Source organism: Ixodes scapularis, unplaced genomic scaffold (genome assembly GCF_016920785.2).
Source record: "Ixodes scapularis isolate PalLabHiFi unplaced genomic scaffold, ASM1692078v2 PGA_scaffold40__2_contigs__length_1045541, whole genome shotgun sequence".
In the NCBI taxonomy this organism is placed as follows: Eukaryota; Metazoa; Arthropoda; class Arachnida; order Ixodida; family Ixodidae; genus Ixodes; species Ixodes scapularis.
In genome coordinates, this window is record NW_024609869.1 from 412,731 (window position 1) to 484,819 (window position 72,089).

General features: G+C 46.5%; 2 protein-coding genes across 2 annotated transcripts; one reads left to right on the forward strand and one right to left on the reverse strand.

The window, feature by feature from the left end:
- Positions 1–8,508: 8,508 nt before the first annotated feature.
- Positions 8,509–20,676, reverse strand: LOC115309474. The gene is made up of 5 exons (XM_029967728.2): positions 20,575–20,676; positions 17,193–17,359; positions 16,749–16,840; positions 15,752–15,829; positions 8,509–8,654 (listed from the first exon to the last, which is right to left on the reverse strand). The coding sequence occupies exons 1-5, from the start codon at positions 20,674–20,676 to the stop codon at positions 8,509–8,511; spliced, it is 585 nt and encodes a 194-aa protein (XP_029823588.2).
- Positions 14,786–15,439, forward strand: LOC121047952 (serine/arginine-rich splicing factor SR45-like). The gene has a single exon (XM_040503701.1). The coding sequence runs from the start codon at positions 14,786–14,788 to the stop codon at positions 15,437–15,439; it is 654 nt and encodes a 217-aa protein (XP_040359635.1).
- Positions 20,677–72,089: the final 51,413 nt, after the last annotated feature.

The following is a 72,089-nucleotide window of genomic DNA, read 5'->3' on the forward strand; positions in this document are numbered from 1 at the left end:
CCCGGGCCCCCCCGAAATCTTCCATTTTGCTGGGGCCCTCCTCTCCCCCTCCCCCTCATACAGAAGTTTGTCATGTGCGGCCCCCCGCCCCCCCCCCCCCCCCCCCCCCTCCCCCCCGGAACAAAATCCTGGCTACATGCCTGCATCAGCCGACCAGAAAACACGTCAGGCGAACCTAGCTCACGCATTGGGCGCGAGAACTGCGTCACTCGGACTTATGCGCTCGTCAACAATCAATCCGTCGACGAATATGTGGATTCGCGTTCGGGCCAATGAGTGCCCTGACGGAACTTGCCGTCACTTGCGAATCCCAAGTCTCATTATGTGGGGGGATCGGTGGCCGAGTGGGATAGCGAGCGCACACCAGCTCGGAGCACGGGGAGCGAAAGCTCGCGCTGCAGATCCCAGGGATCCTATGTTTAATCCCCACCCCTGCCCGTTACGATCTGGATGAGCATCGTACCGGCGTCTGGCGGCGTGCGGACGCGTATCACTACTGCGTGGTGCACGGTAAAGACCCCACACTCTAAAACCGGTCCCTCATAAAAAAACGTTGTCCCTCTGATTTTAGAGGGGACAACAATGCTTTCAGGGGGACAGCCCTTTTTAAGAGGGAAATTGAAAAATAAAATAGCAACATCTAGAGGGACACCAACATATTAAGAGAGACCAAGGAAACCGTTTCGTTAGTCCCTCTGAACAGGAAAGACAGACAAAAAGATTCACGCGTGTCCCTTCATATTAAGAGGGGACCGGTCCCTCTTAACTGGACCAATGTAGTTCGGTCAGGAGGAGGGGGGCAGGCGCACTAATCCACGGCAAAGAGTTCAGACGGTGCTAAGGCTTCGCGCCAATTCACGGAGAGCTGGAAACGGTCGTTGCCGGAGAGTCGCAAGCGTCATGCTGCTCGTTTGACTTCCTTCGGGTGAGTAATCCTGTCATATTGGCGCTTTTGTTTTGGGTGCATTGCGGGTGGGAATAACGAGCCATCAATATTTTCACGCTGGCTGTGAGATGCACGAGCTTTGCATGTAGAGTGAGAGTGTTCAGCTGTAGTCCACGGACGCTGTCGCTTCCTGGATCTGCTCGTTCAGCTAGCACAAAGCGTCGCTAATCGTTTGCCCTGCCGTGAGCCGCAGGGCTGTCTTTCGCACAAAACACTTTTAGCGGGTTAGGGTGTCCCAATGTGTACGCGTCTGTCTTAAGCTGGTGATATCAGACCATTTTCTGTCCGACGCTTGTCTACTTTTCAATTTCGAACGCGCGATCGTTCTTCTCCCAGCTCGAGCTGCTAACTTTGGCAGTGCTACGCCGGCATTTTATTACCGGCAATTTCCTGGTATTTTATCCGTGAGCGTACACTGTCGGCATCGAGTACTACAAAGGATGGCATCACCCTCCCTAAGGCAAAGCCAACATAAAGGCACGCTAGCTGGGGCAGTCAGTGTTTGTAAGCTTGGCTTGCCGATTTCTTTCTCGGTGTGCACTCTAAATGCTTGAGGTTGACCGCCCGAGAGCGTTGATTGACAGAAACAATGTTGGCGATTTTGCGTTTGTTTGCCTTCACAATTCATTACAGCAATTTACACTGCAACGTTATGTTGTAGACATCGTTAGCGTTGCAGTGATTATGAACATTTTTTTCTCAAGTGGGCGGCGAGTAAAAACCCATAATGTGTGTATGTTTGTGAAAAGGGCAGGGGGATTGGACGAGCACAAAACAAAAAGAAGAAATAAAGGTTTTTTTTTTCTTCGCGTGTTCGCGTTGCGTCGGCGTCGCGGCGTCTGGGGGAAGGGTGTTGCGGCGGCCAGGGAGTACATTTTTTTTTTTTTTGTATTTCTTTGGCGTATTGTCTTGTTCGTTATATTTTGACGGTCGTGCCGGCACAGCTACCGGCTTTTATTTATTTTTTTTTTTTTGGCGCCGACCATGTTTTTGTTTTTGGAGATTTTATTTATGATGTTTATTATGCTCTTTGTTTTCTGTAGCTGGCTGAATATATTTTTTTTCTGTGTCGTGCATCCGCGAAAAATATATAAACAGAAGTTTGCTTTTTTTTTTTTTTTTCTTTCTTATGCGCTTTAGGGCTAGTGCGTTGACTGTGGGCGTTAAATGACTGACCGTTATTAACAATCTTGTTTTCAGAGTGAGGCAATGGCAACGAACGTTGACATGAAGGGAATCAGGCGGGGGTTCCGCTCGGATTGCTCGTGTAAAGAGCTCTACCGGGACCCTCTGCACGGTGGAACGCACCACCCTGACTGGTGAGCCTACTGCGGCCACCCGCACACGGTTCACAACGAACTCGGTAATTATTTACTTTTTGTATTCCGGTATGTAGGTAGGCTCTATTTACGTTCTGTTGGCATATGCACTGCTTCTGAAAAAAAATAATGAATGGCTTGCGGCGAAATATTTACAGAAATGTATTTTTTTATTTGATTATGTTGCTTTCTAAAACATGCGCTAGATCATTTCTGCAGCTTCGAGCCGCAAATGCAATCCATGCTTTCCAAAGCACATGGGGCTTCTAAAGCTCATCTACTACTAAATGCGTTTTCGTTTTGTCTTGGTAATACAGAAACAATTGATTCTCGTAAATTAATTAAAACTGCAGTCTATTCTCGTACCAAAAATTAATAGTAGCAGAAGTTGCGTCATAAGCTAATGTCACTCGCTATTTCATCGCATACAGATTGGGTTCCGAATCTTTGAACTGTTTGCACTTTATTTTCGCATTTGTTTCCTATCGCCTGCTTGATAACAGGTGAAAGCGCTTCATTACCTTTATTCTAATTCCCACCCTCTGTATCTAAAGGAAAACAATATGGTCTTTCATTCAGCTAAAGGTGGATGCACAACTTCGGTTCCATAACACAATCGTCACCATGCTGGGAAACCTGGAGGAGGTAAAATGTCCTTCTGCGGAGACAACCCAACAACATTCTTGAACATTAAGACCATCCTCCGGTCTCGATTGGCCAGAAGTTCTTTCATCACCTATGGTATGTGAAAAAGCGAATGCAAAAATAGAAATCTAAGTTTGACGCTGACGCAATTTTTTTTTTTTTTTTTTAAGAATTGCTGCTTGCAGGACGATTTTACCCCTGACGAAAAAGTTCCAAGACCCAAGACTTTCTTTGTTTCGGAGAAAGGGATCGTTTCTGGGAACTGGTCAGTGAAACTCACCGCTAGCACGACTATGGAGGGGGCACTAGTCATGTGCTTATAGGTGTATTACATAACGGGACTTTCCTACCCCGTGGCATGTGGACAAACCCTTGGACTCCTCTAGGGTCTGCTCGTTGAAAATAAAGTGTTTCGATTCAGTTTATGTCGGAGAAGCTCATAAAATCGCTTATGGCCGTTCAAAAACAACAGAAATTCTGAGCTTCTGCTGATGGCAAGAGACGCCGAATAATTAGTTTTTAATGCTATGAAGTAGGTAACTACGCTCTAAAAAAAAGAACAGGAATCTACTTTCCAGAGCCAGCACTTGGAAAGTCAATCACCGTAACTCACGGAAGCAGCTCAGCGAATCACGATGCCGAAACATAAGATTAGACCAAAAAAGCCAGTCCGAGTTGTGACATTAACCAATGCAAAACATCACGCTTGTTGTGCTTAATGTCGCAACTCATTTTTTTGGTATAATCATATGTTTCGGCATCTACATTCGCTGAGCTGCCTCCGAGAGTTATGGTGATTGTTTTTCCAAGTGTTGTGCGGGAAAGTAGACGCGCGGGCTTTTTTTTAGAATGTACTTTTCTTTTTGTGTTATCCGCTAAAAAAAGTTTTTTTTTTTTCCAGCACGATTGTATTGTTGTTGTTTATGATAGGCAAAATGAGTCACTCTGCAGCACGAAATTTTTTGTGTGATAGCTTCCAAGAAACGCCGATTTCTGGCGTCGTTCTAAGTCTTTTTTTAATCGTAAAAGCTACCAGAACATCGTTATAGAATTATTATTTTGATGAAGACATATCAAAATATTTTCTTGTGTCATGGCAAATAAAACAGTGTTTACTCTTAAAGATTGTTACTGTTTTCTTTAACACATACTTTGGTTAAACCATATCAGCAAAAGTGCGAGAAGTGCAGTGCAGCATGTCAGCTTACACTCAAAACACGAAGGAGCAGAAATTGTACGATACAATAACAGAGGTAACTTAAAGCCGGGGTCACGCTGTTTATACATCATACAAAATACATTCTGCAGACATGTTTCAATACGAGTCACCGCGACATCCGTGCTTCGTATGCCACGTGAGAAAGTAACCTCTTGATTGGTTACCTCGTGGCGTACGAAGCGCGGATGTCGAGGCGACTCGTTTCGGAACATGTCTGCAGAATGTATTTTGTATGAAGTATAAGCAGCGTGACCCCGACTTAAGGGGGACTATGCCCCTGCATTTTAAGCGGGCCACCGTCCCTCCGAATTTAAGGAAGAAAATATCTCAAAACTGTCCCTCTTAATTAAGGGACTCTGACCTCAAATTTAAGGGAGACGCCGCCTCGCTTACTTTAAGAGGGGTGGTGTCTCACTTAATTAAGAGGGAGCATCTCCATGTAATATTAAGAGGTCTGTCGCCCCCCTTAAAGTTAAGTGGGAAAAAATCGAAGAAATGTCCCTCTTACTAAGTGGGACCGGGCTTAGAGTGCAGGCTAGCGGTTTTACTGCACTGGCATTGCTCTTTTACAGCGAGTGACTCGTCGAAACTTTGATATGGCTGAACAACTAAAGGCTGTATAAACACAACACCAATTATTATATTCCATTATGTGCTTAAAGGAGACGGTGGAACCTTGGAGTCATTGTACCGATACCCAAGTGTGTCGCAACGACGTGGTTTTTTAATTTGCTTTTTTGAGTTAAGGATTAAAGTTAAGGAGAAAGAAGTGCAAAAATCGCCTCATGGTCCCTTAAACTACCTTCAACCTTACAATCATTCTTTTTAGTTAGCTCTTACTTTGTACCGGAATCGCTCTGCTGTCAATGCAAGTAAACAAAAATATACCGGGTGTTAAATTTTAATTTAAGCATATGATAAACAAAACAAAAATAAACACGCTTTGTACATTATACAAAAAGTTTTAAGACACGAGGCACCCCAAAATCCGTCGTACGAATGCAGCGTGCCAAGTTTCTCCTTGAAGTCATTGGCATAAGCGGCATTCGAAGCACGGATCTCATGGTGACTTGCGTTCGAATCTGTTTGCAGACTGCCTTTTGTATGTTGTATAAGTAGTGTGACCCCGGCTTTATGCGGTTTGTGCAGGTGAGTTAAGGTCTGTGCACTCATACAGCGGAGCGCCCTGAGCACTGCGCCGACTTTGCGCTATGCGCGTGCTGACGGGAGAGTTCGCCAGATTTGTATCGCGCCGTCAAAACTGTTGCTCATGGCAGACGCTAAGTAGCTGACGACACGTGAACAGTGCTGTATCAGCGCTCCGCTGCATGTGGGAACCGGCCTTTATACGAACATACTTGGGAGGAGGGGGGGGGGGGGGGGGGGGTTATCCCTAACGATAAGTCGGATAGTTCATTGAAGGTTGTTAATCATCTTTATGATTGGTAAAATGAAGATATGGTTTCAATTATAAACTTACCGAGCGTCATCGAAAATCGCTAAATCAGGTAATTTAACCGCTCATTCACACTGGAAGCGGATCCGCGTTCGCAAAGAGGTTGCGAACGAGGTTGTATAAAGATCCAGTACAATAGACGATTTGCAATTTTCCCAAGCGCCCCGGCCCGCGCGCAAGGAATGGTGGGAGAGACTGTCCCTCGCCTGGCCGCTGTGCCTTGAGATCGCATTGCCTTGTCGCTTGCCGCCTCTTAATCCTCTATTTTTTTATTCCATTACCTATTTTATCTATTCCAGTGTATTTTTTATTGCTTCTAAGTGTTCCTATTCTTTCTTGCGCGCGATATTTCTTGTATACATACAGTATTTGTGTCTTTATTTCGCTTTTTTCGACGGGAGTGCCGACGGACAACACGCCGCTTCGCGCGTCCTTCCCCGGGTGAGTGCTACCTTTGCTACCGATTCCTATCGTGCTGTTAGCTGTTCATTTTGGTTTATTTGACCCGCGTGCAGTCGAGAGGAGCCGTTTATGAACACCCGCGACTCGACGCGAGAGCCGAGTGCGCTGTGATTTGGCCGCCCGCGCTCGCTCCGTTGACTCGCACTGTAGCGTTTGCCTTCGAGTGCCGCTTATCTTGACCAAGATACAGCACGCCGCTTTGCCGTCGCGAATCGTTTGTCCGAATGCCTGCGAAACCGTAACACCGTTCGGCATGTCCAACGCTGCGGCGCTTGACAACTGCACGCAGTGGCGCGAGCCCTGCAAGCGCCGGCTGTTCTACGTCGCGGCTTGTATGCGCCTTTGGCATGCATTCATGATCAGTCTTTTCGGCGGTTGTTAGTTACTGACATCTTGACTCAAGCATCAGCTGACATCTTGACTCGAAAAAAAATTATCGAAGGAACTACGAGTTTGAAGGTGGCTGCCTGGGTGACAGGACATCTCTCACTTGAAAAAGGGTGTTTGCAACTGAAAGACACTTAGCAGATAGGTTAAGAAGGCATATAATAAGCGCATACGAGCCGCGACGTTGGGCCACCGGCGCTTGCTAAGGGCTCGCGCCGCTGCGCCCAGTTTGTCAGGGGCCGCACGTTGAATATGACGCTTCACAGGCATTCGGACAAATGACTCTCGGCAACGCATCTCTGCACTTGAAAAAGGGCGTTGGCAACTGACGGCTCTTAGCAGATAGATTACGAAGGCATGCCATAGGCGCGTTCAAGCCGCGACATTGAGCCGTCTGCGTTGGTGAAGGGATCGCGCTGCAACGCGCAGTTGTCAGGCGCCGCAGCGTTACATATGCCTCAGCTTCGTAAACATTCGGACAAATGGTTCCCGGTGACAAAGCGGCGTGCTGTATGTTGGTCAAGCAAGCGGCACTCGAAGGCACACATTACAGTGCGAGTCAACGGAGCGAGCGCGGGCAGCCAAATCACAGCGCACTCGGCTCTCGTGTCGCGATTGTTGATTCAGAGCACTGCATGTACCCCTATGATATTTGCGCGAGTGTTCATAAACGGCTCCCGTCGACTGCTCGCGTGTAAAATGAACCAAAATGAACAGCTAACATCGTGATAGCAATCGATAACAACGGTAGTACTCACCGGGGAACGACACGCGAAGCGGCGTGTTGTCCGTCGGCACTCCCGTCGAAAAATGCGAAATAAAGACACAAATACTATATACATATACAAGAAATATCGCGCGCAGAAGAGAATAGAAACACTTAGAAGCAATAAAAAAAATACACTAGCATAGATAAAAATTGGTAATGGAATCGAAAACAGAGGATTAAGATAAGGCAAGCCGCAGAGCGGCCAGGCGAGGGACAGTCTCCCACAATTCCTCGCGCGCGGGCCGGGTCGCTTGGGGGATTTCGCAAAAGGTTTATTGCACGCCCACTTGATGTCATCGAGTGCGCGTGCAATTGTACTGGTTCTTTATACAACCGCGTTCGCAATCGCTTTGTGAACACGGATCCGCTTCCAGGGCGAATGAGCGGTTAGAGAGGTTTGAAGTGCGTGGTGAGCGCGAGGGCGCGCTTAAGTTTCCACTCATGAAACAGACGTAACGCTTGCCGTGAAAAAACGCGCATGAAAAGAATATCATCCGCGTTCCTTTTTTATTTCGTTAAACATTTAGAATGTAGATATTTCAAGGCAATTAAGTGCCACATTTTCAGTCTTAGATGCATTTAAGGCCTGTTCACACATGCAGCGGAGCGCTACAAGCGTAGCGCTGACCTCGCGCTAAGCGCGTGCGGATGGCAGCGTCTACCAGATTTGTATCCCACTATCAAAATTATCGCTCATGGCAGACGATAAGTAGCGGACGAGACGTGAGAAGCGCTACATTAGCGCTTCGTTGCATGTGTGAACCGGCCTTTATTGTACCATCCGGAGTTCGGTTTATAAGCTAGTCAGCGCAACGCCGCCGTCCTGATATTCAATACCGAATAAATATTTATAACAATCATATGTTATACTAGTAAATAAGAATAACACTGACCGTACGACCCCCGTACGATACTCTCTCAGTACACAAAAAAGCATTGACCGCATTACATAGACAGCTACATCTCTAAACAGACTCACTACTAAAAGCGAAAAAAAAAGAAAGAAAAACTATTTAGATGTGTGTGGGGGAGTGGATTCAAAGTGGCTTCTCCAGCGTGGGTTAAAATAAACCACATTTTTTTCTTTCAAAAAGAAAAATTGTCAACTTAGAAAAATAAAAACTAAACATAAAAATTAAATATTATACAGGTGCGTGTTTATTGTATGCCATATCAGTCAGATGAAAATTTGCAAAGACGTTTCTCGCCTGCGTGCTTTTTGTAACTTTGACAGCCTAATATTTATTCGTGCCTTTAGTGGGGCTGTTACCGTAAACTCCACGCGAGCGACATTTTTGTGTGTTATTAGTTGCATATGGTTTTATTGTATATGTAGTACATTTCTCTACGCGTTGGGCAACTGAAGATTAATGGGGCGCCTTGGTAGGCCTTTTCGCAGCCCGGATTTATATCATTCGGATCGTGACCTTCAGTCATCCACACTTGGAATTCTGAAAAAAGAAATTATATTTCTGTGTCAAGTAATCTGCGCCTCCAAAATATTTTATAAAATGCATTAAAACAACGTATCCGTTTTACTTCGTTTGGAACGTTTACAGATAGCCGTTTCGCCGAAGGCCATCGCTGGGCTTCATCGCTGATATAGCCGATGTGTGTAATATTTGATAAAAAAAACGGGAATTTGAATAGACCATTTACGGTATATTTTTGAATTTTTTCTTTGTCATGGAAGCATATTTGGAAATAAATAAACCACCTCGTAATAAATCCAAAGGATACTTCGGATTAATAGACTACTTCCATAAAGCCCTGCATGCAACACGGCGCGCGTTGCACTCTGGGAACTAGTTGGCCAGGAAGGAGGGTGGCATGGTTTCGGTTTCGATCGACACGTCGACAAGAGATGGTTTTCTGGTCCCGAGAGCGTCATGTGTGGTCTCTAAACTAACCTAAAAGGCCAGGCCTCAAAGCTTTAGCACTAACCTGAGACGTATAGCTTGTCTTAACACATGCTTGTTGTATTTTTGTACTTGAGCTTTCCTGTTAGCGTTCCAATCGAGGTATGTGGACGAGCCAATGCTGGGAATCTCGACGCTGCAAAGCTCGGGGATCTTGCTTGTGTACGAATCAACAAGCTGTAGCAACCAATAAGTACGCATACATCGAGCTCGCGCCTTTACATTAGTGTTGTTGATCAGGAAGTTTGTTTCGTGCGTCCATAGACGAAATATTACTTTTTGCAATTACTGCATTTCTTAATATGCCTGAGTATGCGAGGTAAAACTCGGAGGCGCTATTGAAAAGCTCAATTTTGACACACTTCTTATCTCTTATCTGTACTGACCCGCAGCACTGCACGAAGTGAAGTCCCCACCCGCTTGCATTCCACCATTATTCAACATCGCGTATGCACATAAAGTTATCCTGCAATCATATAGGCAAATTCGCACATACAGACCGTTTTGAGAAAGCGAAAGTCGAGCACTTGTGTGAAGAATGTCGCACCATTCCCCGGTAGTGCGCCGGACGGGCATGAACCCCCATGCGCACCGCATAGGGGTTCATGCCCGTCCGGCGCACGGTGCGACATTCTTCACACAAGACTCGAACGAATTCAAAGCGCGTTTGACGGGTGCTAATGGCCATAATATTTGTTATGTGTTTGTTTTCTTCCTGCCTGAGTATGCCGAGATAATTTCAGACACACCGTTCAGGCGCAGATCTTGGGCGTCTGTAAAAGCTCGTCCTAAAAGGCTTAGCGAGAAGTAGGGGAAGCTTGTTAGGGCCTCCGTCGTAGCTAGCCGATCTCAGCATTTGCGAGAAGTTAATCTTCTATACATGAAACTCGAGTGGGAGATATATGATGACACGAGGAAGACATCATAGTAACTTTTGTGCAGAAGTGAGGTCGAATTTAATGTGTTTCCTTAAAAGTTCATGCGTAAACGCTGGGCTCAACTTTGATACCCTGTGAGGATGCGGCTTTCTTTTCGCCCAATGAAGTAACAAGAAACGGACGTTTGGCAAACAAAATACGTATAAGGCTCCAGATGAACAAATTTCATTTCTAGTTCAGTGGTACTAGACGGGATTATTGAAATTGAGCTCAAACGTGCACACGGAGGGTGAGGTGACTAAGCCAGGTCATACGTTCACATCGCACGCACAATATCCGGTGTTTCGGGAACCAAAGAAACTGCCCCGGTCTTCGTTTTGTATCGCTCGAGAGTCAGTGTATTGTATGTTCGTGAAAAGTCGGGTAATCGAAAACGCAAGCAGCGCGTTCGGTCGCGGCGTGATAGCATGAGGTGAAGCTGCTCAGTCGAAACCGAAACTGAGTGGCCAACTAGTTCCCAGAGTGCACTGCGTGGTATTTCGCCGCGATGGGGCGCGTCGGTTTTGGAAGTAGTCCATTCAATTTAATTAAGCAATCTTTATTATGCTGTTCGTATGCTTAACCCGAGCACCATGGTACTGGTTGAAGAGGATCATAAGTACAAAGTACTATGCAAAACAACGAAAGACCATACGGAAAACAAACGTTCTGTTTAATGCACCTAATACGGTTATATTGTGTTAATTGTCTAACTATCATTAACAGGCTGTATAAGACGTGACTCATAGAGAACTGAAAACAACATCCCGAGTAGAAAGGTAGCTTCTAACGTACAATGTGATAGCTTGCTGTCCACACACCGCCATGAATAACTTGCACAAACTCGGTGTAGCAATTCATGATACTTGTTGCTACTGTACTAAAAAGCCACGAGGAATCTTGCTGATAGCAGTACTCCAAATAGCTTTAACATTTTTTCTCAGCAACCATACATAAGTCTACCTGTCACCCGGAAGATGCTGCGTAATAACCATTATGATAATTACCGAGGTATACTTCGATCATCAGTGAAAGTGATTTAGAAAATCTCTGGAGAAAAAAGAAACGCTGCGTGGCGACCTAAATAAATTTACAAATGATTTAAACTCAATAATTTTTGCACTTCCAGTCCGAGAATCCCACTCCTACTGTAGAGGGCGTGTAGGCGCAGTGAGCTACGGGGCGCCCTCTAGAGTGTACATAAAAAAGGTGTGTGTGAACAAACGGGGGCTTTTTCCGTCTGAGCACTCGGAGCATCAGCTGTATCACTCTTTCCTCCGCGGCCCTCGACTCTGGCCGTCACCTCGGCCGCCTCGGCTCGAACCCGCCCACTACATGGTGTCAGAAGTGGGATGCCCTGTTCCCGCGGTTCGACATGGCTAAGGACGCTACGGTTCCTGCTTTTGCTGCCGCCAGTCTCCGGAGTCCGGCCCTGTTCTCCTTCGATGATGCCGGCGAGTGGCTTCCGTGGTTGCAGCAATTCGAAGACTACGCCTTCCCCACCGGCATGCACGTGGCGCCGGATGAGACACGAGTCAGGACCCTCCTCTATTGCATGGGTCCACGGGCACGCATCGTCCTCAATTCGCTGATGTCCGACGAAGAGGCATACCAGTCCTACGCAGAAGTCACCCGCCGGCTCACAAGCTACTTCGTGCAACCCATAAACGAGGTGTATACGAGAGCTCCCGGTTCCACAAGCGGACGCAACAGCCAGGCGAGACCGTCGACAGCTTCTTCACGACCCTTCAGAACATGGTGCGCAAGTGTAACTATCCGTCACCAGCCATTGAAGACCGTCTTGTTCGCGACCGTATCGTCGTGGGTTTGGCGGATTCTCGTCTCTCGGACAAACTGTGCCGCACACCGAGCCTCTCCGTGGACGACGCACTGGTGCAAGCCCGTCAGCACGAAGACGCCGAGCGAGAGAGGCAAAGCCTGTCCCTCACAGCTGGTCAACCGACAGCGCATGTGGACGCGGCGACTTCGCGTAAACCCGTGCAGCGCGCACACGGACGGGACATCAGACGGGACTCTGGCAACTCTGCGTCACGTGACAGGCCCGAAAGTTCTCGAACCAGCAATGTTTGAGTAGCTTCTAGAAGCAACCAAAGTGCGCAGTGCCTTTTCTGCGGTCATGAGTATCACCGACGGTCGGACTGCCCAGCTGCGAAAGCGGTCTGTAACCACTGCAAGAAGCGGGGTCACTTTTCTTCAGTGTGCCGCTCAAAGAAGCGCCTCGGTTCCGTGGAGCTCCACTCCGTTGCGGCGGTAACTCGGAACGGGCGGTACGTTGAGGTCCAGGTCAACAGGCGCCCTCTCGTCTTCAAGGTGGACTCTGGCGCCGACGTTTCGGTGGTTCCGAGCTCTTTTCCCGGCTGCCCAGTTGTCCTCGACAAGCCACGTGGCGAGGAACTTTTCGGACCGGGGAAACAACTTTTAAAGGTTCTCGGCACCTTCTCTGCGGCACTGTCTTGTCGAGGCAAACACGTCAACGAGCGTCTCTACGTCGTTGCTGGACAGGAGCTGCCCCTTCTCGGCTATCCCGCTATCGTTGCCCTTCGCGTTGTCAAGCTTGTCGGCGCAGTCACAGCGGCCCAGACCGCTACTCTCCCGGACACACCACCTCGGAAAGTCTCTCCAGCCCTTTTCACCGGCCTGGGCACGTTCCCGGACGAGTACACGATCCGCATCAAGCCGGACGCGGTACCGTATTCCCTCAGCACAGCCCGGCGTATCCCGATACCCCTACGAGACGTAGTCAAGAAGGAGCTCGACAAGATGGAGCAGGAGGGCGTGATCCGGCGCGTCGACGAACCGACGGACTGGTGTGCCGGCCTTGTCGTCGTACCTAAGCCAACGGGGGGTTATCGGCTTTGCGTCGACTTGACCAAGCTCAACCAAGTTGTTCTGCGTGAGCGCCACGTACTCCCGACCGTCGACCAAACCCTCGGACTTCTCGGCGATGCCTGCGTTTTTTCGAAGTTGGACGCAACTGCAGGCTTCCATCAGGTACGTTTGGCCCGGGACTCGCAGAACTATACGACCTTCATCACTCCGTTTGTCAGGTACTGCTATTGCCGCCTCCCATTCGGCATTACGTCGGCCCTGGAATATTTCCAGCGTCAGATGTCTCGCCTGGTGGAAGGGTTGGCCGGCATCGTTAACCTCATGGACGACATCCTCGTGTTTTGTCGCACCACGGAAGAGCACGACCAGCGCCTCCAAGCAGTCCTCGGTCGCCTCCAACAAGTGGGGGTTACCCTCAACGCCGCCAAGTGCAGTTTCGGCGTGTCAAGCGTGAAGTTCCTCGGTGTCGTCGTCGGAGCCAACGGCATTGCTCCTGATCCAGACAAGGTGGCGGCAATTCAGTGTATGCCAGCTCCTCGGGATATTCATGGTGTCCAACGCTTCCTGGGTATGCTCAACCATGTCCGTCGCTTCCTCCCGGATCTCTCTCAAACGACTGCACCGATCCGAAGCCTCCTGAACAAGACTGCAGCCCGGACGTGGGGACCAGCGCAAGCCTCAGCGTTTGAGAAGCTTAAGACCATGCTGTCCTCGGACTTCTGCCTCGCAAGGTACAACCCTGCACTCCCGACGACCGTCTCCGCAGATGCCAGTTCCTTCGGGCTGGGTATAGTGCTTCTTCAAGACCAGCCATCAGGGGATCGCAGACCAGTTGCATACGCCTCCCGTGCACTGACAGAAACAGAACAAAGGTACAGCCAGATCGAAAAAGAGGCACTGGCTGCCACATGGGCCATTAACCGCTTCGACGAGTTTCTGCGGGGCCTTCGTTTCACCCTGGAGACTGATCATCAGCCGTTGGTCAAGCTTCTTGGAACCGCGGACCTTGACCTCATGCCACCCCGGATCCAGCGCTTTCGTATCCGCCTCCTTCAGTACCAGTTTGATGTCAAGTATGTGCCTGGGAAACAGTTGGCTACCGCGGATGCACTCTCGCGGGACCCGGTCGACCAGCTGCCAACGACTCCAGCCATCGACAAGGTTGAGCTGTACGTCCAAGAAGCGCTCCGCGCTATCTCTCCCACGTTTGCGGTCCTCCTCGACGACTTCCGTGCCCACCAGGCTGCGGATTGCGAGTGCGCTCAGCTGAGGGCGTACTGCGAGCAAGGGTGGCCTCGGAAAGAAAGCCTGCCTGTCAGCATGGCTCAGTTTTGGGGCCATCGCGCTGAACTCAGTGTCGGCGACGACCTCCTCCTTTGCGGGGGACGTCTACTGGTGCCTGCTTCTCTGCGGAAACATGTCCTGTCCCTCATCCACGACGGACACCTGGAAGTGAACCGCTGCCGCGCCATCGCCAGAGAGGCTGTCTGGTGGCCGACTATGGGGAGCCAGATAAAGGCAATGGTGGAGAACTGTCCCAACTGCGCTACCACGCGGGTCCAGCGAGCAGAGCCACTGCTCCCTACTGTGACGCCTAGCCACCCCTGGGAGAGAGTCGGTGTGGACATTTTTCATCACGAAGGTACAGACTACGTTCTCCTCGTTGATTACTACTCGAGGTACCCAGAAGTGCTGTCCCTTCGCACGACGACATCCACGGCGGTGATCTCCATCATCAAAAGTGTCTTCGCAAGACATGGTATCCCGGAGACCCTTGTCAGCGATAATGGACCTCAGTTTTCATCAGCAGAGTTCCGTGCCTTCTCCCAGAGCTACGGCTTCTCCCACGTCACCAGCGGTCCCAGGTATCCCCAGTCCAACGGTGAAGTCTAGCGGATGGTGCGGACTGTCAAGGAACTTTTCAAGAAGTCTGCAGACTGGCCCTTGGCCCTCTTGTCCTACCGTAAAGCACCGGGGGTGACTGGGTACAGCCCCGCTCAGCTGCTGATGGGGCGCAGCCTCCGGACGCGCCTCCCAGTCCCAACCGCCATGTTGGTTCCAGGATCACCTGTCGCGGCTGATTTCCACAGGCGCGACACTGCCCAACGACGTCGCCAGCGTCAGGATTTCGACCGCCGGCATGCTGCGCATGCTTTGCGTCCCCTGGGGGAGGGGGAGAGAGTGTGGATACGCAACGCAAATTGTGCTGACACAGTCCTTAGCCCAGCACAGCGTCCACGCTCCTACGTGATCCAGACGGACGCAGGTGCCCTCGTCCGCAACCGAAGACATCTGGTACCGCAGCAGTCTCCAGCAACGGGTGGCTGCGACCTCAGCAGCTCTGGTCCAGGGCCGCAGGAATTCCGAGGTCCACCACGGTCTCCACTTCGCCCAGAGCCTGCGTGCGGCAGTCCCACTCCTAGGGCAGCTAGTCCTCTACCAGTTGCATCGCCAGAGGGGTCCCCTGCTGCTCCCTCAAGACAGCCTGCGTCGGGTGTGCGCACTAGGTCTGGACGCTGCGTTAGGCCACCGGTGCGGCTGAACTTGTAGCGCACCGTGTGGCTTAGGTCATTCATTACGTTCCTTGGGAGCTAAGTGTGGCTCTCGTTTGTATTCCCTAAAGGGGGGATGTAGAGGGCGTGTAGGCGCAGTGAGCTACGGGGCGCCCTCCAGAGTGTACGTAAAAAGGGTGTGTGTGAATAGACGGGGGCTTTTTCCGTCTGAGCACTCGGAGCGTCAGCTGTGTCACTCTTTCCTCCGCGGCCATCGGCTCTGGCCGTCACCTCGGCCGCCTCGGCTCGAACCCGCCCACTACACCTACAAGAAAAAAAAAATAAGAAAACAAATTAAACTTCTACTTACGGTCGTCTTCAACACTCCTCACGGTGTGACAAGTTTGGTTGTCAGTGAAGAGGAGCTGATAATCTCTTGTCGGTGAAACTGGTTACGGGTCATGAAATGGTTAATTAAGAAATTATAATATAACAGAAATGAAATTGCTCAAGCTATTTACTCAATAATTTTGTATATCTACATTTTTTTTTTACGCCAAGAAGATTTAGTAACAGCACTGTTAAATTAGGTATATATATTATTTTATGCACTGCTTAAGGAATGAGTGTTAAACTTTCACGCGAAATCTGCTTCCCGACACACAGTGAAAGTTACATTATCATTCTTAATAAATCACGTTGTGTTCCTTGTTTCGAGTTTTTCTTCAAAATTCTCAACCGCAATTTTAAAAAGTAATACCTCAGAGTTACAACATTATCTTGCTCTATAGCAGTTGTTTGAATAAGATGACAGACTAGCAATTGACTGGACGTCATATTCAGTAACGTCTTGTACAGTTCTCAAACGAAGCTGGTTTTTTAATTGTACTGTGTTGTTTCGATTACTCAAACAGAGACGCAGCTTGAAGCGTTACTTGGCGAAGTGCAGTTGGCGCTACATAAAATTTTCGGATGACGTACAAGACGTTAAATTAATTATTTTGCACTAGTGTTCAATGATTCGCTGAAATAAGGTATTTCTTTATATGTTATTGATATGTTATAAACGTCATTGATCTAATAAAAAGTTACATGTCTGCACAGCTGAGTTTTTGTAGACATCAAAGCTGGACTTGATTGGCCTATTTATAATGCTTTTGAGGCGTCTGTATAAATATATATATACATATATAAATCTTTCCCATATCTTTGCACTTTGAACAAATCTCTTGAACCAAGTGTCCTTATATGCATTCGCATATAAGGACACTTATCACCACCGTGCGAAAACTTAGTTATGACGTTGCGTTGTCAACATCTCTCTGGCATAATAAAAAAAAATCACGACAGTTGTGCTGCGCACTTACTTGTTGTTTCCTGGCGGCCAACAGATATGACATCATAATATGGAAGAGTATCGTTAGATTTCTTGATACTGATGAGGACCGAATATGACTCCCTAAAGATTAAAACGCATAAAGGTGTAATATAATGACATAATAATTATGATGCCTTATAGTAACTTGTTTGTTTTATCAGTACAATGTCAGGTATTGCGTACACCATCAGAAATGGATAGAAAATTAAATTGTAAGTTTCTTAACTAAACTAAAAAAGTAATGGAAGGTTGCGGAAAGAAAAATATGTAAAAAAAAGTGCAAGAAAGTCAGTTGTAATGTAGATGGTAGCAGGACCAGGTATCTATGTAAGCCGCTTGCAAAAATCATAAATTGAAACAAAAAATGCTGAAACTAGATTTGAAATACCACATTTCAGAGAGAAGTTTAATTGCGTCAAGCGTTTGTACTTACATATCAAGTGTTTTATCATTTCTATAAAGTATTCTGCTCTTCAAAGTCTTTTTCGAACTGTCAATCTCGTTGGATTTTGTTTGAACGCACTTTGATGTTCCTCCCATTAGCGTATCATTTTCATTAGAACGGTACAAGAGGTAAAATTTCTTTCCCTGCGACATAACCTGCAATAACAACAACGAGACAACTAAAAAACTTACAAAGAAGAAGCATAGTCGCATAATGAGCGCATATGTATATGCGTCTGGCCTTTGTGTGTAATTAAAGCCTGAAAGAAATCATTAATTTACTTCAGTACTTTAAGACATTTTTCTTTCCTCTCAGGGGGAATGATACAGTTAGTTGAGATATTAACAAAATCGCCATATCACGATATGGGTGGCAGGCAGGTTGCTACAATTACAAGAATTGTTGAGGAGTAATTTATGAGAAATATTGCCTTATCAAAAAATACAAAAAACCCATCATTTTCATGGTTATCATTAAGGTAAAAAAAAGTCAAGTTTCTTATATGATTTGTTTAATAAAAAGACCGGAACCTATGCACGTTATGTCAATCGTATACAAGTTCATGTAGTATCATATGGAATCTTAAATATTTATTTTATATAATCATATATTCATTTCACTCGGGCAATAGTGACAGAAACAAAAAGCGAAGTCAGTTTATTGTAGGAATAGTTGCCACGTAGACGAGAATCATATCGGCAAGCGCTAGTGTGATCACGAATGAGCAATAGATTATATTAAATACCCCACATTATCAGCTCTGCTGCACTGAACAAACTGCTTCTCGTTCTGTATAAGAATTCACGACGCGTAATTTAATTTTGATCATGGTTTTGCTCTAATTACTCTAACAAATAAATGGCAGCGTTATGTAAAATAATAGAGCCTTCTTTAATAATTTGAAGAGACCGATCAGCAAAAAACAATTGTGAAAAACACAGGAACATTATGAACGTTCAGGCACTGACCAGGATACCATGCCTGTGATCAAGAATGCCCTATCACTGTGAATGACACAATTGTCGTGATTGAACAAACCTTGATGTTGTACGTAGTGTTATTTTTTGATGGGACTTCCATCGTTACACTGAATAAACCAAAAATAAACGTTAGACTAAATAAACCAAAAAGATTTCGTAAATAAAAATTAAAAAACGGAATGTGACGGGTCTTATCCGGGATGATTCTTTCTTTCTTCGCGTTTCCGATTCTTTTATGTTTATTTGTCTGTTCCGTGCAGAAATAATCTTCAGTTGCTAGTCAGCGCTGTATCTGCTTACTTCTCGTTCTTGTCCCTCGTTTACTTCGCGTTGTATTTTCCCGTAGGGACATGCACCAACTCGCCCAACTACAAGCCTTGCTGCAGGTAAGACCGCCAGTATAAATTCATGACAATAAAAATTTCGTCATTCAGTTGACTTGAAAGTGCAATTCAATGATACAAGGCAGTTTACCTCACAAGCAAACGTTTTTTTTTTGTTTTTTGTTTTTTTTTACAAGTGATTATTTGGTTTTGCATTTCAAGACGAGCTACTTTGAACCAAAAGACGTGTTTTGAGGCAATATATGAAATATAGTATAAGGAAACTCTAGACTGAAATAAATTGAAATGAATGGCGGAAGATGCAGAAATAAATATGCAACAAAATTTGCAAAGAGTCTTACAGTGAAAATCAAATCGAATGCGGGACGCACTAAATAGTACGTAACAATTGACATGAACAAATAATATCTAATATCTTTTGCTACTTCTTATTTAGACAATAAGTTTCATTTACTAATTTTCGAAACTATCGGTTTAAAATGTGATTCAATGTAAAAAAAAGCCTGCGTTGTCGTTGGAGTTTTCTACGATCCAAAAATAACCCTGCACCTACCAAATCACGGATAAGTAATTGTTATCAGTCTTCTCTAGGATGCCCACACTCTCACCTTGGTGGCTTTCCTAGCCAAACTATTTGAGAAAGATGTGACCAACGAACTCTTTTGTAAGACGAGTGTCAGACAAATTAGGTTTTCAGGTTATTGGCACTATATCTCGAATATGTTTCCTTTTTTTTTAGTTCGGGAATTGCGATGTAAGATCCCGAACCTATACTGTGATACATGAACCCCTCACAAATCATGAGCTGGTTTCAAAAACAATAGAAAAAAGAAAAAAAGACTGGGAGACCATTGAACTTTTGTAACTTCAATTGAAAGTATTCTCACCAAATATTAGCTACCGTCTTTCGCTGTTGGAAACACTGATAATAGTGGTAAATATAATATTAGATTTCCTAGATTACATAGAGGATAGAAGTACTTATACTCCGCGATAACTTTTCTTGGCAATGCAGTGGAGGGTACAGGCCCGCGTCCCCTCTCCCATTTTGAGTGTGCGCGGGCTCTCCTCCTCTCCCCGGAAATGGGGGAGGAGGAGAGCCTGCGTACACTCAAAATGGGAGAGGGGACGCGGGCCTGTACCTTCCACTGCATTGCCAAGAAAAGTTGTCGCGGAGTATAGATGAGTCATTTTCTATGCTAGTGTTCTTCACACACATAGAGAACAAAACACAGCACCCCCCCTTATCGCTGTCGCAAAATAAATATGAATGTCTATTAAACCATAAAGCAAAGGTAAAGAGTCCTACAAAACAAATAAAGGCTACTGATTTATTTTAAGCTTTGCGCTAGTCCTTTTAGAATTCATTACAAGCGCCTAGTCTTAATAGTGCGAATCATCACGTATTTTATTGATGAATGATGTTAATGAAATTAAAACTGAATAGAATACGCGTTTATGATCAGCCAATTCAACTAATGAGCTGGGGAGTGAGGTAAACAATACGTGGGAGAGAATATATTAATTTTCCTTTTGTACTTTTCTTGTACTACGCTACTCGGTAAAAACTCCCTGTAACGATTCTAACAATAAACAAAACATTATTTCTAACTGCGTGTGCGCAGACATTCTAACACCTTTAACTGCCTTGCAACAGAATATTGTCCCGGAATATATACCACCTCCCAGAAGTTCAGTTCAACGGGGCTTACAAAAGAAATTGAGCTCGTTCTCTTTCATCACAGAACACGACTTTGCCCGTGCCTCTTACGACACTGTGTCACGCCACACTGGAAGTTCAGTCAACCAGATACACGTAAAGGTCATATAAAAACACACGCACACACTTCATTCTTTTATACGCATCAATATTTTTGAAGCGCCGGCTGCAGGACAGTTAAGGTTGTTTCCTTTAAGCAAATGGCGGTGCACAGCAGCAGACCTAAAATATGCCATTTTCTTCGCGCAATATGTGCTTCGTCCCGAGTGTTGGCTGTTCTTATCTTTAGAAAAAAAAGTAGAAAAGAAAGGCTTGGGGATACTCACCGTCCACGCGTCTTTGGTCGGGTCTAATAGCGAGTCACCGTTTTGGGAAATTGAAATGCAATACTCGAAAGAACATAACGTTAGGAAAATTAGCAGACGCATGTTGCAGTATCGTAGGAGAATACACCGGATGCCTTTCAGAGAAACGCCTTTATATTCCAGTTCACGTTCCCCATGCATAATAGCCGCAGCTCTTATGCGTTTCGTAGTGAACGGAAATGTCACTGAAAGCACAACGACCTCGCTTGACTCAGAGGACGTAAAAGGTGACGAACACAAACAAGATCCGGCATGATACTGAAAAGAGCTGCAAGGAATGCGGAAGCAGAGCTTGGAAAGCAGGTTTTTTATAACCAAACTGAAAACAAAATAGCTGCTCGCGAAAGATTCCTTGGTATTGATTTTCATCTCTGCCCTACCTAGGGATTTCGAATTCCGTCCAGTTGCAACCTTATGTGCGACCCAAAGGAAATAGTTATATATATATATAAACACAAGCCACTGTAGGCTTTGACGGACCCGGTAACACCTGTTTTTTGATTGGTCAATAAATTATTGTTATTATTATTATATCATTATTATTATGGGCCTATCTCTATACTGTCTTGTATTTCACAGATTCTGGAGAAACATCTTTTTGTCGTTATGTCAAGTTTTCTTGAGAAACACGCAGTAATATTGCCAAACCAATACGGTTTTGTCGCTGGTCGTGGTACCACCAATCTTCTAGAAACCCCCCCCCCCCCCCCCCCTTTTCAGACTTCCTTCACTCTTCTTTCGAACACAACATGTATGCGTGTGCACTCCTTATCGATGTCGCTAAAGCGTTTGATACAGTAGACCATGACATCCTCCTAGACAAGCTGTATAGATTGGGCTTTCGTGGCCCATTTCACGCACTGCTAAAATGTTTTCTTACAAATCGCACACAGGTTGTAGCGGTAGGCAATGTCCATAGTGCAAAGGCCCTCCTAAGATCTGGAGCCCCTCAGGGTTCGATTTTGTCACCACTGTTATTTACATATTTGTGAACGACATTTCATCATCCATTAGCAATTCAATAATGTTTCAGTACGCTGATGACACTGTTTTGCTTTCTCGCCATCTAGTGTACCAGCGTGCAGTGGAAATGCTCCAACTGGATGCAATTAGCCTCATGGACTGGTTTTCGGTAAACAAGCTTCGAGTAAATCCCTCTAAAACAAAGCTTATATGTTTCTGCAATTTCTTAAAGAATATAAGGTTGACCTATCCGCTATTTCTCCACTACTCCGGTTGCTTGTGTACTCACTGTGATGTTAGTTCGATCAAATACCTAGGCATTTACTTTGATTGCGATCTTTCTTGGACTACTCATATGACGCATCTTTGTCAACGGCTGAGGTCAGTGTCTTGTATGCTATACAACATAAAAAGATTCCTACCTTTCTCCATCAGGAAATAGGTTGTGCACGCTCTGGCCTACGGTATACTAAGGTACGGGATCACAAATTTTTTTTAACTGTCTACTCTTCTGGCATTCCAGAATTGACCGAATTCTAAACGCAATCCTCAAGAACGTCACGTATAACACAACATTTTCGTCAAGCGCTAACTTGTTTGGTTCGCTTGAACTGCCCTCATTCCACTCCCTCTTTCTCCAAACTGTGATCTGGCGCCACTTCTGGGAAAGCGAATTTAATGTCTCATCAGATTCGTCGCGTGAACTTAAGGCTACCTCTTGTTTCGACATACCACGAGTGAGAACGCGATATGGTGAAAGTACGCGCGCTTCTTATCTGCCAAAAGTGTTCAATGATTTACCAGACTCAATGTTTTCCATTACCTCAAACAAGAAATTAAAGAAAACTCGAAAAACAACTTTTTCTGACGTATCGCGACAGTGACTGTGAGCTTTACATGATATCGGTGAAACGTTGACAATTCCGTTTGCGATATTATTTTCCTTTTCATTTCTAAATTTTGTCCTGAAGTAGATTGTTGTTTAATCTTCATCATCGTGAGGCCCTAAGACCTATGCGAGTTTGCCCAGTGATTTTCTTCTTTTTTTCGTTGGTGCTCCTTTTCTTTTTAGTGCCCTACACTATTTGTAACTACAGTCTTGGTCTGTTCGCCCCAACGTTCTGCTTCGCTTTTCTTCAATACGGACGTACAAGTGAGTGCGTGTGTGTGTGTGCGCGCCGATGAGTGTCGTTTCTGTTATTTAGTGCTCCGACTGATCTGCTGGCCCCGCGGCTAACTCCGTTGTTCGTCCTGCAGGAGCAATGACAATTTTGTGTGTAATTGTCTTCTCTTCTTTTATTTTTACATACTGTACGTCAATATGCGAGCTCGCCCTTTGATTCCTCTCTTGCTGAATGTGGTCCCACGAGCCCTTGCCCGCTTTGACCAGGTCCGAAGCTGAACTTGGTAATTCTTTTCTCATGAATAATAATAATAATAATAATAATAATTATTATTATTAATATATCAAACATCACCTTGATGTTTTCACTGGGATTCCTTTCGATAAGGGTGGACTGAGCACAAGGTGAGTATAACAACCTCTTTATTTCTGGTACGTGAGAACTTCAACCTCCTCCAAGAGCCCGCCCCCACCTCTACATTTCGCTGGAACCTCGGCAACAATTTGGCTGCGTTTTGGGCCAGGTTTTAGGACTCATTAGCCGAGTTCAGGGTTTGTATCCAATAACATGTGAGAACATATATAACCTAAATAAATTTTAGATAAAAGTTATATGTTTATTGGAGCGTCTGTTTAAGTACACTAGCAGAGAATTTTAAAGAACAAAAATAAATTCGAAATCAACAAAATGCTGTTGCTGCCAGGTCTTAACAAAACGTAAAAAATATTTCCGTTAATTTTTTTTTGTATTTCCTCCCATATTCATATTAATTAATGTAGTCTTTCGTGACAGCTTAGCTTTCATGAGCAAAATGAATGAGCGTGACGATGCAAAACTAAAAAGCTACCCAAATATTCGATAGCGCACGCAAGAAGCGCTGTTCAAAACCTGAGGGCTAGAAACACTATTTTTGGTAACAAAAGTACCGCAATACAAAAAAGAAAAAAAAAGAAAAGAAAACGCCGTTATGTGTTTACAACAAGTACACATGTGTTGCAACGCTTAATGTTTACTCTGAAAAGACGATCCGGAGTGGCCACATTTTAACTTTTAGTTTCCGGATTTATACTTGTCTTTTTATTCCTTTAAAGGCTCGTTAGTGGGGGATTTCGCAAGTTGTAAAACAAAATATCGTTTGGTATGTTACCAAAATCTTTTCATCCTAATACCAAGCGAAAACAAAAAGTTTCAAAAATAACAGCACTGAACAGGAACAAAACGCAGTGCCGCAGTGCGACTCCATATCATCCTTCCCGACAGGTCATTCCGAAAAGATAGACTACATGACGAATTCCAGCACTTGGCGTGTTAATCATGGACGTCGCATCGCATGGTTTAAGAGGCTATCGCAGCTGAATTAGACCTAAGGTAGGGATATTTTACAAATCCAGGTAGTACTCTGGGTGCTGCCTTCGTTATTTGCCTATCGAAATACATGGAACAAAGATCTTACTGAAGACATGTTAAGGAAGAAATTACCTTCCGAAACGCGTTGTCAAGAAATCTATGAGTGCCACTGTTTTCTTCACAACTGCTCATGAAAGGCAGGTTGAAAAAGGGGGAAGTTTGAAAGAATTCAAACTCTCGTAGAAAATCTCTAGCCCCAAAACCGGGAAAAGTGTGACCGCGATAGAACAGTTTCTTTTTTAATTATATTTTTTTAATAAAATATACCGAAGACTATCTGTCCGCGGTGGTTGCTGAGCAATCGGACCAAAAAGTTGTCATTGAAAAAAAACGTAGGGACTGGGGAGCTCCGATATGGGGAATGCAATCTGGAGCCGTGTCCGTGGCCAGCCGGAGAAAGTTCACGGCAAAGCCGGGGATGTTGATGTTGAAAACATCTTTTAATGACAGAGAAGTTCAGTCACATCCCTTCCCCCTCTCCGACTGATTACGGCTTGCCAGGGCCTGCTGACTTTTTCAAACTAAAAAACGGAGAGGGTGTCCAGCTTTTTTAACGGAGCGATGAAGCGTTCACGGACAACGACTCAGTGATTCATGAGCTAGCCTTTAGCCGGGCTCCCATCTTTGATTACCCTCTATTAGGTAAGCAAACCTGAAAGCCGGCTAAAGGCTAGCGCGTGAATCCAACACCTCCTAGAGAAGAACGCCGTAGCGCTCTTCTCGTGACGTCGCAAAGTAAGGCCATTGGGGGCGCGCGTCGAAGCGAAGGCAACGCGCGTGGATCGACCATCATAACGCGTTTTTAGTCGCATACGCGTGCCATATTAGCTGCAATGAAATCTGCACATAGCAACAAGTCTAGAAAACATTTTATTACATGAGCAAAATATTAAACCGCTAAATAATCAGTACGAAATGGCACAAGGCATGCTTATAAGACGTTTATAGAAAAATGTGATTGTTTTAAGTCGAAAACATTGAATCACGAAATTATTGTTGTAGGTATGCATATTTTATACAGAAATTCTGCGACAAAATGGGGAGACACGCAGTTATTGGAAACAGCAAAACAGATCAGTTAAAAATCAGGTAGATGTAGTCAACGCGGACAAGGCAAGACAAGTGTCACTTACGATCATCTAACCGACGTTATCGCGTGCAGTCACTAAATTCTTGCATCATATCCCGGCCACATGACAAAATTAATGTAATTTTGATCGAATGAGATTATGGGGTCGACAAATCCGCTTGCGGCGTTCGTATAATTGCTCAAAACTGCGAGTTGATTAAATCCTAAATCACTGAATGAAAATATATTTACTTTCCGTGTGGCAGGGCTACTAAACTTACTACTTAGTCAACTAATTTACTTCTTCCTATAGACCTTTTTCACAAGGGCGCCGCCATCTTGAAATATCGTCACTTCCAGTATGGGCGAAAACACTGCTTTGCCGTCGCTACGCCAATTGAATGCATTTAGGAGATAAGCGTAACGGTCACCAGTTGTCGTTTTGTCTTCCCTCTATTCTTTTACTATTTGTAGGTTGAAATGTTTTAATATTTCTTCGTCGCCCATACCGGATATGCCTACTTGGCGGTCGGGGACGAGAGTAAGCGGAAAAGGTCTATAGACCGTTCCATTAGGGTCATAGCAGAGAGGGTAAAAGAGAAAAAATGCACTCCCCCTCTCACCCCGCGTTCCGTCCGCTCCGCCGAGTGGGCTGTAGCTAGCGTCCGGCTGGCGTGCAAACTCTGTTTAAAATCGCGTCATTTTAGAACTTTCAAGCGCAGATGCGCAGATTTTGGTATCCCAGTTGTCGTGTAATATTATGCTAGATAAAGAGACTCACAGGGTCCGATTGCGCTGTTACCAGCGTGCAAATAAAAGAAAAAAATAGGGAAAACTGTGTCAGATTGGCCGATCTCTTTGGCGAAAAGTAAATCCGGTTGCTGTATTTTTTTTACTATACAAAGTTCGTACTGGTGTAGGCATTTAGCGACCATGAGTGGAAGTCTGAAATAATAAATAAAACGTGCTCTCCTGCTGCAATACACGCAATAGTTGAGGGTAGTACTGCCGGCTGACTCAACTGCTATTTAAGTAACGGAAAAAAGATATGCTAGTTGATCATTTCGCAAATAGAACAACAGAGAGCTATAGGCTGATTTTGGAGTAGCCACAGCTATTCTAAGAACGCGAACCACTTCACAACGGCAGCCACGAGCGAGAGTTCGATGTTCGGTAGAGCCCGCCGATACAGCCCAAAGATGGAGAACGGCAACCTCCCGGTTTGTCGTCTGCTAGCGGAGTCTGGCGCGAGCCCTCTCCCTCGTTTTACCCCGCCGAACCACCTGAACTTCCCGGATGTGTGGAGAGGGCGCTGTGGGCGAACAAAATGGTGCCGCCCAGAGAGCGCTAAATGGAATGGTCTATGTGCTCGAGTTGCCTTAGAACAAAATATAACTTATTTTCTACACAAAAATAATATTATCTTAATACAGTTAAGATTCTAGTATAAACGCGGTAAAGGCAACAAAATAACATTAGTATAAATAAATAAATAAGCACAGAACCACAAACAGTGCACTTTCAATAATCGCACTAACTTGTTTTCACCTTCCAGTGAAAGCTCGATTACCGTGCATATTTACAAATGCCCATGCAACTTCGCACGAATAACGACGAAGAACAAAATTCCAATCTATCACACGATTAAAAAAAACGATTGCAGCATTTTACTTGCTTCCTACATGACCAACAAAACCCGTAAATAAATTGCTTATCACCTGTCGATCGTATCCATACGTCCCACAATATTCGTGACGAAAACATTTGAACACAAACTCCAAGAAACCTCTCTCTGTCAAGAGAGAGGTCTATCGATTGATCGACCAGAGTCATCGTTGGCTAGTTGTCACACATGTCACTCAAACCATAGCAGGACTTGTTTCACGAATCCACTTAAATGCCGCAGTATCAAGCGAACACACACAAAAAAAGAAAAAAACTACCCGAGACTACGGTGATGACAGAAGAAAAATGACGGGAAACAATTCTCAAAAGTACCACACACAAGAGCAGTAACGACGAAACTCTTAACGTTGTCGACCCATCTCTTGCCCGTGTGCGCTCCCTGCGACAATGACTGGATTTTTTTTTCGGTTTCCTTCCCTTCTGAAATGTCTCAGCGTTCCTTTTCAGAAAGTCAGCAGCTCATACACAATGTAAATTTACCAGAATCAGAGCCCGTATGAGGGAAGATGTCGCATCCGAGTGATCAGAGCCGGTTCATTCGGAAAGTGTGGGGAGCTGCGGGACTGCTCGTGGTCCCGCGGTTACGGAGATACTCATAAATATAAATTTGGTACTCTCAACCGTGGTAATGCGTTGTATATTATGTTTATATTATATATGTAATTAATTGAACAAGACTGCGCCTTTAAAACGTATAATAATGTCGGATAAACGCGCACGAACACCACCGTGCCGCTTGAGAAGAAACTTTTTTTTGTGTCGTTAGAAAAAATCGATAGCAGATATTTTCTCACGTAGTTACGCCATGGCCTTCGTTCCTCCGACATTGTGACGTAACCTCTCAGAGCGCTATGGTCCCCTTCTCTAGGATAGGAGGTGTTGGTGAATCCCTCGGCACTGCTTTCCCAAGCCTCGCTCCCTCCCCTTCTCTCTCCCCCTCCCCCCCCCCCCCCCACCTCCTTGCGACGTGACGTCCATGGAAACGCGCCAAGTGCTGAAATCGGCACCTGTCGTCTTACTCTACAATCTTTTCCGAATACGCTTCCCGGTTTTCCAGTTAGTATGCTAAAATTCACTATATGGAGCGAAAGTGATTCCCAGCTGCGGTCCTTTGTGTATAAAGTAACATCACAATTTTCTCACAAGGTAAAAATAATGAAAACATTGAGCAGCGTTGGCGCATCAAATATTGAGGAAATATCGGGAAGAACGCATGAGAAATTCAGAAACCGCTACAGCAAGTCTTCGGTGGCCGTGTTCAACGAGAAACACAAATGTGTAAGTCGCATGAACATTTCTAGCCACGTCAAGAATCCATGAAAGACAACTAACAACAGGGCGTCCTTCAGCAAGCGTAACAAGTGAGAATGATAAAAACACCGGCAGGTTAATTTGTGAAAGAAGTCAGAGTAGCATCGCGGACATTTCTGAAAAACAAAAGATTAGTTATGGTTAGGGTAACCATACTCCTCAGATTTAAAAACGGGACATCAAGGGGAAGGGGAGGGGAAGGAAAGGGGGAAGACAGGAAGAAAAAAAGCTCGGCTACATTTCAGTTCAACGTGAATACGCGCACTCGTTGAGTATAGTTGAGTTCACAAGCACTTTTCTCACCTGTTCTGCCAAACATAAATATGCCAAATGTAATATTATACAAAAATGCACCGTACAGACGTCTCTCCGAACAAAACGTATTAGACAATCAATCGCCTAAAAAGCTTTTTTATACTATGTATGTTCTAATACACCGTCACAACTAACCTTTTCTTTTTTTCAAAATCCTCCTCCAGGTGGTTGCCCAGACATCAGCAACTAAGGCTCGCCATAATCAAGTTTATTCCTCCTCCTTCCACTCACCTGGTACTCATTTCGCAAGCAAGTTCCCACAAAAACGGGACCTTTGGCCATATTCAGATAAAATGACAGGACGATAGAAATTAACTTCAAAAACAAGACTGTTCAATTGATGACCAGAAGTCTTATCGTCAAGGTAATACAATATCAAAGTAATACAACGGGGAAGTAATACAACAGCCACAGAGAGTCTGCCTTCATAAAATGCATTTAGAATGTCCTCCTCTTGATGGCTGTTCAGGAACAAGCCCTACACTATCCCTATAAAATGGTGATTCTTTAACCACTAAGTATATATTTAAGCGTGGCATATATATATATATATATATATATATATATATATATATATTGATTGACCAATTCTGCTGGATTTGTTTAGTCAGTTACAATCCAGCTAGATTTGTTTTGTCAGTCACAATTTTTTTTCTTTTTACTTTTGCGTTTTGACTTGATTGCCATAGGAGAAATGTTTTTCTAGTTTTCGTGCCTCTTTTACGTTCTAATTTTATTGCAGTAAGACGCTACGTAGCTGAAGAACCAAATGGAAGGTAGGAATAGAGCTCAAAGCTCCGATTTGCTCAAAAGAGCACTGCTTTATGCTCGTGTTCAGCCTTGTATAAATCTCTCTTGGTTGGTGGTCCTTTGATTTAAATGCGGAACAAAGGCATATCAAAAGTATCGAATTAGAGACAACCGGTAATAAAAATACATTAGGGATTAGTTTTGTGTAAAAGGTGTGATTTATTAGTGAATATAGTAAAACTGGTCTGATATAAACCACGAGGTTCAGGCATGTTTCTATCGGCCTGGGGGGCTCCAGTGCTTCCACAAGACACACAAGACCTGATGGTGTAATTCTGGCATAAAGCGGTGCTGTAGCTTTGATTGTGTGCTAACCACAGTCATACGCCTGGATCTCTAAGCGTCTGTTTACATGCGAAGGAGAGCGTTTGAAAGGGGAAAAAATCTGAAATCAACCGAATACAGTTGCAGCTGGCGCCTTCCTTGACCAGTTAAAACCGAAAAATTAGTGCCTTCGACTTTTATGTCTTGTATTATCTCCCATACTTATATTGACTAATGTAGTCGCTTCTGATAGCTTAAGCGTTCATAAGAAACGACACTGAACGTGGTGATGCAAAGCTAAAACGCAACTCATATATTTGGCAGTGCACGCAAAGGGTCCATGTGCAATACATTTCGCAACAAACAAAAAAACACCAATAAACAGAAAACGGCGTTCTGCGTTGCAGAAAGTGCACATATGCTCCAATGCCTGATGTATACTCTGAAAAAGTATGAACAATAGATAACCTTTACCTTGAACAAACATTGCCGAGAGATTCTTCGGAAAACGGAAATCCGGTTGAACTTTGATTTCCGCATATATAATTTTGCTTTTTTATTTGTTTAGAAGCTGGATAGTGGAAAATCTTGGAATTAATAAACCAAAATATTAGTTTGGTATATGTTACTAAAGCTTGTTCGTGCAAATACGAAATTCAAACAAAAAGTTTCAAAACTTGCAGGACTGAACAGGCACAAAACGCATGTAACGCGGTGCGACTCCATGCTGTCCTTCTTTGCCGCATATATATATATATATATATAAAAATTGGCAAGTAAAACAACGGCGTCAATTTCAGCACTTGGCGCGTATTTATGGACATTGCATGGTTTACGAGAGGAGATGGGGAAGGAGGGGGCACGGGATCCGGGGCTTAGGTAAACCAGGCTCAGTGATTCACGTGCTAGCCTTTAGCCAACTCCGAGATTTGATTACTCTTCATCAAGTAAGCAAATCTGAGATCCGACTAAATTCTAGCGCATGAGTCACCCAGCAATACATTTCCAAACCTCACCCTTCACCTTCTCCTTCTTCCCCCTTGAATAGGCGACGTGAGGCAACACTGATATGATCAGATAGCCTAAGGGCTGAATTTTTCCTGCGTTACCAAAAAAGGTCACAGTAGGCCAGAGATTGGACACGACTGCGGCGTCAATGTTCAGCTGGAACTCGTGTCAAATCGGTGAGAACACGACTTCTTGCCGAACGCTGACGCCGCAGTCGTGTCCAATCTAAGGCCTTCGGTGGCCTTTTTTAGGAACGCTAACAAATTCAGCACTTATGCTTTCTTACCTAGGAAGTGGTGCGTGAGGTCCACGAAAACGCATTATGTGCAGGAATTCGGCCCTGCTGTCTTACTCAAAAAGCTTTATTTTTTATTTTTTTACAAATACGCTTTTTGGCGCATTTGCCAGTCAGGGTACGATACCTAAATCTTGGAAACAAAAGTGATTGTAAGCTCCGCCTTTCGCTTTAGAAAAAACTATTTCAAAGCTTTCTCACCTCTTAAAAATGTAAAAAAAAAAAATGTGAGCAGCGTGGGAGCACAAAATGTTCAGTAAATATCGAAAAGAGCACATTAGACACCAAGGGATTGCTTCAACGAGCATTTGGTTACCGAGTTCTACGATGAACACACACATTTGAGTCGCATAAACGTTTTGAACCGCGTCAAGAATCGACCGAAGACAATGAACAGGACGCCCTTCGGCAAGCGTAACTAATGATGATGTTAAAAACATCTGTCTGCTAATTTATGAAAGCCGTCAAATCAGCATTTTGAATATCTGTGAATGACTCGATATTCGTCGCGTTTCAGTCAGGAATCTTTTAAGGGGAAAAAAACTAATCACGAGACGAATCTCCGTCAAATCTGAGCCACGCAGTCTGACGAGCGAACAAAAAGAAGAAATAGAGGCAGCAGATCTGCCGAGACCTCATGTATACAATTTCTGGTTCAGAAAAACATGATTGCCCTCTCTAACCCTTCATATTCTCCTGATCTTTTTAAAGTCAAAATGTGTATTATCAGCCGATTTTCATGGACTCACTCTAACGCTTGGTTGTTACAAAAAACCAATACCGAAACAAGCTATATCCATTGGGAATCATATAAAAAGACCTCAGTCCCCCAGGAGTATTTCAACTAACCACCTCGAGATTTTGAGGCAAGTGCTTTGCCGACCGAGCTATCCAGGGTTGGTGGTCGGAGCACGCAAAGGCGACGTCATTTCCGTGGCGCGCGAAGGCGCTGTCCCGCGCTTCACGTTATTTCCTCTCATGAAGCGCGATCTCACGGTGTATGTCAGAAGTGAGAGCGGATCTTCGGAAGGCGGTGCCATTCAGGCTCATTTCTCTGCTTCCCGGAAAGGCCTATCACACATTGTGTGCGTAACAGTCTTTGTCAGCATGATCCATAATTTTGATTTAAACAAATATATATCTGATCAATAGAGGAATATATTCTTTTTTTCAGTTAGAATTTTCAGGAAAAGACAATCCTTGTTTCTGGACGACCTTAAGGAGGACTTTCTCAAGCAAGTTAGCACTGGCGGAATCGCTGGGACCGTTTTATTACCTCGGAAGGAGACAACTTTCAGGGACGTCAAGGCTGAAAGCCCTCGATGTCATAAATTCGGGTTTTAATAGAACGGGTTCAGAAACATTTCTTGTACCATATGCGTATATACACTCCGTGCGGGAACTATAGGGGGCGCTTTGAAAAACGCGCGCAGCGCCGCTAGCGGAGGAGCTGGCCTTCGACTGTGAGGCGCGTTCAGCAGCCTGCGGCGCCTTTTCGCATGCCGAGCTGTGGCGGCGGAAGCGCGCACGGACGAAACTTTTGCTTTTTGAGCCGGTAAGTTGAGAGTGACGTTGCATGAGTGCTGGGGCAGAAAGGCATTTAGCTGTTCTCCACTTCTTATATATTGATTTTGAGTCGTTATTAGGGGTAATTTCTCTAGTTGCGGCCGAAAAAGGAGTTGGAGCAATTTTCCGAAAAATAAAACGGCCGCCACCATAATTTCTCTGAGTGGGAAATTTATTTCGCTCGTCGCTGTAAAACTAGGACTGCTGGAACGATGATATTTGGAGGCGAGTGAGATGTTCACTAAGTTTGTGCACGAAGGGTGCCAAGTTTCTTTAAGACAGCAGGTGTGAAAGTTATGTTTCTAACGAATAAAGAAATAAGGCTGTGCGGGATATCCAATATTGGACCCAAAATGTCGTGTTATAGCGGGCTGTGCAAAGTGCAGATTTGGGCACACAGGTGCTTGGACTTGACAGTAACATGACACAGCACTTATTATACAAAAAAAAAATAAAGGTGGCATAGGGAAACCAGGTGGAAATTTGGTTTGGGCGGCGTAACTCAATGGTAACCGGTTTTGACCATGAAAAGGCTGTCAAGAGAATACTACTGGGCGGGGGAGGTGGAGGCTTTACAAGTAGGAAGTGACTAGTGGACTGTACTTCCAATTGAAACAACTTTACGAAAGGTGGAAGCCGAGAAAACAAAGTTGTCGGCCAACACACGGTTTGGCCGTTAAGGGCTTTTGCGGTCAGCTGTTGTGTAATAACCTGTTGTGCGAGGTGCGGATTTTCGGCGCACAGGTACTTTGACATGAATTCACTTGGCACAACACTTATTATAACAAAAAGAGTTGGCATAACGAAACCAGGTGCAAATTTAGTTTGGGCGGCGTAACTAAATGGGAACTGGCTTTGACCGTCAAAGGCTGTCAGATAATACCACTCATCGTGGGAGGTGCACACTTTACAGGTACGAAGGGACGAGTGGACGGTACTTCCAGTTCGAACCACTTTGCGATAGGTGACTCTAAAGCCGAGAAAAAAAAATTGTTGTCTACAGAACTCGGGGTGTCAGCGTTTCCACATCCAAAAAAGGAGGCTGATCAAGAAAGAAAGCATACCACATAAACTTCCATACTCAAACGTTTCTTTAGATTTATATTTGTCACTTTTTTTACCGTTCGAATCTTTCTTCGTGAAGTACAGATTGCGTGCCATACTTGTCCGGAAATATCATCAATACGTACGATGGGGACGAAACTTTTTTGGAGGGCATTCCTCCAACGAAATTGTCACTGCGTTCTCGCGAGTGTGGGATGGCATTTCGGTTCGTCCCATCGGCGCTGATAAATGTAGGCGTTACTTGTACGAAAACAAACGCAGAGCGCAAAGCGGCAGCGCTCGTCCTGTCCTCTTCTCTTCTATCTTCCTGTCGTCTTTGCGCTATTCAAACACTAAGTATGAACCAACTAGCCCACCGCAGTACCTTGTTGGTGTAGAATATGTCAGCCGTGCCGACACAGCGGCAGACATGATCGGGAGACCAAATTTCTCGCGTCGTACGGCACGGCTCCATCGTTGTCGCTGTCCCACAAAACATCGGCGAAGTGAAAAACTGGGAAACTTTGTCTCCACAAGATACGACGCATAACTATTGAAGCATTTAATGACGCAGCACAGGCCGCACTTCATGCTGTGAACCCAGCGCAACCGCAACACTCCGACTTCAATGCGTACCAACGTACGCGGCGTGGTTTCGGTTTCGTTTTCTCTGGGGTTCTCACTGCCTACCTTCGGTACCGGCCGCGCGGCGGCGCGCCAGTCGCGTCGCACGGAGTGTATAGACACAATGATACAAAAAGCAACGTGATTGTTAAGGGGGAATCTCTCTCGGTTTATCGTAGTAACCTCACAGATTTTCGGAATACACGATAATTTTTCTTCCCAGTGTGATATTTCTTTATCTTTTGACAACGCACTCTCTGTAGGGCCGTCACCTTCACTAGGGTCTGATCCTTCATCTGCGACGCGGGTGAGATCCCGGATGAGTCGTTCGCCGTGTTCTCCATAGCTGCTATGGAGAACACGGCGAACGACTCATCCGGGATCTCACCCGCGTCGCAGATGAATAATCAGACCCTAGTGATGGTGACGGTCGTACAGAGAGTTATCTAGAGCATATTTGTTCCGTTACTTCAATAGCAGTGGCGTCAGCCGGCAGCACCACCTTCAACCACTGGGTCCATTGCGTCAGGAATGCACTTGTTTTTATCTATTTATACCAGACTCCCCACTCACTGCCGCTAAAGGCCTACACCAGTACGAACTTTATATAGTAGAAAAGACTACTGCAACTGGATTTACATTTCGCCGGAGAGGACAGACCGACCACACTAACATCATTTTCAGATATCTTGTTTTTTTTTTTTTTTTCTTACTTTTTTTTTATAATTTGTACGACTGGTAACAGCGCAATTGGGCCCGGTTAGTATTTTTATCGGGTATGACATTACACGATAACAATTGCTTATCGAAATCCGCGGAATTGCGCCTCAAATTTACAAAATGAAGGAATTTCAAACCGAGTTTGCCCACCAGCCGGATGTAAGGTACAGCCCATTTGGTGGAACAGACGACGCACGGGGTGAGAGGGGGAGGGTATTTATCACTCTCCGCTCTTCGTTAAGTTTTGCGTGTGTGTGTAGGCGTTGTAAAAAGAGAGCAGGGGGAAAAGTGAAGGTTAATCGTGTACGCGCACGGGGGCGCGTTGTTAATACGCGGCGCGAAGTAGTTCTTACAGGATTTTGTTGTCGGAGGCAGAAGCGATGCTTTCAGCGTTTGAAACGTGCACCTCTTCAGAAGATAACATATATCTAATCTAAAATGCACCTACATATATCTTCATTCTTAGCATGAAGGAGGAAATTAGTAGTGATCCGCGAGCAGCCGGACCTCCTTTACTACGGGTCTTGAGTTGAAAACGAGTGTAGTCTTTATTTTCCTGTATGGTGAAAATATTGGGTGGGATGATTTGTGCGAAGCTGATCACTGAGTCGGTTGCGAGCGTTACCCGCCTGGAACCTTACGCGTTCGTCTTAGGAAAGGGTGTGGTATTGGGAGTGCATACAAAAGAAGGGATCTCGGTTAGAGTCCCAGTGACTTGAGCCCAGTCTAAAGAGTCAGTACACTACTTGCTTAAGATCGTTGAGCAGAAGCGTCACATTTTTCGCCGTCGCATCGCGGATTCCTGAATGACCCGTCGTGTGGTAGTTTCTGTGTGGAGCTCCGACCTAAGTCAAATTTGTGCGCGGTGGCGAAAAGCGCAAATGACTGGGGAGCTTACATCTATGATATGGCGACCAATTGTGGACATTGAGTCGGTAGAGTTGTACTTAAAATTAACTGTACTTGGTTTGGCGGCTGTTTTTAGTTTCCGAACATGTTAATCGTTGGCGTTTCATCGTTAAAAAGCTGAGCCCGGATTCTCAAAACCATATTACGACAACAATTTCGGAAATGTTACGTACGCAAACGTTACGTGCTTTTCCGTATTTTCGAAGCATGATATTCTTAACTTTTTGAGTGAGATAAGACTAAGTCTTACAACAGGGGTCCAATTCCTCTTAAGAAAGTGTTCGCAACTATTTGTCCAATATCACTGCCTACGTCCGATTTGTGCTTGAAGGGCAGCAATCTAACTGTTGTTGAGGAACAAGCCATAACGTGCGATTCGGGGCAATGTGTTCTCTGCAATTTTTCCTTGTCGAATTCAAAGTGTAGGGTAATTAGCATTTACGCGGCGAACGTAAAAATAAGCAGCTTTCGTTGTTGTTGTTGTTGTTTTACATTTTTTAGACAAGTGATCGCCACCATTCTGATCGCCACCATCATCTTTTGGTGGAAATATACACTATTATTACTATTATTATTATTACGTTACTGGCATATTTTAATTGTGTTTGTGTGCCGCAAGACCGTTCGAACCAATCTTGCAGTAGAGACTAAGCATGCAAACTGCGAGACCAAAACATTAAAGATTCCGAGCCGGAGGAGGTGGCGCACTGCCTGTCGGCTGGAATCCACGTTATGTACATCCACGCATCACCAAGGAAATAGTCACGCGAGGCTCAGACGCCGTCACCGTGTCAGACGACACGGTGACACGGTGTGGTAACTACAAGGTCACTTATGTATTGTTTAGGGATCACACTTTAGTTATGTATACGTTGGGACAACGTAAGCCATCCGCTTGCTTTTCATTGGGATATTTGGAAGTTTATTGTAAAGCTCTTTGAATCTGCGAAATAGACTGGAATGGTGCGAAGTAAATTGCAAACAAATATAGCAACGTGTCTGATAATAAAATTTGTAGGGAGTGGTAATTATTGATACAAGTTGAATTGGCGCAATAGAATTGGACATGTTACATAAAACGAGAAGAGCCTAGATGAGAAAAAAAAGACTCCGACTGGATTGACAGACGCTGCATGCCCAGGAAGGGAAGACGCCGGGAGTCATCAGGGATGACATTAATAATATTAAGTCATAACTAAAAAAAGAAGATGGATGAAGATCGTTATTAAGGGGAAAATGTGGGAGCCTGAGACGCAATGTTGCTTGTGGGGGAAACGCCCACCAAACAAACTTTTGTGATGAAAAAAAAAATAAAAACTACGCTAGCCGCAATTAGATCAGGAAAATGAACTATGATGATGTACTAACTTGCGATCAGGCTAGCTTACCCAGCAACCTTTCGTTTAATATTTAAGAAAAATGTTTGATGAAAAGATACAAAATTCTTCTCCTATCTTATATAGCTAGATACTGTTAACGATCACTTTTTGAATGCACCAATCAGCGTAACCGAAACCAAGAAGACGATAGATAAGCTCATCATCGGCAAGTACTTGAACCAGATAAATTAAGCGGTGCTTTCTTTAACAAAATACAAGCATAAAATAGTGACTTTGCTGTTTCTGCAAATCTTATTAGAAGAACGTGTTACCCGCTTATTTTTTTCACGCGTACAGTATTAAGTCCAAAAACTGATGAAGCCTTTTAGTTTCGCAACTCATGCGACTATAGACCGGTTGCCCTGGCTAATGTAGATTATAATATCCCAATGAAGGTTTTAGCCCGAAGGCCGAAAAAAGTTATTTCGGAGATTGCAGAGCCCACGCCAGACCTGCGGAGTTCGATGATGTAGTGAAGCCAGTGAGGCGGGTGATTGTGGTGGATTGCCTTCGGGAGGCACTGGTTAAGTCACGCCCACACCGTATGCCTAGTTTTGGTAATCAGACTACTAGGCTTCAGGACGGTGGGTGCCCAGATGACTTTCGGAGATGTGTGGCGGGTCATCTATTAAAAAGGCATTGTGACCCGTGTAAGGTTGCCAAGGAAAGGCCACAAAGGAGACCTATGGCTTTGCCTTATGTGCATACGGTTTCGCACAACCTAAAAAAACGTGGCGCAACGCCATGGAGTGCCAGCGGTTTTTTCGGCGTCTTCGAAGTCGTTGCCTAGGGTGGACAGGAGTAGGGTAAATAGTCCTGTATGTAGAAAGAACCACAGGGCAATGTACGTGCCGTGTGCTGTCGGTGTGGTTTACAACATTAAATTGTCCTGAGGCAATGCTGACATCGGACAGAGCGGCAGATGTGAGAACGAGAGGTTTAAGAGCCCATGCTCTATCGGTTAGATAATCGCCAGAAGGTAACTTTTCAGTTGCTATTGTTGTTTATTATTTATTTGCATCAACCATGGCGTACAGGATACTCGAGGCTCGCGGAAAAAGCTGCCACAAGGTCAGCTTGACAAAGCCACAGGCCCCCACATTGACATTTATGGAGCACTATAAAAATAACGAACAAACCATACAGTTTCCAGCATAAACATAAAGAAAATATATAGAGAGAATAAAGAGAAGCAACAACGGACTCAGTCAAAGTGCGTCATAACCACACAATGGAAGGATATTTTGAAAGGCATTACCAAGAAAAAAGATCACGTTCATGCGTTCATGCACAACAACTCTAAAAAATTTAATAATATTTGACAGCATTTTTACATAAGAAGCGTCGACTGGAGGCCGAAATACCAATGGAATGCTCTAACGTAATACCTAAAAGCTCAATATTTTTGCAGCTAATCTATTTAGTAAGCTTGGTAGTTTATATTTTAAAGTATCTTCCCCGTAGATTGTTCTATGAATGATAACTTTCCAAGGCTCCCTACTGCGGGTTCTGTATTCTGTAGCATTATTTTGTAAGTTAGCTAGTCCTATAGAAAAAAGATGATTTAGTTTTCACCTCTTGTTTAAAAGCTTTAGAAAGTGGATAATCGTACATTTTATGGATTGTTAATACATTATATTTTACAAAAAACTCATTTGTGTGGAAGTAAGATGGAATATTTTCACCAGCTCTTAGGAACTGTTTTTGTAAGATATGTATTCTACGTATATTTGCTTGAGTTGTGGATGCCCAGACTAAATGGCAGAAGTTAAACCTAGGTAAAAGCAAACTGTTATAAATTAAAATCATAATATTTTGCAATGTGATAGGTGCGGTTGCAAACCCGTTCGTGATAAAACGAGTATATTAAAACGACACAGTGTATACGGATGACTAAATAAAGTTTAGAGGCTCCTAATATTTCGAAGCAAAAAGATAGGTGCGTAAGTTTGCCTTTTGTCGCATTATTTGACGAAGAGTTGGCATTCTTAGACAGATTTAACAAGTTGGGAGGGGGGAAGGGGGCGGTGACTATATGTTTTTTGATGATTCATGATGCTTGTCGACTTGAGTTTTCTTCCAATTAATTAGTTCAGAGTTAGTGCTTTGTTTGTACACTTTGTCTTCTTGTCCTCTGTTTTTTTAGAGCTGTTTTACTTTTTCGTCAAACATGTACCACCAACTCGCCCAACTATCTACCCTATAGCCAAGTGGGCAGCGCGCTTGGCTTCCACGCAGGTGGCCGGGCTTTGAATCCCGCCACCGCTTGTCGTGTCTTTGTTTCTTTGTGTAAGTAGAAGATTCTAGAACGTCGGAAAGCCGTGTTGCTTGTTCAAACTCCGAATGTATAGTTCCATAACGAACGAGGTAGAATGTTCTAGGCTCCCAGGGAAGGCTCAAAAAAAAGCTGCGCCGCGCCGTACGGATTCAGTCTCACCCCAGCGCTCGATCTTGCTCTTGCGCCGCCATCGACGCCTGCGACGCTAGCCTTTTTTACGTTCCTTTTCTTTCAGCCATTTGGCACCTCGTTAATTGTCATTCGTGGCAATGCGAGACTGCTCTTGCCGAGGCGACGCGTGGTCATGTCGACGTGAGCGGACTCGACGAGACGACCGCTCGGGTCGTATTCTCATATTTAAATAAATTTAAAGTGTTATTTGGAGCAGAAGCTTGGTTTCTTTATTTAGTTATAGTAGTTCGCGTGCACAGTAAAAGCTGTGACTACAGCTGGGTGTCTTTGTGGTGTTGCAACTACATCGGTTGTCTTCTTTTTTTTTTCTTTTTATGAGGGGGGAGAGGGGGGAGGGGTAGAACACAATTCGAAAGCTCTGTGACGCAGTTTGGGACAAAGTTAGCGTATAAGTTTTATCGTTCTTAGCGCGCGTGAGTGAACGTGTGCTAAAATTTAGTCCACGTCTACAACTCCATATGTACAGGGTGTCACAAAAGAAGATTTACACGGTCTTTTTTTTTACCGCAAAAATGTACTAGGTATCGCCGAACGCTTATTCTCCGCCCAAAGATAGCGCTAAAGGTCACAACCAGATACCAAAGTTTCAGCCCGATCCGTTACCTTATTCGAAAGTTATAACTCATTTTCTGAAAATTTCAATGGGAAAATGGCGGCCGATTGGGTTTTCGAACTCACGGGGTTCTATGGCACCAGAAACCGAAAAGAGGTAAAAATGGGCTACATTTTCTCATTGAAATTTTCAGCAAATCACATATCTTTTGATTAAGTTATCGGATTGCCCTATTGGAAAACCCCAATATAAACAGCGTATTATGGATATTGGTAAACAATATCTTTTTATTGTATTGCAATACAATATAGACAGTGTATTGGAAAACATTACATTTATTGTATTGTATTACAATAAGGATTTGTAATGGGATTCCAATATCCATAATACGCTGAAAATATTGGAGTCCAATACCGTATAAACCCTTATTGGATCCCCATGTGTCGTATGGGGATCCAATAAGGGTTTACGATTCCAATATACTCAGCGTATTATGGATATTGGAATCCAATATATTATATCGGCTACCAATAAAACTATATGCGAGTTGGAATATCACGTTCAGCACGACATTTCTTTGCAACGCAGTTTCTTCTTGTGTGTATTTCTGAGTGATAAAATAAAAAGTGTTGTTGTTGTCAAATTATGAATAAAGAAGCAAAACACTGGGCTTATCCATACCAAATATATTTAACATATTCCTGAACTGGAGGATCTGGCATTTACTGCAAAAGAAAGTTAATTGTTTAGGACCCTCATTCAAAAACTTGCTGTTTGAAAACAGAATGTGAAATCCTCACCTTTTAATGAAAGCAGCACCTGCTAGCTGTAGCCATGTAGAAACTGCAAAATAAAAATGTGTGATTAGTTCGCAACAAGTAGCAATCCTTCACTAAGCCGGATAGATTCAAAATTATGTCTCCGTTTGATTGTGGAAAAATAAGCTTCCATTCCACTGCCACGGATCATTCTGAGCTCCGTCAATTAAATAAACCTATCGGCCCGTCTGGCTTCACAGTTCCTGCTTTGCACCTAACTAAAGTATCTGGAATGCTCACCTTTGAGGAAAAACAAACTGGTGCTTGCTTGCTTGTAGGCCATGGAAACTGGAAGAGAGATTTGCGATTAGTTGCGTTCAAGTAGCAATTACATTGAGTAGCCCCGTAAAGTACACTAAGTCGAAAAGATTAAAACAATTACATGCGCAGGACATAGATAACCTCTTGCAACGTAACTGGGCATACGTCAATATCGCTCGCGTGTATTACAGAAAAATAAGCTTCAATGCACGAGCCCCCAGTCGTTCCGAGCTCTGTCAATTAAAAATGCTGTACCGGTCGTCTGGCTTCAGTATTCCTGCTTCGGGAATCTGGAATTCTCACCTCTGAGGAGAAGCAAACTGGGACCTGCTGGCTCTTAAGCCTTGGAAACTGTCAGAAAGATTTGCGATTAGCTGCGTCCAAGTACCAATTTCTTTGACCAGCCACCTACAGCACACTAAGCCAGATAAAATCAAAATTACATGTGCGTGACATAATATGCCTCTTGTGACAAAACTGGGCACATGTTTTGTCGCCTACAGCAACACTGAAGCCAGACAGACAAGCGATACGGCATATTTAATTGACGGAGCTCAGAACGACTGGGGACGCTTTCACTGAAGCTTGTTTTGCTACAATACACGCGTGTATTGCAGCCAGAGGTCGGCATTTTAGGTCGCCCTCACTCACCCTCACCCTCAAAGCCACACTCACCTAAACCCCTCACTCACCCTCACCCTCACAGCTACACTCACCTTCAGCCCCTCACTCACCCTCACAGTCACACTCACCTTCAGCCCTTCACTCACCCTCACTGAACCTCACGGCCCTCACGCACTCACCGCCCTCACGGCCTTCACGCCCCTCACGGCTCTCACTCCCCTCACCGCCCTCACGGCCCTCACTCACTCGTGGCCCTCACGCCACTCACCGCCCTCACGCCACTCACGGCCCTCACCGCCCTCACGGCCCTCACCGCCATCACGGTCCTCACGCACTCATAGCCCTCACGCCACTCACGGCCCTCACGGCCCTCACGGCCCTCACGGCCCTCACGGCCCTCACGCCACTCACCGCCCTCACGCCCCTCACCGCCCTTGCGGCCCTCACACCCCTCACGCCCCTCACGCACTGATGGCCCTCACGCCACTCAGGCCAGCTTCAGGTGGGGCAATTTCGCCCAGAAACTTTACGTCGCAACACCAGCAACACGGGCCGCCCGCGATCACACGCAGCAACCAATTGCTGCAATTTGCCATCGTCATCATAAAATTTTATTTTTCTTGCACTATTTAGACACAATTACGCGTTATAAACGTGTTTTTATGCATTTAAATCTCGTTAAGAATACTAATGCACCTTTCTGAAACAGTTTATTTCCAAAAAACGATCGATTTCAAACCAGAACCAAGTCTTTCGGTGTCATCATCACCGGCACGAGGTATCACGTGAAAATTTTGCGTCCCTGATTGGATGCAGCCGCTTTAAATGTACTCGAATTGCTCCGAGTTGCTTGCTTATTTCGAGCCGGACCCGACCTCAGCAATTCGTGTCGATCTAGGGAAAGCTAGAGAACAACCCGCCATTAACACCAAAATCGCTGAGAAAGATGCTCGATCTGAAGGGGGCCTCACGTACTCACCGCCCTTACGCACTCATGGCCGTCACACCCCACCTCATGCACTCACCGCCCTCACGGCCCTCACGCCTCTCATGCCACTCACTGCCCTCACGCACTCATGGCCCTCACACCCCTCACGCCACTCACCGCCCTCACACCACACACGCACTCATGGCCCTCACGCAACTCACGCACTCATGGCCCTCACCGCCCTCATGGCCCTCACGGCCCTCACGGCCCTCACGGCCCTCACAGCCCTCACGGCCCCCACGGCCCCCACCGCCCTCACGGCCCTTACTCACCCTCACACTCATGAATCTTCCTGGTTCAGAAACTCACTCACCCTCACCTCACCTGTGAAGATCAGGGTGAGTGAGGGTGAGTGAGAGCCCTCATGAGTGAGGTTTGCCGAGGTATGGTTGCAGCAAAACAAGCTTCAGTGAAAGCGTCCCCAGTCGTTCTAAGTTCCGTCAATTAAATATGCCGTACCGCTTGTTTGGCTTCAGTATTGCTGCTTCAGAGCAAACTAGAAAATCTGGAATCCTCACCTTTGAACGAGAGCGAACTGGCACCTGCTGGCTTGTGGGCCGTGGAAACTGCAAGAGAGATTTTTGATTAGTTACGTACAAGTAACAATTTTTTTCGAGCAGCTGCCTACAGCACATTCAAATTACATGCACGGGACATAGATGCCTCATGCGACGGACCCCCTTCATCCTTGTTTTCCATTAACTCTGCTCACCTTCACCACCCGCCTCCAATTTCTGCGCTACTTCTTTAATCTCGATTCCCTGGTTCCCAAAGGCCATGCCATGGCTTGTGCCAGTCACAGGTCTGCCAGCTCTGCAACTGGTGCCATTGTGGCAAAGACGCCAAAGCACCTGGCGCTTGATGTGCTCTTTTAATATTTTGAGCATTGCTGAAAACAGGTGGATGGGTGTCTGGTATGCCCTTTGATTAGTTGCGGATCGTTTCGAATCAGAGGGTAGGCGCTTCTGCGATCTGAGCGCATGCTCGGTATTTAACAATAGTTGAAATTGAACTCTGCAGGAATCTTCAATCATAACAAACAGAATGTGCATGCCAAAAGGCTTAGCAATTGAAACACTCACCATCTATCTATTTTCGTTTCTTGTCCGCAAGAAGCTGTCGTATATGTAGCCTCCCTTGCTTAAGCCGCTCCTCCCTAGTGTCCCGGTTGGGTCTCGTCCTGATGAATCGTCGGTGGAGACCTGAGGTGCAGTCAACATCAGATTAGACCTTTTGAGACAGAACCATATACTTGCTGGGAGGAAGTACACCCAAACGAATTTTAGCCATGTCATTCATAGGGAGTTTTAAAATGAAAGGCCTGACGTAAAATGAGACGTCAATACTGACGCACCCCTTTTGCGAACCTAAAATTTTGAAGGCCTTGTCCCCCTAGCTAGGGGGACAAGGCACATGAATCCCGGCATGTGGATGAAATTTTTACCTTAAGATCCTGACTCAATGCCCATCCCCGAATATTCGACCACCACACTTTTAGAAAAAAATAACTTTTTAGAAAACACCAAGTCATCGACCGCCCCTACAAAAGCCTGAACCAAGCCTACTCGTACCATGGCTTGTTTGCTCCGTGCCGCCTTGAGTTAATTCGGGCTGACAATTTTTTTTTTTAAATGGAACCCAGATTCTTAGTTTTGGTTTCACTTGTAGAGGCAGGTGGATACTTTTGTAAAGCTTCCTCCCTATGCGCTTCTGAGTCAACATTTTTGCAATGGCCAACCCCCGGGCTGTGATTTTTGCGCTCCTTGACAAATGCTGAAACTCATATAGCAGTGATGTGATTGGCCTAAGCCGTTTTGGAGCAGAAAAAGTGGGTATAGTTCGGAATCCGGCCCGGAATCCGCCTTCAAAACGGGGACCCTCCCTAATGAGGGGGAGAGGGAGTGAGTCTCACGCTGATTGCAGCGATAACGTGGGGAGCTTTTGGTGGGTGGGGTGGTCCGCTCCGTATGCTAAGAAGGGTGCGGTCATTATGGTAGAGAGGAAGGGGGAACGGACGGGTCATTATGGTAGAGAGGAAGGGGGAACGGACGGGTCTCGGGAATGTGTGGAAGGGTTGGAGGGGACAGGTGGGGTGGGAGTGATACGACCTCGGGGGACCTCGTCAAGCGCTGTTAGCGGCCGAAAAGTAAACTTCAAGGCGTCTTGGCTTGACTACGCCAAATGGTTTAGCTCGGCTAGGAGAAAAATACATCGGCTAGAGTGACGGCGGAGAGCCGCGAGGGCGGCGGATGGCGCTTTCGACTTCTTCATGTCGGGTCGGATCTTGTTGGCTATTCGAAAGTGACGGCGCTGTTCCCACGACCGACAAACCGCGCTGTCAACGCGAACACGACATCGGCGATTGTGTGCATTTTATGCGAAAATTGTATTGTGTTAATTCCGTTCCAGTTTCACAAGTAATGTTTCTTTGTGCGTGTGTGTGTGTGTGTGTGGACGTGCTAGGGCTTGTGCATTAAACAACCCAGACTCCGGTTGAATGCGTATCGTCCCGTCGACCGTTTCACCCCGCGATCGCGTCGGCCGCTTTTATCATCATCCTCCGTGATCATCCGCGCGAAGCTCGCCTTGCACCGGTAGACGTGCTCAGTCGCCCACTTTGCCGATGGTGGTGACGTACAAAACCACCGATGAACGCACGTATGGTTGTCACGCAGCGCTCAGTTCCGCGCAGCCCATACATTTTACCAATGATCCAAACTCGAATACGAATACCCCAGAACCGCGCGAGACGGCAAAGCCCGCCGAGGAGCCTCTTTGCTCTCCTACTTCTGCGTGTTTTCTCGTACTATGTCGGCTTTGCGGAGTAAGAAAAACAAGGGGAAAATAAAAAAAATAAAAGTGAAGGGCAACCACACGCGCGTCTCTTCGTTTTATTATTTGTGTCCCCGTCTCGGATTAATAATGAGTCGTTCTCCGTCTATACTCAGTTTCACCTTATGTTGTACCGCAGAGAAGGCCAGAAGCGCGAGCTCATAGCGTTGGCAGCTGCCCTTGTTGCACGAGAACTTGTACCGTCGAGCTGTGCTCTAGAGCAAGGAGCTCGCGCTTGTAGCCTTTCCTGCGGTACAACACTAGGTGAAACAGAGTATAGCCTGCGTTTTTGACACGAGTTTGTGACGTGTAAGCAACGCAACTCTTCACACTGCTTTTATTTATTTATTTTTTTCCGCTGCGGATTTTTTCAATTTTTATTTGTGCCTGGTTCTGCTACTCTTCTGCTCTCGCCTCCCCTCCCCTCCATAAAAGAAAGGCCCACACAATAACGTGTTCCAGTAGCCTGAAGCAAGTCACTCTCCTATTCTTCACCGTTGAAATATTTTAGGCTGTACAACAGTAATGTGTGCACACTGAAAAGTAACTTCTTGCTGCAATGTTTGTCGTTGAATATTGGATCACCAGCACAAATATTACTTACCGATGAGTGCCCAGGACAGCTTAAGAGACACCAGTGCACCCTTCAATGGTTCAAACCACTGCTTCATGCACCACACAGGTGACTGTGGCATAGTGACAAGCACAACCAGGGTGCTTGCTGTTTAATGTCAGAAACACTTTGGAAAATGCAGTTACCACATGACCCTGAAGTCCTAGAGAACCTTAAACCTTGGTGCCATGCAAAATAACTAAGCTAAAGAAACCGCCAAGGAAGAGTCACAACAGGTGCAACCCACAGGTTATCGTGACTCCACATACCGGGCCCGGCAGCTGTAAATCAACGAGCAGGTGTCGTAGAGTAGCTGCCACTGCAAGCGGTGCAGTGTCTCATAAAAAGAAACGGTTGCTGGAGAAAGCTCCCATGAATGCAAAGTCTGTGGTGAGCTTGGAGTAGTGATAGTGATCCTGAAGCAAAAAGGATTCAAGCCAAGCCTGTTCCTGTGTTCCATGACGTATGGCATCCTCCCCTTACCAGAATTCCTGGCTGTTATTTTCCTTCCTTACGTGTGCGTGCCCCCATCAGCAGCAGTAGTAATAATTGCACGTTGCTTCGACAGGACGTGCTGATGTGGAGGGGCCTGGTGGCAGAGTGTGTTAGCCCACTGCAGCTCGCAGTGTGTGGAGCGAAAACTTGCACTGATCGCCCCTGCCCGTTTTGACCTGGATGAGCACTGCACCTACACATGGGCGTGCATTACTGCTATATGAATCATTTTAAAGACTTTGGGCTATCGGTTGTACCCGCACTAGTCAAATTTCTCACATAGAGCGTGACAAAGTGTCACCATGCGCTGCCAGACCGACCTTCCTTCTTCTCGACAAATAATGTCCAATTTTCTTTGTTCCTGCTAATTTGGCAGTCGAGTAAAAGAGAAAAAAAAAAAGAACTACTTTTGTGTGTGATGGGAAACATATAAACCTCTCCATATACCAGGTTTACCTACAGCCACCTGAAAACATTGCACCTCTTCAAGTGTGAAAGAGGGTAGGCCTGCACGCAATCCACTACACTCTGTTTCACATTAATTTGGGAAACTGTAGAAACTGCGGCGTCTGTGCAAGCCGGAGGAGTCTGCTGTGAAATTAGCACACTTGGGAAGAACATACCCCATGTACCTAAAGACATTAGATGGTTTTAAAAAGGCATTCATACTTTCAGTCGGCTTGCAAACTCTAGCAAAAATGTTGGTTTGTACCATAGAAGTTTCAATTTCCCCTGCTTGAACTACTAGGAAAATAACTTCAAATTCACAATAGTGCTGAACGCAACTAAAACACATGGCGGAACGGTGGCCCGAGTCGGCTAGCACGTCTCAGCTCCGGGCATGTGGAGCAAAAGCTTGCGCTGCAGAACCTGGGATCGTGGGCTAAATCCCAGCACTTGCTCATTTCGATCTGGACAAGGATCATACCAGTAGGCGTTTGTGTAATCACTACTACATGATGCACGTTAAAGATCCCAGGCTTTCGGTCATACTGCCCTGGCTAAATTCCTCATCTACAGCGGCAAGCTTGGCACCATTCGAGGCAGGCCGACCTTTCGCTATCTAAACATCCTCAACACAATGCTACTTTTTTTTTTTAACTGAAACACGTACAAAAGAAAACATGCCTATGACCTTGTACAGTAATGCATCGAACTGTTTGTGAATGCTTGTGATACACAAACGGGCAAAAGGCAAGAACAAGAGCATGCACATTCACACTGTGGCAGCAAATACACCACAGCAGCCTCCTTTGCCGTTGTTGCCATGGCGGATGGAAGAGCAGGGCAGCGAATGCCGATATGACTGAAAACATTGTAAAAGTTATTGCTTTGCTTTTAATAACAGTTCAAAAAAATTTAGATTAATAGCTTTTCAAAACAAAGTCACGGTAGCAGTACTTTTTGGCGCAGATGGAACAGTCTGCCGCGATGGTGAGGAAATGCTGTAGCCGTTGCCTTTTGCCAAGTTATGGAGAAACACAGCACAGATCATTCCACTCGGAGAGAAGACGCACCCATGAACCAGAGCACTCAGACGGGACTTTTCCTCGGTGCGTCGTCTGCGTCAAGAAACGAGCTGTACAAATGATTCGTTAGCATGCAACATGGTTCCAAATCTCACATTTAAGCTATTTCAGGTGCAAATTTAGAAGTGGGGGTTAGCATGCAATGCCATACTTGATGAAGAGATTAACAGGGCACAATTGTGCAACCATCTCCTGTGCAAAGGAAACAGAAAACTGAAAACAAGCACATAAACAATGTGCACAGTCAGTCTGCTCTGGCAACAAAACAAAAAAAGCTTTACACCAATTTGGATCGGAACTCATTGAACCCCCTAGATTATGCATATTCAAGGCATTTCGTCGACGAAAAACAAATCCGCCGCCTCAAACCCAGTGCTTGCTAAGCCTTCCAGAAAAAAAAAAAACAAGGGTGCTTACATTATTGTTGATATTTGTGGCAGCGTTATACACCAACTCATGTTTACAAACAAACCGGAGCGCCCCTAGCGGACGCCACCGGCGCCGCGCATGCACGATGGAGTGTGGGCAAGAAGCTTGCCGTCGCCCATAAACAAACCATTGAAATGCGATGTTGTTGGCGTCGGTGTGAGTCCCCCTGCCCTTTTTCGCGTTCGAATCGTTGATTCTACGTCTTCCTGGCAATGTCTGACTACTTGAGCGGCCTCAACGAAATTACCGGGGCTCGTTACACCGCAAAACTTTGCGTGAATAATGCGACATGCAGCGATTCATTCCGCGCGGACGCCGCAGAATGCATGCTTAAGCCTGATTCGCATGATAAGATTTTGCTCGCAATTTTCAGTTGCAACGTCGCTGGGGCTGCAAAAGCATGAACCATAACTGAAATGGTCGACGTCAATACTGAAAATCGCAAGCACAATCAGACCAAGTGAACCAGGCATAACAAGTCAGTGACGCCCACTGGTAACAATGATCAACATCTCCTTGTACCTACTGTCTATATCGAGCCTGCTTAACAACCTTCAGACTTCAGTCTCTTGAGGCCTGCACTTCTTATCACAAGTACCAGGCCAACATTCGGTCTACGGGCCGGTGTCGTCTAAAAGAGGAGATGACAAGCAGAAACGTTTGAAAGAGCACACAACAGTGCGAACGATCAGGCGGCCGCTTAACCTGAAGACGCACTCAGCGTAGTCCGCAGGTGATTCGTACAACTTGACGGTTTTCTGGCGTTCATGTTCATCAAATAAATCTGATGACCACAAGTATCCGTGAACTCAACCCAGAGTGCTTCCCGCCCAAGCAATCGTGGTCCGGCGGCGTCTGGTTTTCCCTCTCAACGGCACATATCCACGTTCTCGGACGAACCGAGCACAAGAATACTGACCTTCAAAGCTTTCTCGACTCTTTTGGTACAGGCCCAGTCGCAGAGTTCTGACGAGAGAGCAGGTTTTTGTCCGGTTCCTTTCAAAACAATGCAGGAATACACGTCTCACATGGGGTACTTTTGCCCACAGCCCCAGTCCGAAAGTGCGCCCCACACGCCACCACCGCGGTGTGACGTAACAGAGCCGAGTTTGTGTATACAGAAGAGAGGGCGGGGGGACATATAAGTCACATACCTGCCTTTTAGATGTGGCACATGGGACAGAACGCTTGGTACGTTCAGAAGTAAGTTGGATGTGATCAATTATATCCGTAAATAACAATCGCACATTTGTAATTCGAGTGGATGGCCATATTTTTTGCTCCAAACAACCCACCCTGGCAGGCGCTCGACAAGTTGCAGTCGGAGAAGAGTTCATTTGTTACGTCGCTTGCTTCGTATCCCACAGACCACAGGCCACGCTACTTCCAGGCTGGCGCGATTATTGGCTTTGCCACTTGGCGATGACAGCACGTCACTACTTGGCCCTCTGAGACGCCCCAGGACCGGCCATGACAGCCACGGCTTCGCAGTTGCGTTCAGGTGGACGCACCAAACTTCCATGGAGCGGCACTGCTCTAGATTGGCGTTTATCCGGTGGTCTCATTGCCTATGCTCCATCCCACAAGTTGTCTGCAGCAGGTGCAAAGGCACGAGCACGTTGCTTTCAAACGTGCCATTCTTGCGCAAGTGCTCATGCAAACAAAGCTCACTGCAGTCCTATGCCCCCGTGCCCTCGCCTTCGTCTTTGCTGCGCACACCCTGCGAGACCGAGTATAGTCGACATCTATGGCTGGTATCAGCACAATTGAAAGCGCGATAAATCTTAAGCTGTCTCTAGGTTCGTATGTAAGAACAATCGTGCATTTGCGTCAAGGATCGAGGGAACCAACTATGAGTTTTGCAAAGTATGAAATCGGAACCATATTAGTCTCTCGTGCAATAGACGTAGTAGCCGGAGGCAGTGCCGCCAGTAGGTGAAATTTCTCTGGACGTAATAATGGAATACCTATGCTAGGTGATTAACGCATGAAAGGAGCAGCAGACAACATACCGAGCCCAAAACAGCCATTCATGCGCTGCACAAACGAACAGCATCACACAAGCAGTAAGGAGGGGGCCGCTAGATGTTTAGTACAGCCCACCACAAGGTACAGCTGAAAATGGCGAAATGCCCGCACTTGGCTCGTGCCCTCTCCTTCGTTCGCCCTGCCGAATTCCGTGAAATTGCCCAGATGCACATAGACAGCACGGCAATCGGACAACATGACGCCACCCTGAAAGCCCCAAGTTGAATGATGTATAGCCATTGACAGGTGTCACCACAAAAATAAGAGTTGCAGCTGCTTGCTTTGGCTTCAATGGTACAAGCTGTGCCAACAGCTCCATCGACCTACTTTGCACAGCTAATACAACCAATGCTAGACAATGATACAATTAGATAGCCAAAGCGGTGCAAGTGACAGCACTCCTAAGCCCCATATTTATTGCTGTAGCAGACACATGGGCCATAGTCGCTTGCTGTGTTCGCTATAGTTAGTAATAGCACCCGAACGGCAGCATGGCCTTGCAGTTGTCCCATCTACGGCACAAGCTTATTGCCTTCAAGAATGCTTTGGAATCTCGTAAGCTTGGAGCATGATGGGGCCTAGAGCCTGTGCAGCCAAAGCACAACGGGAGGTGACGAGCGGGTGCTGGAGGCCTGCCTGCTTACCTACAGTGACACGGGACAGGTTTATGAACCTCCGAAAGGATGAGTTCACATGAAATTCACAACCGTTGCATTGTGGATATCGCATTATTTTTGTGTCTGCACGCAAGGGCAACATTTGAGACGCCACGCAGAGTGCTCGCTCATTGCCCGGCAACATCAACATGACTTTTGAGGCGGTTCGCTAGCTTCCGAGCGGCAGGTCACAGCTGCTGTATTATATTGAGTGGTGCCATCTACCCGAAGTCAATGAAAGTGTTCCCTCCCCGCTTCCCACTTTGCTGTTGGCCGGCGACTGACGAGCCTGACCTTCGACGCCCAAGTCGGTTTTCTCCGGTTTCCCCAATGTGCCCTCATGGCACATCATAAATCGAGCGATCCGAAGGCGGTGTACAGCTGAGGAGCAGAACAACTGCCGGAGTTATTTGGCCGAAGTCCGAAAATCGTTTCGTGGCCCCTTTAAAGACCAGCTTTGCTACGCACAAGCAATCGAAAGGATACAAACGTTTAGACATGCCCAACTACCTCGCATAAGGGTGGGTCCAGGAGCCGCCACTGAGAGCAGAATGGTCGACATCCCGCAGGCCAGCTAGGCTTGATGTTTACAAGATCACGGCCAGTCAATCCGGTTTTGGTGGCGTGTCGTCATGTACACAATTTCGTGCTGCACACACGACTGGTTGGATTGTTTTCATCACTACAGAGCATCGCTCGTTAGAGAAATCGAATGGCTCTTCTTAGTGCTTGTACAGTCGGGGACAAGAGTCCCCAGGACGGGTGAGCTGTGACTGAAACGCATTGCTGTGCCATCTGCCGGCTGGTTGGCTGGTTTCGAGATTACACAAAAGCGCATGCGCGTCCTACTGTGCCTGCAAACATGTGTGTTTTCCCGCTGGTCTGCGGCGCGGCGCCTAACTCGGAATCAGGCGCGTGGTAGGGGCTCGGAGATAGCGCTTACTGACACGGCACCTATAAAGCAAGAAGTCACGGCAGCTCAACTGAGCGATAAACTCGACTGGTTATAAAGCAAGGTGAGCTGACATGGCGAAATGCGGCGCAATGTCGCAGGCGGTATCTCCAGTTTCGGAATGTGCAGCAGATGCTCGTCAGCCGCAAGCGCCATCTCCGAGGCAGTACCACGCGCCCAATTCCGAGTTAGGCGCCCTGCCACAAAATAGCGGGAAAACACACGTTTGCGGGCACAGTAGAACGCGCATGCGCCTTTGTGTGATCTCAAAACCAGGCGACCCGCCGGCAGATGGCAGAGCAATGCGTTTCAGTCGCAGCTCGCGCATCCTGGGGACTTTTGTACCCGGCTGTACAACTCACCGCAGGCAGGTTAACTTTACCCTGACGAAACATCCATGAAACCTATATGGCAGTTTTTTTGCATTAGCAAACCAACACACCAATCTGACTGGATTTCGCAAGCAACAAAAGTCTGGCTCCTCTACGAGATGATGATCATCCTTTTGGTGCTCACGGCTTTCAGTGGTGGATAATTGTACGCACTCAAAGATCTGTACACCTTTGATGACTCGCATGTAACGAAACTGGTCTTAAAGACTGGAGATCAGGTGGTCGTGGATATCCGTCGACTCGCAGCCACAGCTCACTGTCTTGGACATGTCACCACTCCCAAACAGACCTCCAACAACATTCTAACTCCCCTTGCAACAGTAGTGGAAACCCCAGCACAAGCACACCGGAGGAGCACTTTCAAGTACAGCACCTTCCACAGGAATAGAAGGAAGGCACGCAACCAAACAAAACAACAAAGCACCTCGGTGATGGCTCGCTACCCTTCCTGGAAGAAACAGATTAGTTGCAGGCAGTATGACAGGCACGCCCGTAAGAGACCATGTTGGAATCTAGGCTTCATCACTTTGCTTATGGTGAATTCCCCTCACAGTTCTCAAGCGCTCCCAAAGCGCGCCATTTTGAGCGCACATATTCCGCTTGCAGATCTGGCTCGACTTGGTCATCTTCCGCTCATAGATCTCTGGCAGCTCCCGCTCATTGGAGCGCCTCCAACTCCACCGAACTAGATCTACAGGATTTCAGAGATCTACATGCAAGTTGACAGAGCACGCTACGTCATTTCCCCTCCCTCGGCGGTGGCTCCACCGACGGCAATCGCTGTGCACGCCTTGCCGCTTCGAGGCGGCCGAAAGGTATGCGACGGTGCCGAATGCGGAAGTCTTCCTCGTTATTTGTGACATGGGCTCCGTGGTATGTATAATTTCGTCCGGCCTGTGTTGTGTGTTATTTCTGCAGCTAAGCAGTGACAGTTGTCACTGGTCATCGGAAAGATCAGTCAGCTGAGGCGTCGGTGGGCTTGTTAATTTCAAGCAGCGGCCATTTTGAACGGCCGAGGGGAGAGCAGGGGGGGGGGGGGGGGGGGGGGGGGGAAGGAGTCCCTCTAAAAAGGCGAGTTCATCTTCCCCTCGTCGTTCCGATGCGGGGCCCACAGAGCGGAATTTCGCCTCCCTCGCGGATTTTGGAAAGCACTCCAGATCTACGAGTGGAATTCACCATTAGTTTGAGAATCCAAAAAATAAACGAATGTGGACAAATGCAGTTTTGTTTTGCTCTTTGTATTTCCTTAAAATCCTCGTGACTAGGAATCGCAGTGAACAAACAGAAAAGAAGATAAGATTAGACGCAGGGTAATATGCAGCCTCTTATCTTCGACGATATCCGTCGTTCCGCTCTCGCTCCTCAATAGATTGCCGGCAGCTTCCCCGGAGGCGACGCTGACGCTTTCCGGACATGCGGGAAGTAAAACATTTGATCAAAGCGGGGCTCTTTGACAAGGCTGAGTCACATGTTCCTTGCAAAACGAACTTCACTTACTGACGATGTTCTCGAATGCCGACGTCAGAGCGCGCTTTCAAAGCAACAAGCGCACACCTTTCGTGGTGTTACGCGGACAGCACGAACGCGCGCTGCCCCAACAAGCAGTCTCGACAACGCAACCGTTTGTTTCGTTGTGGGATACAACAGATTACATAAAAGCATACCTCCGCAGGCACGATTTCAGCTACAGCTACAAATCGTGCCAGGTGCGCAGAGAAAGAAACGAACGAGAAGACGTTTCGAGCAAGAGTTATTTGAAGAAAGCGATTGTTATTTCTGCATCCTTAAATACTTCTTACTGTACTAATATAGAGATTGCCTGGAAATGCTCGAAAGTTGACCATGGAAGTGAAAGTGAACGTACCGACTCATCTCGCAGCACAAAAGTCGCCATCTTGACATTCCGATTTGGATTAGGATTGGATCGATGAATGGATGATAACGGCTGGTGACCAGTGTTGCCGAGATGCTCGCTTCTTTTCTTTTTTTTTTTTCTGATTGCAATCCAATTTAACATTTTTTTCAAGATTTTCTAGATTCCGCCGGGGAGATTTCTTAACTTACTGGTAGCCTTTTTAAAACGTGTTAAAATTATTTGTGAAAATTTAAGTGAAAAGTAAACCAGATCATGGCTAATCAACACCTCGCTTGCGTTTACGATTTTTGTCCTTGTGATCCGGAGTTTGATCTTTCCTTCTGTTCGTTTTGAACGAAATCATTAGGCTGGATATGCCCGAAAAACAATTTACGCAGGTTAACAAACCTTCTAATCTCTGTTATTCCCCGACACGTCGTCAAAATCCCGGGCCCTGGGATTTGGAAGATTCGTTAGGCCTAAGGATTGTTGGCCCGTCGGTATCAGCGGAGTCAGCATGTTTTCTGATGGGCTTAAGTGGCTAAAGCCAAGGTGCCATGCTGGTTGCCGCACCGCGGCATTCAGGCAGTTGTGGAATACGGGAGAATGAATTTCGAGCGAACGCGTTTGTTTCATCGATACGTCGATCTTCCCACGTTTTGGGGACATTTCTTTTGTTGCGACGTTGCCATGGATATGCATGGCACCCTTGGTTTGAGATAAATAGGTCTGGTTGCGACAACGTGTACGCTGCTACGTTTGGGTAGTTTAGTCACACCGGGTTCTGCGCACTGCGAAGACTTGTCCCGATGACTCTCGTTGCTGTCTATCCAATCACTCTGATCCAACGCAAGTGTGGTGCTACATACTATCACGGACACACTACTACCATCTAGATATCCAAAGCACAGGAGAAAAGTAACAGCCCTTACAAATGAGAAAACAAAATTTTTCAACACTTTGGTACACCCGAGACGAAGACAAAGTCTCGGTTTTACCGAACGTCTGTGCTATTTATGTTATTTCTAACAAATCCTTGATTTGGAAACGATTTGCCGAAAGCCTTAGCTCCAGTGAGCTCTGTATGGTCCGTAGCCTTTGCTCCAGTGAGCTTGCTGGTGAAGGGAGTTTTGCTATGACAGAACAACATCAAATACGCGGGCTAGCACAGTCACCACACTTGCGTTGGATCAGAGTGATTGGATAGACAGCAACGAGAGTCATCGGGACAAGTCTTCGCAGTACGCAGAACCCGGTGTCACTAAACTACCTAAACGTAGCGGCGTACACGTTGTCGCAACCAGACCTATTTATCTCAAACCAAGGGTGCCATGCATATTCATGGCAACGTCGCAACAAAAGAAATGTCCCCAAAACGTGGGAAGACGTATCGATGAAACAAACGCGTTCGCTCGAAATTCATTCTCCCGTATTCCACAACTGCCTGAATGCCGCGGTGCGGCAACCAGCATGGCACCTTGGCTTTAGCCGCTTAAGCCCATCAGAAAACATGCTGACTCCGCTGATATGGCACATTAAGCCATTATCCCAGTGACCGACGGGCCAACAATCCTTAGGCCTAACGAATCTTCCAAATCCCAGGGCCCGGGATTTTGACGACGTGTCGGGGAATAACAGAGATTAGAAGGTTTGTTAACCTGCGTAAATTGTTTTTCGGGCATATCCAGCCTAATGATTTCGTTCAAAACGAACAGAAGGAAAGATCAAACTCCGGATCACAAGGACAAAAATCGTAAACGCAAGCGAGGTGTTGATTAGCCATGATCTGGTTTACTTTTCACTTAAATTTTCACAAATAATTTTAACACGTTTTAAAAAGGCTACCAGTAAGTTAAGAAATCTCCCCGGCGGAATCTAGAAAATCTTGAAAAAAATGTTAAATTGGATTGCAATCAGAAAAAAAAAAAAAAGAAAAGAAGCGAGCATCTCGGCAACACTGGTCACCAGCCGTTATCATCCATTCATCGATCCAATCCTAATCCAAATCGGAATGTCAAGATGGCGACTTTTGTGCTGCGAGATGAGTCGGTACGTTCACTTTCACTTCCATGGTCAACTTTCGAGCATTTCCAGGCAATCTCTATATTAGTACAGTAAGAAGTATTTAAGGATGCAGAAATAACAATCGCTTTCTTCAAATAACTCTTGCTCGAAACGTCTTCTCGTTCGTTTCTTTCTCTGCGCACCTGGCACGATTTGTAGCTGTAGCTGAAATCGTGCCTGCGGAGGTATGCTTTTATGTAATCTGTTGTATCCCACAACGAAACAAACGATTGCGTTGTCGAGACTGCTTGTTGGGGCAGCGCGCGTTCGTGCTGTCCGCGTAACACCACGAAAGGTGTGCGCTTGTTGCTTTGAAAGCGCGCTCTGACGTCGGCATTCGAGAACATCGTCAGTAAGTGAAGTTCGTTTTGCAAGGAACATGTGACTCAGCCTTGTCAAAGAGCCCCGCTTTGATCAAATGTTTTACTTCCCGCATGTCCGGAAAGCGTCAGCGTCGCCTCCGGGGAAGCTGCCGGCAATCTATTGAGGAGCGAGAGCGGAACGACGGATATCGTTGAAGATAAGAGGCTGCATATTACCCTGCGTCTAATCTTATCTTCTTTTCTGTTTGTTCACTGCGATTCCTAGTCACGAGGATTTTAAGGAAATACAAAGAGCAAAACAAAACTGCATTTGTCCACATTCGTTTATTTTTTGGATTCTCAAACTAATGGTGAATTCCACTCGTAGATCTGGAGTGCTTTCCAAAATCCGCGAGGGAGGCGAAATTCCGCTCTGTGGGCCCCGCATCGGAACGACGAGGGGAAGATGAACTCGCCTTTTTAGAGGGACTCCTTCCCCCCCCCCCCCCCCCCCCCCCCTGCTCTCCCCTCGGCCGTTCAAAATGGCCGCTGCTTGAAATTAACAAGCCCACCGACGCCTCAGCTGACTGATCTTTCCGATGACCAGTGACAACTGTCACTGCTTAGCTGCAGAAATAACACACAACACAGGCCGGACGAAATTATACATACCACGGAGCCCATGTCACAAATAACGAGGAAGACTTCCGCATTCGGCACCGTCGCATACCTTTCGGCCGCCTCGAAGCGGCAAGGCGTGCACAGCGATTGCCGTCGGTGGAGCCACCGCCGAGGGAGGGGAAATGACGTAGCGTGCTCTGTCAACTTGCATGTAGATCTCTGAAATCCTGTAGATCTAGTTCGGTGGAGTTGGAGGCGCTCCAATGAGCGGGAGCTGCCAGAGATCTATGAGCGGAAGATGACCAAGTCGAGCCAGATCTGCAAGCGGAATATGTGCGCTCAAAATGGCGCGCTTTGGGAGCGCTTGAGAACTGTGAGGGGAATTCACCATAAGCAAAGTGATGAAGCCTAGATTCCAACATGGTCTCTTACGGGCGTGCCTGTCATACTGCCTGCAACTAATCTGTTTCTTCCAGGAAGGGTAGCGAGCCATCACCGAGGTGCTTTGTTGTTTTGTTTGGTTGCGTGCCTTCCTTCTATTCCTGTGGAAGGTGCTGTACTTGAAAGTGCTCCTCCGGTGTGCTTGTGCTGGGGTTTCCACTACTGTTGCAAGGGGAGTTAGAATGTTGTTGGAGGTCTGTTTGGGAGTGGTGACATGTCCAAGACAGTGAGCTGTGGCTGCGAGTCGACGGATATCCACGACCACCTGATCTCCAGTCTTTAAGACCAGTTTCGTTACATGCGAGTCATCAAAGGTGTACAGATCTTTGAGTGCGTACAATTATCCACCACTGAAAGCCGTGAGCACCAAAAGGATGATCATCATCTCGTAGAGGAGCCAGACTTTTGTTGCTTGCGAAATCCAGTCAGATTGGTGTGTTGGTTTGCTAATGCAAAAAAACTGCCATATAGGTTTCATGGATGTTTCGTCAGGGTAAAGTTAACCTGCCTGCGGTGAGTTGTACAGCCGGGTACAAAAGTCCCCAGGATGCGCGAGCTGCGACTGAAACGCATTGCTCTGCCATCTGCCGGCGGGTCGCCTGGTTTTGAGATCACACAAAGGCGCATGCGCGTTCTACTGTGCCCGCAAACGTGTGTTTTCCCGCTATTTTGTGGCAGGGCGCCTAACTCGGAATTGGGCGCGTGGTACTGCCTCGGAGATGGCGCTTGCGGCTGACGAGCATCTGCTGCACATTCCGAAACTGGAGATACCGCCTGCGACATTGCGCCGCATTTCGCCATGTCAGCTCACCTTGCTTTATAACCAGTCGAGTTTATCGCTCAGTTGAGCTGCCGTGACTTCTTGCTTTATAGGTGCCGTGTCAGTAAGCGCTATCTCCGAGCCCCTACCACGCGCCTGATTCCGAGTTAGGCGCCGCGCCGCAGACCAGCGGGAAAACACACATGTTTGCAGGCACAGTAGGACGCGCATGCGCTTTTGTGTAATCTCGAAACCAGCCAACCAGCCGGCAGATGGCACAGCAATGCGTTTCAGTCACAGCTCACCCGTCCTGGGGACTCTTGTCCCCGACTGTACAAGCACTAAGAAGAGCCATTCGATTTCTCTAACGAGCGATGCTCTGTAGTGATGAAAACAATCCAACCAGATGTGTGTGCAGCACGAAATTGTGTACATGACGACACGCCACCAAAACCGGATTGACTGGCCGTGATCTTGTAAACATCAAGCCTAGCTGGCCTGCGGGATGTCGACCATTCTGCTCTCAGTGGCGGCTCCTGGACCCACCCTTATGCGAGGTAGTTGGGCATGTCTAAACGTTTGTATCCTTTCGATTGCTTGTGCGTAGCAAAGCTGGTCTTTAAAGGGGCCACGAAACGATTTTCGGACTTCGGCCAAATAACTCCGGCAGTTGTTCTGCTCCTCAGCTGTACACCGCCTTCGGATCGCTCGATTTATGATGTGCCATGAGGGCACATTGGGGAAACCGGAGAAAACCGACTTGGGCGTCGAAGGTCAGGCTCGTCAGTCGCCGGCCAACAGCAAAGTGGGAAGCGGGGAGGGAACACTTTCATTGACTTCGGGTAGATGGCACCACTCAATATAATACAGCAGCTGTGACCTGCCGCTCGGAAGCTAGCGAACCGCCTCAAAAGTCATGTTGATGTTGCCGGGCAATGAGCGAGCACTCTGCGTGGCGTCTCAAATGTTGCCCTTGCGTGCAGACACAAAAATAATGCGATATCCACAATGCAACGGTTGTGAATTTCATGTGAACTCATCCTTTCGGAGGTTCATAAACCTGTCCCGTGTCACTGTAGGTAAGCAGGCAGGCCTCCAGCACCCGCTCGTCACCTCCCGTTGTGCTTTGGCTGCACAGGCTCTAGGCCCCATCATGCTCCAAGCTTACGAGATTCCAAAGCATTCTTGAAGGCAATAAGCTTGTGCCGTAGATGGGACAACTGCAAGGCCATGCTGCCGTTCGGGTGCTATTACTAACTATAGCGAACACAGCAAGCGACTATGGCCCATGTGTCTGCTACAGCAATAAATATGGGGCTTAGGAGTGCTGTCACTTGCACCGCTTTGGCTATCTAATTGTATCATTGTCTAGCATTGGTTGTATTAGCTGTGCAAAGTAGGTCGATGGAGCTGTTGGCACAGCTTGTACCATTGAAGCCAAAGCAAGCAGCTGCAACTCTTATTTTTGTGGTGACACCTGTCAATGGCTATACATCATTCAACTTGGGGCTTTCAGGGTGGCGTCATGTTGTCCGATTGCCGTGCTGTCTATGTGCATCTGGGCAATTTCACGGAATTCGGCAGGGCGAACGAAGGAGAGGGCACGAGCCAAGTGCGGGCATTTCGCCATTTTCAGCTGTACCTTGTGGTGGGCTGTACTAAACATCTAGCGGCCCCCTCCTTACTGCTTGTGTGATGCTGTTCGTTTGTGCAGCGCATGAATGGCTGTTTTGGGCTCGGTATGTTGTCTGCTGCTCCTTTCATGCGTTAATCACCTAGCATAGGTATTCCATTATTACGTCCAGAGAAATTTCACCTACTGGCGGCACTGCCTCCGGCTACTACGTCTATTGCACGAGAGACTAATATGGTTCCGATTTCATACTTTGCAAAACTCATAGTTGGTTCCCTCGATCCTTGACGCAAATGCACGATTGTTCTTACATACGAACCTAGAGACAGCTTAAGATTTATCGCGCTTTCAATTGTGCTGATACCAGCCATAGATGTCGACTATACTCGGTCTCGCAGGGTGTGCGCAGCAAAGACGAAGGCGAGGGCACGGGGGCATAGGACTGCAGTGAGCTTTGTTTGCATGAGCACTTGCGCAAGAATGGCACGTTTGAAAGCAACGTGCTCGTGCCTTTGCACCTGCTGCAGACAACTTGTGGGATGGAGCATAGGCAATGAGACCACCGGATAAACGCCAATCTAGAGCAGTGCCGCTCCATGGAAGTTTGGTGCGTCCACCTGAACGCAACTGCGAAGCCGTGGCTGTCATGGCCGGTCCTGGGGCGTCTCAGAGGGCCAAGTAGTGACGTGCTGTCATCGCCAAGTGGCAAAGCCAATAATCGCGCCAGCCTGGAAGTAGCGTGGCCTGTGGTCTGTGGGATACGAAGCAAGCGACGTAACAAATGAACTCTTCTCCGACTGCAACTTGTCGAGCGCCTGCCAGGGTGGGTTGTTTGGAGCAAAAAATATGGCCATCCACTCGAATTACAAATGTGCGATTGTTATTTACGGATATAATTGATCACATCCAACTTACTTCTGAACGTACCAAGCGTTCTGTCCCATGTGCCACATCTAAAAGGCAGGTATGTGACTTATATGTCCCCCCGCCCTCTCTTCTGTATACACAAACTCGGCTCTGTTACGTCACACCGCGGTGGTGGCGTGTGGGGCGCACTTTCGGACTGGGGCTGTGGGCAAAAGTACCCCATGTGAGACGTGTATTCCTGCATTGTTTTGAAAGGAACCGGACAAAAACCTGCTCTCTCGTCAGAACTCTGCGACTGGGCCTGTACCAAAAGAGTCGAGAAAGCTTTGAAGGTCAGTATTCTTGTGCTCGGTTCGTCCGAGAACGTGGATATGTGCCGTTGAGAGGGAAAACCAGACGCCGCCGGACCACGATTGCTTGGGCGGGAAGCACTCTGGGTTGAGTTCACGGATACTTGTGGTCATCAGATTTATTTGATGAACATGAACGCCAGAAAACCGTCAAGTTGTACGAATCACCTGCGGACTACGCTGAGTGCGTCTTCAGGTTAAGCGGCCGCCTGATCGTTCGCACTGTTGTGTGCTCTTTCAAACGTTTCTGCTTGTCATCTCCTCTTTTAGACGACACCGGCCCGTAGACCGAATGTTGGCCTGGTACTTGTGATAAGAAGTGCAGGCCTCAAGAGACTGAAGTCTGAAGGTTGTTAAGCAGGCTCGATATAGACAGTAGGTACAAGGAGATGTTGATCATTGTTACCAGTGGGCGTCACTGACTTGTTATGCCTGGTTCACTTGGTCTGATTGTGCTTGCGATTTTCAGTATTGACGTCGACCATTTCAGTTATGGTTCATGCTTTTGCAGCCCCAGCGACGTTGCAACTGAAAATTGCGAGCAAAATCTTATCATGCGAATCAGGCTTAAGCATGCATTCTGCGGCGTCCGCGCGGAATGAATCGCTGCATGTCGCATTATTCACGCAAAGTTTTGCGGTGTAACGAGCCCCGGTAATTTCGTTAAGGCCGCTCAAGTAGTCAGACATTGCCAGGAAGACGTAGAATCAACGATTCGAACGCGAAAAAGGGCAGGGGGACTCACACCGACGCCAACAACATCGCATTTCAATGGTTTGTTTATGGGCGACGGCAAGCTTCTTGCCCACACTCCATCGTGCATGCGCGGCGCCGGTGGCGTCCGCTAGGGGCGCTCCGGTTTGTTTGTAAACATGAGTTGGTGTATAACGCTGCCACAAATATCAACAATAATGTAAGCACCCTTGTTTTTTTTTTTCTGGAAGGCTTAGCAAGCACTGGGTTTGAGGCGGCGGATTTGTTTTTCGTCGACGAAATGCCTTGAATATGCATAATCTAGGGGGTTCAATGAGTTCCGATCCAAATTGGTGTAAAGCTTTTTTTGTTTTGTTGCCAGAGCAGACTGACTGTGCACATTGTTTATGTGCTTGTTTTCAGTTTTCTGTTTCCTTTGCACAGGAGATGGTTGCACAATTGTGCCCTGTTAATCTCTTCATCAAGTATGGCATTGCATGCTAACCCCCACTTCTAAATTTGCACCTGAAATAGCTTAAATGTGAGATTTGGAACCATGTTGCATGCTAACGAATCATTTGTACAGCTCGTTTCTTGACGCAGACGACGCACCGAGGAAAAGTCCCGTCTGAGTGCTCTGGTTCATGGGTGCGTCTTCTCTCCGAGTGGAATGATCTGTGCTGTGTTTCTCCATAACTTGGCAAAAGGCAACGGCTACAGCATTTCCTCACCATCGCGGCAGACTGTTCCATCTGCGCCAAAAAGTACTGCTACCGTGGCTTTGTTTTGAAAAGCTATTAATCTAAATTTTTTTGAACTGTTATTAAAAGCAAAGCAATAACTTTTACAATGTTTTCAGTCATATCGGCATTCGCTGCCCTGCTCTTCCATCCGCCATGGCAACAACGGCAAAGGAGGCTGCTGTGGTGTATTTGCTGCCACAGTGTGAATGTGCATGCTCTTGTTCTTGCCTTTTGCCCGTTTGTGTATCACAAGCATTCACAAACAGTTCGATGCATTACTGTACAAGGTCATAGGCATGTTTTCTTTTGTACGTGTTTCAGTTAAAAAAAAAAAGTAGCATTGTGTTGAGGATGTTTAGACAGCGAAAGGTCGGCCTGCCTCGAATGGTGCCAAGCTTGCCGCTGTAGATGAGGAATTTAGCCAGGGCAGTATGACCGAAAGCCTGGGATCTTTAACGTGCATCATGTAGTAGTGATTACACAAACGCCTACTGGTATGATCCTTGTCCAGATTGAAATGAGCAAGTGCTGGGATTTAGCCCACGATCCCAGGTTCTGCAGCGCAAGCTTTCGCTCCCCATGCCCGGAGCTGAGACGTGCTAGCCGACTCGGGCCACCGTTCCGCCATGTGTTTTAGTTGCGTTCAGCACTATTGTGAATTTGAAGTTATTTTCCTAGTAGTTCAAGCAGGGGAAATTGAAACTTCTATGGTACAAACCAACATTTTTGCTAGAGTTTGCAAGCCGACTGAAAGTATGAATGCCTTTTTAAAACCATCTAATGTCTTTAGGTACATGGGGTATGTTCTTCCCAAGTGTGCTAATTTCACAGCAGACTCCTCCGGCTTGCACAGACGCCGCAGTTTCTACAGTTTCCCAAATTAATGTGAAACAGAGTGTAGTGGATTGCGTGCAGGCCTACCCTCTTTCACACTTGAAGAGGTGCAATGTTTTCAGGTGGCTGTAGGTAAACCTGGTATATGGAGAGGTTTATACGTTTCCCATCACACACAAAAGTAGTTCTTTTTTTTTCTCTTTTACTCGACTGCCAAATTAGCAGGAACAAAGAAAATTGGACATTATTTGTCGAGAAGAAGGAAGGTCGGTCTGGCAGCGCATGGTGACACTTTGTCACGCTCTATGTGAGAAATTTGACTAGTGCGGGTACAACCGATAGCCCAAAGTCTTTAAAATGATTCATATAGCAGTAATGCACGCCCATGTGTAGGTGCAGTGCTCATCCAGGTCAAAACGGGCAGGGGCGATCAGTGCAAGTTTTCGCTCCACACACTGCGAGCTGCAGTGGGCTAACACACTCTGCCACCAGGCCCCTCCACATCAGCACGTCCTGTCGAAGCAACGTGCAATTATTACTACTGCTGCTGATGGGGGCACGCACACGTAAGGAAGGAAAATAACAGCCAGGAATTCTGGTAAGGGGAGGATGCCATACGTCATGGAACACAGGAACAGGCTTGGCTTGAATCCTTTTTGCTTCAGGATCACTATCACTACTCCAAGCTCACCACAGACTTTGCATTCATGGGAGCTTTCTCCAGCAACCGTTTCTTTTTATGAGACACTGCACCGCTTGCAGTGGCAGCTACTCTACGACACCTGCTCGCTGATTTACAGCTGCCCGGCCCGGTATGTGGAGTCACGATAACCTGTGGGTTGCACCTGTTGTGACTCTTCCTTGGCGGTTTCTTTAGCTTAGTTATTTTGCATGGCACCAAGGTTTAAGGTTCTCTAGGACTTCAGGGTCATGTGGTAACTGCATTTTCCAAAGTGTTTCTGACATTAAACAGCAAGCACCCTGGTTGTGCTTGTCACTATGCCACAGTCACCTGTGTGGTGCATGAAGCAGTGGTTTGAACCATTGAAGGGTGCACTGGTGTCTCTTAAGCTGTCCTGGGCACTCATCGGTAAGTAATATTTGTGCTGGTGATCCAATATTCAACGACAAACATTGCAGCAAGAAGTTACTTTTCAGTGTGCACACATTACTGTTGTACAGCCTAAAATATTTCAACGGTGAAGAATAGGAGAGTGACTTGCTTCAGGCTACTGGAACACGTTATTGTGTGGGCCTTTCTTTTATGGAGGGGAGGGGAGGCGAGAGCAGAAGAGTAGCAGAACCAGGCACAAATAAAAATTGAAAAAATCCGCAGCGGAAAAAAATAAATAAATAAAAGCAGTGTGAAGAGTTGCGTTGCTTACACGTCACAAACTCGTGTCAAAAACGCAGGCTATACTCTGTTTCACCTAGTGTTGTACCGCAGGAAAGGCTACAAGCGCGAGCTCCTTGCTCTAGAGCACAGCTCGACGGTACAAGTTCTCGTGCAACAAGGGCAGCTGCCAACGCTATGAGCTCGCGCTTCTGGCCTTCTCTGCGGTACAACATAAGGTGAAACTGAGTATAGACGGAGAACGACTCATTAATCCGAGACGGGGACACAAATAATAAAACGAAGAGACGCGCGTGTGGTTGCCCTTCACTTTTATTTTTTTATTTTCCCCTTGTTTTTCTTACTCCGCAAAGCCGACATAGTACGAGAAAACACGCAGAAGTAGGAGAGCAAAGAGGCTCCTCGGCGGGCTTTGCCGTCTCGCGCGGTTCTGGGGTATTCGTATTCGAGTTTGGATCATTGGTAAAATGTATGGGCTGCGCGGAACTGAGCGCTGCGTGACAACCATACGTGCGTTCATCGGTGGTTTTGTACGTCACCACCATCGGCAAAGTGGGCGACTGAGCACGTCTACCGGTGCAAGGCGAGCTTCGCGCGGATGATCACGGAGGATGATGATAAAAGCGGCCGACGCGATCGCGGGGTGAAACGGTCGACGGGACGATACGCATTCAACCGGAGTCTGGGTTGTTTAATGCACAAGCCCTAGCACGTCCACACACACACACGCACAAAGAAACATTACTTGTGAAACTGGAACGGAATTAACACAATACAATTTTCGCATAAAATGCACACAATCGCCGATGTCGTGTTCGCGTTGACAGCGCGGTTTGTCGGTCGTGGGAACAGCGCCGTCACTTTCGAATAGCCAACAAGATCCGACCCGACATGAAGAAGTCGAAAGCGCCATCCGCCGCCCTCGCGGCTCTCCGCCGTCACTCTTGCCGAAGTATTTTTCTCCTAGCCGAGCTAAACCATTTGGCGTAGTCAAGCCAAGACGCCTTGAAGTTTACTTTTCGGCCGCTAACAGCGCTTGACGAGGTCGCCCGAGGTCGTATCACTCCCACCCCACCTGTCCCCCCCAACCCTTCCACACATTCCCGAGACCCGTCCGTTCCCCCTTCCTCTCTACCATAATGACCCGTCCGTTCCCCCTTCCTCTCTACCATAATGACAGCACCCTTCTTAGCATACGGAGCGGACCACCCCACCCACCAAAAGCTCCCCACGTTATCGCTGCAATCAGCGTGAGACTCACTCCCTCTCCCCCTTATTAGGGAGGGTCCCCGTTTTGAAGGCGGATTCCGGGCCGGATTCCGAACTATACCCGAAAAAGTGGCCTTTGGAGCAGCCAAAACAGTGTTTTGGAGCAGCAAACGTAGCTTTTAAAGCAGATATTCTAATAAAAATAAAAATATTTGTTTTAAATGCTGGACACGCGAAGAGAATCATGCTCGCCGAAATAAACCAATTATGGTGAAGTTCGGCCACCTGGGAATCTTTCAAGATGTAACTGAAATGCCAATGACATGACACATTTCTTTTTGCTTTTCGAAACATTCTGCAAGGCTGGAGCAAGCTTTGCTTTAGCTTAGGGTAGTAATGAATGTCCAATTTCAATGTCTGCAAAGAAATATTGCGACATCCCACAAGTGTACAGTGCTGTAGGCATTGCCAAGCAATTCCGAAAAACTGCTTGCCACCGTTTTACTGGTTGCCGACGTGCCAGATTTTCGTCAAAACTAATTAAATGTAAAACAATGAATTGCAAGCGTCCCGGCTGGTGCCTCTGTTGTGCAATTATGTTCGTATCGTTGGTTCACATGCACGTGAGGGCAACTCCTGCAGGCTTGCAGGTCACGTGCTTCGTCGCGCGAGCGAAACGGCTGTTCGATCGAAACCGAAACCATGCCTCTCCGCTCTGCCGCCAACTGGTTGCCAAAAGTCTATGCAAAATGTAACTGCCCAGCATGCGACAAAAAAGAGTCCAGCGCCGCGTGCTTGCAAGGCCGGCAGGTGAGGTATGAGATAAACACAGAAAAAAAGAACCTGAGTGCATTGATGCAAGACATCGCGAGCCAGGGTCGCTTTGTGCAACGACTGAACTCGAGACAAACAAGCGCGCTCTGTGGGTTCAGCGTGCAGACATTCCCTTCTTTGCTTCAGCTCACTTCAACTTTTCTTCGCGACACATTTTTCACGTACCGGGGTCCCTCTCGAAAGAAAGCCCACCAAGAGAAACCTAGGTAATCAATACTTCGACACAGCAGTCTTTGAGTTAGAGAGGGATTTTGTAGCAGCGTATGTTTTAAACAAGAACATGAATGTTGATGAACACGCGGCTGTCCTTATGTTTCAGTTTAGGAAGCTTCATATTTCCAACGTCTTGCGGCCGTTGATTTCAGGAGCGAGAGCTTCAGCTCAAAAAGTAACTCCCGCCGCGCCGAAACATAGTTTCGTTTCACAGCGTCACGTCATGGCTGGTACCCAGCACGCTAGCGTCGCAGCACACACACACACGCCGGCAACTATCGTTAAAAAAAAAAAAAAGCTAGGCGAGACTTACGCTTACGAGACGACGAGACATGAAAGGAGAGACGGCATGGCGGAAAAAACCATGCAAAAAACCATGGACGATTGATGCAGGGTATTTTGTGTCGGGCGGCCGTTTGCGCCGCCTAGCTCATGCATGCTCAGTTACGGTACTTAGTTTAGTTTCAGTTTTGAAAGGCGACCAAAATTGGCCCTTTGGCACAGATTACCCATATTTTGGCAAAATGTAGCAGGATGTAGCAGGGTTAGCCCCTTGGCGCAGTTTGGCGCAATTGGCGCAGCCATCACATCACTGATATAGGCGGGCAATAGCTCGCCTTGAAAATACTTGCTCTTGGTGGCCGAGAGCAAACTCGTGTTCCTGATTGGCAGCCATTTGCTGCGAAGAATACCTGCACATATCCTAAAGAACCCAGTCTTAGTCTAACACAGATGCTTTGGCCAGACAGAGACGCAAAAGCCTGACGCAAGACCACTATAAAGACAGGAAATAGAGTGTCTGTGAGGAATAAAACACACAACTCAGATAGGCATCAATCACTCACCTTGAAAACATTTGCCATGAGCGGCAAAGAGCAAACTTCTGGCCTTGATTGGCTGGTGCTCGCCACCAAGACCTGCATGTATAAGAAAGAACCCGGTCTTAGTCAAACTTGGGTGTTTTTGCAGAAGAGACACAACAAAATACTAATGCAAGACCAGAACACATAGGAAATGGCATCCAAGAGGAATGAAACACAAAACTCATACAGGCGGGTAATAGCTCACCTTGAAAATACTTGCTCTTAGTGGCCGAGAACAAACTTGTGCTCCTGATTGGCAGCCATTTGCTGCGAAGATTACCTGCACATATCCTAAAGAAACCAGTCTGAGTCTAACACAGATGCTTTGGCCGGACAGAGACACAAAAGTCTGATACAAACCACAAAAAGCAGGAAATAGTGTCTGCGAGAGATGAAAACAGACCGAGGTGGAAAGGCTCGTTCTGTTTCACCTTAGTCAAAAAGTGTAGCTCATTTTGCTAAAACAATGCATATTTGCTAAAAAATGTACAATATATATTTTGCCCCACTTAGCAGAGTTTACTGCCAAGGGTACCTGCAAACCAGAATAAGTCAGACTTAGTTTTTTTTTTTTTTTCTTTTGATGAGCGACAACAGAATCCTAAACGGGTGATGAAACAAAATATAAGCCTACCAAGCCAGACTAGTTTGCCTTGATGCAAGTACAGTGCCTCGGCCGACAAATGAGTTTCTATTCTTGGTCACTTGTCATATTTGATGGGAATAGTAAAGTAAATGAAAATAAGGCTATCTCTCTTGCAGCCGACAGCTGCAAACGAAATCCATATACCTCGATAAACGACCTAAAAATAAAATTGGGTGGTGGCCAAGTGGTTTATGGTGTCAAATTTCAAATTTACAGACTGTGTAGTTCTGGTTTAAGTCCTCCTGGTGTATATTTTTATCCTTATTAATTTTATTTAAATTTTTTTTTTGAGGCATTAGCACATAATTTATATGCTAATTCAACTTTAGAAGCGTTTTAAGAATACTCCACGGCTTAATAGTGCTCGTAATAATTTCTCATGAAGAGCGGCTTTCAATTGTTTTCTTGCTCTCGCTGCTGCTTGCTTCCTCACCCTTAAAATGCTGACAACTCGACACAAAATTAATAAAAAAATGTGCTTCAAATGTGATGAAGATGAGCATTTCCAAGTTGTACCCCTGCTTCATGCCCTGACCATGCTACCATACCATAGCTGAGCACAGCGACGAATGGTCCCAGGTGCTGTGACCCGACCGTATATAGCCTTACGGTGTGGCGCAACTCATGCAGCCCCTATGCTTGATGATGGAGCCAGTGTGCGAGGTGCGACCTGCTTGAGCTGTGCAAGCCACAGCTTTACAGCCTGCAAAGGGTGGGAAGATGCCCCTCCCCTTGCAGAGCTTGCAATAGCTCAGCAAGAAGCTATTGCAAGCACTAGGGAGCCAGTGTGTGAATAAAAGCACTTCTGAATGTGAATTAGTGTGTAAATTATGCGTCTATACGTTAAAACTTAAAAAAAAGTATTATTTATAAATATAAATATATATATATATATATACTGTAAACGACTAAATTTTCTCGAATTTCGCGAATCGCCTACAAACGCGAAAACTACGTCCCGCGAACAACTCGGGCAATATGTGAACACTACGGAAGCTGAGCTCGGTTCGCGAAAATTAGAACCCGCGAATAATTTCAAATTTTCAGCTTCGGTCCGATTCGCAAAAATATGAGCCCGCGAAAATGAAGTCGTTAACAGTATACTAAAAAAAGGCAAAAAGAAAAGAAACGTCTCCAGGTGGGTTTGAACCCAGGACCACTTCAGACGGGGCAACGTTTCTAGCAATTTTGAGGTTGCTGGCGGGTTGTTCCCTAGGTTTTCCCAGATCAGCACGAATTTCTGAGATCAGGTTCGGCTCAAAACAGACAAGCAACTCTAACAAACTGGAGAAGTTTGAAGCGGCAGCAGCCAATCAGGGACGCAATATTTTCACGTGACAGCCCTGTGGTGGTGAGGATGACAGCTGAAGACTTGGTCCTGGTTTGAAATGGATCATTTTGGAAATAAACTTTTTCAGAAACATGAGTGAGTATTCTCAACGCCACTCAAAGATATAAAAACACGTTGTTAGCACGTAGTTGTGCGTCTATATAGTTCAAGAAAAATCCAAATTCATGATGATGGCAAGTCATAGCAATTCGGTTGCAGCGTGTGAACGCAGGCGGCCCGTGTTGCTGGTGTTGCGACGTTAAGTTGCTGGGGGAAATTGCCCCGTCTGAAGTGGGCCTTAGGCTCGCTTCCACCGTTCACGCTCAGCGAGCAAGCCTGCTTCAACCGTTCACACCTCAAGGCAAGCTGGACAGCTACAAGCCACCTAAATGTCTACCGCCGCATCCCCGGCCAGGTCGTGACGCGACATAACTTATTAAAAGTCCTGCTGTCACTGCCACGACCGGCCAGAGTGAAGTCGAGAAAGAATCATATAAATCATTTCGTAGCTTTCTTGGAACGACCCCCCTCAAGGGAGAGTCGTCCCTCCGCCCTTCGTCGATTGTTGGACTGACGCAAAGCAACTAGCCGTCTTGGCCCAGCAGTTACAAATAACAGTGCTCATTAACTCGCCTGCCAGCATTCCAGGTGCCAACCGCAATTTCCGCCAGTTTACCCGACACCCGCTGACAATCTTGTCTGCCAGTGTTCCCGGTGTCAACCGCCATTTCTGCAATCTTTCCAACACCCACTGACAAAAACCGATCTGTACTCCAGGCCTCGACAAGCGCTTACTTGCCTACCGCATCACCCCAAGCCTAAATCCTAAATCTGCAATGAGTCCTGGCTGTTTCCCCTCCTGCCACTCGTTATCCTGCCTTCCAGCGAACATGCCGTGACTCTCCTCTGCCTCTGAAGACAACTTTCTTACATCTTAAACGCGCTCCCCGTCTCTTGCCAACCACTAATCTGGGGTACCCGAGAAAGCGGGTCTGCAACCTCGTTCTTCGAGCCCTTTAGGTACTCGATTCGAGGAGACACCTGCTGAGCTCTGCCGTGAGACAAGTCGCCAAAATTCCAACATATTTGTCTCAACGGGCATCGTTAGCGTTAGTGAACAACCCGCTCAACGAATCCGTGACACTCCCTGGGGACGACTAGAAGCAGAGGCATACCGAACGAGCCCCACGTTGGATTTTCCATTTTAATGTTGGTTTCTTTATGGAGTTCGCTTAGCTACTAATAATCACCGCCCAATTGGTATGCGCTCCGCCTGTCACCCAGGGATTGACATACAGCAACGAGAAGACAGCGAATAAGTTGACTGTACCTCACGGCTGCCCGTCGTTCGGAGCCGGCAGTCCAGGCACGCCGACCCTTGTTGTCGCTCGCCGATCAGAGCTCACGGTCGGAGTCAGTGTACAGGCCTGCGGATCGTCCTTGCCACTCCAGCGCTGCGTAGACTGGCTGTCCCGGGCTATCACTGCCCGAGTCTCGCTGTGGAATCACCCCGGGATCGTCATGGCCTAGGCTAGATGGCCAGGACTCGCCGTTTCTACCGGTCCGGACTTCAAACCTCGCTGGTGGACCGCTCCGGGGTTCGGCATGGGCCAGGCCAGGCAGCCCGGCTCCGATGTTCCTGCCCAGCTCCAGCCTCGCTCAGCACGCACTGTCTCGCGCCAGCTCGTGACTTCTCCGCCGACCGCCTGTCATGCCCTCTACCTAGTCTT

Bases quoted from the DNA above. Each gene is read 5' to 3' on its own strand.
- LOC121047952 (XM_040503701.1), top strand. From the start codon at position 14,786: ATGGTGCGGACTGTCAAGGAACTTTTCAAGAAGTCTGCAGACTGGCCC.
- LOC115309474 (XM_029967728.2), bottom strand. From the start codon at position 20,676: ATGCGTCTGCTAATTTTCCTAACGTTATGTTCTTTCGAGTATTGCATT. The intron at 15,830-16,748 runs GTAAGTGCGCAG...ACCCGTAACCAG, and splicing joins TGGCCGCCAGGAAACAACAA to TTTCACCGACAAGAGATTAT. The intron at 8,655-15,751 runs GTAAGTAGAAGT...TTCTTTTTTCAG, and splicing joins GAGGAGTGTTGAAGACGACC to AATTCCAAGTGTGGATGACT.